The sequence below is a fragment of the Rattus norvegicus genome, chromosome 19 (genome assembly GCF_036323735.1).
Source record: "Rattus norvegicus strain BN/NHsdMcwi chromosome 19, GRCr8, whole genome shotgun sequence".
Taxonomy (NCBI): Eukaryota; Metazoa; Chordata; class Mammalia; order Rodentia; family Muridae; genus Rattus; species Rattus norvegicus.
Genome location: NC_086037.1, coordinates 28,631,348 through 28,703,436, shown reverse-complemented (window position 1 = coordinate 28,703,436; position 72,089 = coordinate 28,631,348). Strand labels below are relative to the sequence as shown.

General features: G+C 43.8%; 2 long non-coding RNA genes and 1 pseudogene across 4 annotated transcripts; 2 read left to right on the top strand and 1 right to left on the bottom strand.

The window, feature by feature from the left end:
• The first annotated feature begins 16,365 nt into the window (after positions 1 to 16,365).
• Positions 16,366 to 17,904, top strand: LOC134483595 (zinc finger CCCH-type antiviral protein 1-like; annotated as a pseudogene).
• A 7,126-nt stretch (positions 17,905 to 25,030) lies between these two features.
• Positions 25,031 to 30,390, top strand: LOC134483594 (uncharacterized). Its single transcript, XR_010060391.1, has 2 exons — positions 25,031 to 25,487; positions 27,188 to 30,390. It is a non-coding gene; the product is annotated as an uncharacterized LOC134483594 (long non-coding RNA).
• A 9,295-nt stretch (positions 30,391 to 39,685) lies between these two features.
• LOC134483593 (uncharacterized) lies at positions 39,686 to 46,120 on the bottom strand. Of its 3 annotated transcripts, none has more exons than XR_010060390.1 (3): positions 45,913 to 46,120; positions 43,335 to 44,908; positions 39,686 to 41,807 (listed from the first exon to the last, which is right to left on the bottom strand). It is a non-coding gene; the product is annotated as an uncharacterized LOC134483593 (long non-coding RNA). The 3 variants fall into 3 exon arrangements; XR_010060387.1 differs by having other exon boundaries at positions 43,335 to 44,882; positions 45,913 to 46,117; XR_010060389.1 differs by having other exon boundaries at positions 39,686 to 41,578; positions 43,335 to 44,882; positions 45,913 to 46,116.
• Between the last annotated feature and the right edge of the window lie 25,969 nt (positions 46,121 to 72,089).

The following is a 72,089-nucleotide window of genomic DNA, read 5'->3' as shown; positions in this document are numbered from 1 at the left end:
CCTCCTACCACAGCAGCGGCTTCTGGGCATCGGCCTCTTTCTGCTCAAGCTCTTCTATGTGCTCGGGGGTGGTACAAGCTTTTAAAAGTCCCAGGCAGTGGGCAGACCACGCACACTCTCCTGGCATCCCCATCCTCTCTCAGGACTTATGGTGCCAGAGCGGTTATCACAGGAGTTTTGATACTGCTGTGGACTGTCCATAGAGCCCTGCTTTCTGAGCCTCCCATGTCCACCCTGTTCCTGTCCAGGTTCCTGGCTGTCACATTTCTGCACGATGGTGAACAAGTTTGTTTTTCTGATTCTCATAACAAGAAAAGGTTAAGACTAAACTATCTAATCTTCAACCCCATCCAAGATCTGAGGAGGAGAAATATTGCCTGAAAAAAAGGAAATTCAGAGCAAACAGCTTCCAAACCTAAGAAATAACAGAAATGGTTGGCTACCCTGGGAGTCAGTCAGCAAATATTCCTGTGTCACTGTGGCATCCACCTTCAACTCACTGGGCCAGGAGCTCTGACAACAATCCTTTGAAGCAGGTCACTTGAAGGACTATCCTATTTTTTTTTCCAAAAACTGGGACACAGACTTCCCCATGATCAACTTCTGCACAGTCTGGACAGCTTTCTGGCAGCAGTAGAGGTAAGTAGGTAGTATTTCACCCAATGGTTCTTTAGAGCCCATCATCTTTTTCAGAATAGATTGGGGACACTACCAGGAGTTGAGGTCTCTCCCACTGTGAAAAGCCTTTAACTATTAGGACATCTGAAATGGCAGATTCTTCAGATCTCTAATGATTTGAGAACCACCTTTGTATGTAATGTCTATCTCAGTGGACAAATGTGGCTTTTTTTCCCAAGGGATTTACTTCCTACTTAACTTTAAAAACATACACAGGAAGTTAAATAAAGCTTATTTCTGTACCTAACTAAAGCAGTACCTAACATGACTGGAAGACTGATTATTTATAGTTGGAAAGTACTAGCTTGAATTCCGTAATTATCCACGGCAGTGTGCAGTAGTAATTTTATAAAATTAGAATTTTACACCACATTGTGAATAAGTTGCATATACTTATATCTTAAAAATGAATTGAATCATTTATGCAAGTACAATTTTAAATTCTATCATCATTCAAAAATCCATGCCATCCTAAAATATTTGAGACTTGGTATTGCTTTCTAGTATAAATAGAGATACAGTGATCTATGATTTTGTCATTTTAGTCCCTTCTCCTGATTTCCCACAACATTAGACAGAGAATTGAGGAGAGAAAGAGAAAGGAAGAAAGACACCCCTGATTCGAATCTGCTTTACTGTTTCCTCCCTGACCATGGCCAGTAAGAACTTGCAACCAACCCCCTAACTGACAATAATCATCTACAGCCCACGGCAGACAAATAACCACCCACCCACCCTTCCTCTTGAGAATGAGGGGGTCATGTTCCTTTAAGTTGCTTCCCAATGTATGTGGGGTGACAACATGTTTTGGGGACCTTACAACAATTGGGACATTTTCCAAATCCTGGGAGATCTTGCAGTTTCCTATGCGTCTAGACCCTGAATGTGGCGGGATTAACTGAAGTCCTGGCTACATTAACAATGAAAAATACAAACATACATTCTTACCATATGAGGAAGGTCACCGGATATCTACCCCTTGAAGTTTGCTCAAAACAATTAGTCAATTAGCTTTTTATTTATCTTCAGGTCACTTCTTAGTAAACAGGCAGTAAAGAGACAGATTGTTTGCCAAAATTATATCAATTGCTTCTAAGCCAGTCACCAATTGAGTTCCTGCCATCCTTTGAAGTCTCATAGAGAGGCTCTATTTTGCACAGACTCACAATACTTATGTCTCCCATGTGGCAAACTAAAAGAACTGTTAAGATCTCCTTAAATAATTCAACAGTTTTCCCAATCCAAAGTCTCCCACCCTCCTCCAAAAAATCAAGAGATTCCTCACAAACATCTCCACTCACTTCGGTACCAGTTTATATATCAGTCACATTTCTGTTACTGCAGAAAAATACTATGACCAAGAACAACTCAAGGAATACAGATCTTCACATTGTGGTAACCAACCCCAACTACCAAATTATTTCATTGCTAAGTCATAAATGTAAGGTGGCTACTGTTTTGAATTGTAATGTAAATAGCATGTATAAAGTATGTCTCATATGTGGTTGTTCCCTGAAGGGCTTGCAACCCACAGGTTGAAAACTGCACTTGTGTGTGGTGGTGGGAGGGGGGGTTGTGAGTTTTTTGTTTTGTTTGTTTGTTTTCCTTTTTCTCAAAACCCAAATGCTGATAAGAACATAGGCCAATATCAGGCTCTTCAATTTTATTCCATTAGGCACTGTGTCTGCTCTCATGATATTAACATGCTGGTTTTTCTTTTTTACTATTCCCCAAAATGAAGGTGAAATCATTAAAGGTGATGCCTCCCGCAGTGCTTTACTGTCTTATTAGTTAGCAGTGTCTGACTGCCCTGCTCAGTTGTGCTTTCATGTGAGTTCTGAGATTTTTTTTTCATTCCCATGAAGATCTGTATTGGGATTATAATGGGATGGATTTAAACCTGTAGATGACTCTGGTAGGATTCGATATAATAATATAAATCATACTGATACATGAAAATGAGAGGCCTCTTCATTTTCTGGTTTCTTCAGTTTTTTTTTTTTTATTATTCCTAATGATTTCATTTTAACAAGTCTTTACTTCCTTAGATATTACAAGATTTTTATTCTGAATGGGTTTGTTTTCTTGGCTTCTTTCGTCATATTTATTGTTGGTATACAGGAGTTCTATTGATTTTACTGTGATTTTAGTGAATGTGTCCATGAGCCATAGGAGTTTGCTAGTGGTTTCGTGTTGGTCTTTATATATGGATCATATCGCCTGCAAATGAGAATGCTCTGACTGCTTTCTTTCATATTAACATGCCTTTCCATCTCTCTCTTGTCATATTGTTTGGATAAGACTTCACATACTAGTTGAATTAGATGAAAAGAATGAACATCTGTGACTTATTCCTGATTTTAGTGGAAATCCATTATGATTTCCTCCAGTTAGGATGCTGTTGGCCTTGCATATTGCCTTTATAATGTTAAGGTATGTCTTCTCCATATCCCAGATTCTCCAGGACTTTTGCATTAATCACTGTGGGATTTTGCCAAAGAGATTGTCTGCCTCTACTGCAGTGATCATGTGTTTCCTGTTCTTGGTTTTCTGTGGTGAATTGTTTATTCATTTGTATTTGTTGAAACATTCTTGCACCTCTGCAGTCAAGCCAGCTTGATCACGGTACCTGACACTTTTGGTAAATGTCTGAATTTTATTTTCCAGGATATTATTGAGAAATTTTTCACTTAACTGTTCCTTCCAATCTTAGTTTCTTTTCTATGCTGTGAAGAGACACCATGAGCAAGGGAACTTGTAGAAGAAAGAGTTTATTTCAGCTTACAGTTTCAAGGATCATGAGTCTATGAATATTATGCTGGGGTACACGACAGGAGGTAGGACACCATGTTTCTAGAGAACTGGCTGAGAGCTTACATCTTATGTGCAAGTCGGAGACAGAGAAAGTGTTAACTATAGATGGTGTTGAATTTGGAAACCTCAAAGCCCAATCCCATACACTCCTCCAACAAATCCGTATCTTATAATTCTTCCCGAATATTTCCACTAACCAGCAACAAACATTCATATATGTGAGTTTATGGGGGCCATTATCATTCAAATCACCATATTCCACTCCCAATTCCCCATAGGTTCTTAAACATATCATAATAAAAATACATTAGCTCAGCTTCCAAAACCCCTGTAGTCTTTCAGTCTCTACACAGTTTATCCACAGTGCTTTTCGACCCTCCAGGAAGTCCCTTAATTATTCCCCTATGAAATCAAAAGGCAAATTGCATATATCCAATGTGTAATGCCAAAAATATGTTATCATTGCAAAGGGAAATTGGGAATGTGGTGAGCCAGTTCAAGGCATTAACCCAACAGGGCACACTCCAGATTCTCTACTTCTGATGCATGACAAAGGGATTAGATGGGTCCACTGCTCTGGCTTTGCTGACTGCAACATAATTCCTAAAACTATGTTGTATCGCATAGATCTGTGGTGGTTGTGTTTTCATTGTCACTCATTTCTAGGAATTTTAATTTTTCCTTATGTGTTTCTCCCTTGGCCCTTTCAGTAGTGTGTTGTTTGTGTTGCTGACCTTCCACGAGAGTGTGTCCTGACTGCACTTTCTATTGTGTGATACCAGTTTGATTCCTTTGTGCTTAGATAGAATGCATGACACTACTTCACCTTTCTTATCTTTCCTGAGGGCTGTTCTGTGTCCTAATCCGTGGTCAATTTTGGAGACAGATCCACAGGCTGATAGAAAATATATGTATAGTTCAGTGTAGTTTGTTAGGTCCATTTGACTGATGATGTCACTGAATTCTGCTCCTCCTCTTTTGTTTATTTGCGTGTGATCTGCCAAGTGGTCAGAATAGACTATTAAAAACAATCACAACCACTATTATAGCTAATGGGTAATTTCAGATCTATGTGATAATTATATATTTAAATTTGTGACTGCTGTGTTTAATATGTATATATTTAGATTGTAGTATCTTTTGGTAATTGCAAAATATGAAATGAATGTCCTTACATCTTCTGGACAGGATTGGTTTGAAATCTATTCTGTCAGCTGGATAGAGAAACTGCATAGAATTGCGATAGGGACCTGTGTCTTAGGTCTGTTTCCCTAGTATATCCTCTACATCTCATGATGGTGATCCTGTTTCTGGCTAAATAATGTCTGTTCACTGGGGAATTGAGTTTAGTGACGTGCAAATATTATTTAAACCTATGTATTTAATTTTGTTAATTTTTGTGGGTTTTATTGTCTTCTTTTGATTGACTGTTCTAGTTTTGTTAAATTATTTCCTGTTTCCTCTGGTATTTTATCCTTCTCTTCAAACTAAAGTATTCCTTTTAGGATCCTCTATAGAGCTCCTTACTGGTTATACATATTTTGTAAATTTATTCATCATATGCCTTAATCAGCACAGTAGCTGTGCAGCTGCCTGCCCTCCATGGTATCAGATCTACTTTCCAAACAATAACGCTCAACTCTTACTGACTGTGTAGCATCTTGGCTGCTCTTTGTTGCACTTGGACACCCCTCAGGACCAGGCTCTCCTCTCCCTTAACCATGGCTGCTGTCCTCTTCCTCTCTCCTCTCCATCACACATGTTCTTCCTTTATTCTCTGGCAGCTTCTTCCTCCTTCTTCCCTCCTCATGATCCTCTCTAGCAAAGCCCTCAAAGCTCCCCTCCCCCATCTCTCTGCTGTGCAGCTGTTGGCTGTTGGCTTCTTTATAATCACAGTTAACTGGGAGCAGGGTCAGTTTTTGGAGGTTAACCAGTCTTGAGTTCTACATATTAGCATTAAAATACAAGCAGAATTAGGCCAATCCACTACAAGGATTTCTTTTGTTTTGTTTTGGTGTAAGTTTTCTTTTACCTTTTCACTTTTTATTTTATTTTTGGCTATTTTTTTATTAATTGGTTATTTTATTTATTTACATTTCAACTGTTGTCCTGCTTTCCACACTCCCATCATCATATCTTACATCCCATTTCTGCTCAGCTTTGCCTATATGACAGTGTTCCCCCACCTACACATATCCATTCCCACCTCACAACTCCAGCATCTACTTTTGTTGGGCAACAGGCCTCAGCGTAGACAATGGCCTCCCGCCACATGGGTGCCACTTAAATCAGTCCCCTTCTACACAGTTACCTAGAACCATAGACCCTGTATATACTTTGGCTGGCAGTTTATTCCCTAGGAGCTGGGGGATTGGTGACAGAGGGTCTGGTTAGATATTAAAGACCAATAGTTGCTGCTTTCTCTTCTTTTTCTGGTTATGGGTGAAATGGTGATTGTGTGCTTCATTTTTTGAAATTATTGAGAGATGATTTATTTCTTGGTTTTTCTTGGGTATAGTTTAGCTCATTGTCTTGGAGTTTCCCTACTACAATCCTCTGTTGTGCTTTCTTAGAGAAAAATATTGTTTAAATTTGGTTTTGTCATGAAATATTTTGGTTTCTCCATTTATGGTGATTGAGAATTATGCTGGGTATAGGATCCTTGGTCCGCATTACATCTGCCCAAGATTTTCTGGCTTTTGGAGTCTCTGTTGAGAAGTCTTGTGTAATTTAGATGAGTCTGAACTTATTTGTTACTGGTTATTTGTACCTTACCCCTTTTAATGATCTTTCTTTGATCTGTGCATTCAGTGTTTTAATTATTATGTTAATGGAGGAATTGTTTCTGGTATGATTAAATTGGCGTTCTGTAGGCTTGTTGTACCTTCATGGCCTTTTCTTCCTTTACCTTATGGATGTTTTCTGCTATGATTTACTGAATATGCTTACTGGACCTGTGAACTGGAAATCTAAATTCTCTTCTATTCTATTATCCTTAGGTTTGGACTTTTAATTCTGTCCTGAAATTCATGGATGTTTTGTATTCAATAAACCATACATGGTTATCTGAGATGGGTATTTTGTGATTTGTGGGGTGATCTCCTTGACCCCAACTGTTACACTTAGCACCACGTTTTATAATGAAACAAGGTCAAGAATGGTGACCTCTTGCCATAAACTATATGAAAAAGGCAGGTGAATTAATGTGTGTCAAGTATCAGTAGATTCCTGGGTGGTTTTTGCTCCGGGTTGGCCATATGCAACAGTTTCAAAAGCCCAAGTTTGATGTTCCTTGGGATTCCCAAGATGATGCTCTCAGACCTGACAGACAACACCCAGAATCCTCGTCAAAGAAATTGATTTATAAAATCGAGGGAACGTTACTAAGTCATGTTACAAAATATTTGATCACACTGTGATCTCCAAGAATGTATTATTTACTGAAAAAGTAGTGTGTGGTATAGCAGGGCCATGGCACAGACATTTAAAGCAAGAGTTGTTTATTCATGTAAACATGGACTTAATTACGGTATGGCTCACCTACCACACACATTTATGGCAAAGGTAAAAAGTGCACTTAGGTCCAGCAGATCAAGACACAACGTGAAAGGAAATCTAGATAACTAAACCAATGGAAAGTTTTTGAGTTAAAGGATTTTTAAGAAAGTGTTCAGAGGGAACAGGACTGCTCTTCTTCTGGGAGGTCAGTGAATCAGGAAAGACAGTTGGGAGCTTTACTTGACTTCAGCATCTGACTCCTGAAACTTCATTGGTAAAATTAATGTCTGGAATTTTGGATTGTAAAACAACAGGTTGGCCCTGCAGCTTTGGGCAAGGCCCATGGACAAAGAGATCGCACCTGATGGGAACAATCTTAAAAGCCATCTGATTCTGGTAAGTCACCTAAGAAGTCCTCAAGGAGAGAGGAATGAATGGGTAGCACCATAATAGAAGGCTTTAGGATCTCGGATAGTGCTACTCTAGATGCCTTGGAAATAGAAGCAGAAAATGTAAAGCTAAATGACTTCGCAGGAATTAGCTCATTTCTGATTATGATTTTTTCATATTGGTATTTTATATTTATTCTTTTTTTAAAATTTAAATCAAGAGCCTTAGGTTGTAAGGTGAGGCGGTCTTAGAATCAGAAAATGCTTAGAACACTTGTATGGCGCCCCACAACTAACACTATCTGGCTAGAAATTCTACTTTTAATCTCGTCATCATCGACAGCTTCCATTTAACCAGCAGGGTCCATGCCAGGCAGACACTGAGCAGGTTGTATGTTCTGTTAATCTCCACAACAACCCAATTCAGCAGAAACACGTCCATTTTACAGGTGAAGAAACCACAGCTCAAAGCAAATGAGTATCAGGGTCCCCTCAGTCTCACTGGCTGTCACTCAGACCCACATCCTTCTCTGTAAAGGGAAGCCATGGGCCTGATGTGGCTGTGCAAGCTGACTCTGCTGAGATGATCAATGCTATTCTTGACCCTGGGAGAATTTAAGACAAGGTGACCCACAGACTCCTGGGATAGATTCTGCCTCTGGGTTCTAGGGTGGGACACAGTATCCCTTGTCGTGGGTCTCTACTCAGCTGAGGAGTCTGCTCCCATCTGTCAGCTTCTATGGCAGTGGTTCTCAACAGTCCTACTGCTGCAACCCTTTAATACAGCTCTTCATACTGTGATGATCCCCTCCATAAAATTATTTCATTGCTACTTCATAAATAATATTGCTACTCTTATGAGTCATAATGTACAAGGTATCTGATATGCAATCTCTGTGAAGCAGTTGCCACCCACAGGTGGAGAAATATTGCTCTATAAACTTTTTTTTTAATGAAAGGCTTTCACCTCAGAAGTACCTGGAGCAGTTGTAAGAGCCCTGAAATACTGACAAGTTTTGGCAAGCCCAAGACTGCTTGCCTTAATGACAACAGAGATTCCTGGCTAAAGGCACAATCTGAAATCACTGTCCCCAGGTCATTTCTTGCCTAAGTTTTCCCTCATTACAATGTCTGTCTGCTTGGACATGTCTGTCCAGGAAGCCAGTCCATGTAGTCTCTGATACAGACAGAATGCTAAAGGCAAGAATGCTTTCCCTCTGTTGGCCCACAGTCATTTCTATAGAAGTAAGTTCAAATCCCCTGTGGATAAATGTGTGTCTCTCACATGGTGTGTGAGACTTGAAATGTCAACCGTTTGAGTTGACAAAAAACAAATTTCACTTCAGATTTACAGCTGACTAAAAATTATTTTTGGGAGAATGCAGAGGGTGGCCAGGCCTGCAGAGTCAGATCCCCTCCCTGCCTGGGATGATCCCACCCTCAGTAGACTTCAGCTTCACCTATAAGGTGTAATCAGAAAAATCTGACCGTAAGATTCTGAAGTCCACAATATGCAAACCCCTAAAGTTGGTAAACGGCCTATATGGGGGTTTTCTCCAGTTTAAACTATTCTGGCTTCTTTTCTCTCTTGTGCTGCAATCTGTTCTCTCAGGTCTGTTGATCCTGGAAGGACCTGGGTTCAAGTCAAGGCCTCGTGGGTGGGGAGGAAGATGTTCTGTTGTGTGAATGAGTATGGATTAAGAATGTAGCCCCACCAACAGATTGGGAAAAGATCTTTACCAATTCTACAACAGATAGAGGGCTTATATCCAAAATATACAAAGAACTCAAGAAGTTAGACCGCAGGGAGTCAAATAACCCTATTAAAAAATGGAGTTCAGAGGTAAACAAAGAATTCACAGCTGAGGAATGCCGAATGGCTGAGAAACACCAAAAGAAATGTTCAACATCTTTAGTCATAAGGGAAATGCAAATCAAAACAACCCTGAGATTTCACCGCACACCAGTGAGAATGGCTAAGATCAAGAACTCAGGTGACAGCAAATGCTGGCCAGGATGTGGAGAAAGAGGAACACTCCTCCAATGTTGGTGGGAGGCAGACTGGTACAACCATTCTGGAAATCAGTTGGAGGTTTCTCAGAAAATTGGATATTGAACTACCTGAGGACTGAGCTATACCTCTCTTGGGCATATACCCAAAAGATGCCCCAACATATAAAAAAGACACGTGCTCCACTATGTTCATAGCAGCCTTACTTATAATAGCCAGAAGCTGGAAAGAACCCAACAGAGGAATGGATACAGAAAATGTGGTACATCTACACAATGGAATATTACTCGGCTATCAAAAACAATGATTTTATGAAATTCATAGGCAAATGGATGGAACTGGAAAATATCATCCAGAGTGAGGTAACCCAATCACAGAAAAACACACATGGTATGCATTCATTGATAAGTGGCTATTAGCCCAAATGCTTGAATTACCCTAGATGCACAGAACACATGAAAATCAAGAAGGATGACCAAAAAGCAAATGCTTCACTCCTTCTTTAAAAGAGGAACAAGAATACCCTTGGCAGGGAATAGAGAGGCAAAGATTAAAACAGAGGCAGAAGGAACACCCATTCAGAGCCTGCTCCACATGTGGCCCATACATATACAGCCACCCAATTAGATAAGATGGATGAAGCAAAGAAGTGCAGGCTGACAGGAGCCGGATGTAGATCGCTCCTGAGAGACACAGCCAGAATACAGCAAATACAGAGGCGAATGCCAGCAGCAAACCACTGAACTGAGAATAGGACCCCCGTTGAAGGAATCTTAGAAAGGACTGAAAGAGCTCAAGGGGGTTAAGACCGCATATGAAAAACAATTCCAACCAACCAGAGCTTCCAGGGACTAAGCCACTACCCAAAGACTGACCCTGGGCTCCAACTGCATACGTAGCAATGAATAGCCTAGTCAGAGCACCAGTGGAAGGGGAAGCCCTTGGTCCTGCCAAGACTGAACCCCCAGTGAACGTGATTGTTGGGGGGAGGGTGGTAATGGTGGGAGGATGGGGAGGGGGACAGCCATATAGAAGAGGGGGGGTTAGGAGGATGTTGGCCAGGGAAACCGGGAAAGAGAATACAATCGAAATGTAAATAAGAAATACTCAAGTTAATAAAGAAAAAAAAAAAAAAGAATGTAGCCCCACTTTGACTGGCCAACTAAGCTCCAGAAAATCTTCCCCAATCACAAAACTGGGCCATGTGGGAGCCTAAACTGTTTAAAGGGGAGAGCTGAGTGCTTTCTCCTGGAAGAAATACTTGGGGGTTGACTGTCACTTGTGAACCTTTTGTGTTAAGTCACTTCTCAGAAGGGAAGCTTTCCTCTAACTCTTCCATGGGACCCACCCAGCACTGGGGCCTGAGGATCCTATGGTGTTGCAGCTCTGAGCTGGGAGGGGTAGCTCTCACCCTGGCATGGAGAAGCCTGTTTTCACAGCTGATCTAGATCTGAGGAACAGGGGCTTTTAAAGAAGCATGTGAGAGTATCTCCTGCAGGAGAGCCCAGTCTGCAGGGAAAGTCACACAGGACAGCGAAAAGTGACTTCGCAACAAACACAGGGAATGGGAACCAGGGAGGGCACTGGATGGATGGTCGGAGAGTTTGAGAAAGCCTGCATCTCCCTGAAAGACTTCCCACAACCATAAGTCCCACCACTGTCCCCTTCTCACAGGGGAGGCTCAGCGAAGCCTGCCACCTGCTGGGATCCCTGCAAACTAAAACCAGAGTGGAGAACTGAGGAAAGCACTTTGGTGGAGGGGGAGACACAAGTCTCCAGGGCCAGGTCAGCCTTCTGTCCCTTTGGTTCTCCTCACTTCACAGAGGTGCCTATTGAAAGGTAAAGCTCAAAACACACATTGCACCTCACACAATAATAGTGGGAGATTTCAACACCCCACTCTCATCAATGAACAGATCATGGAAACAGAAATTAAACAGTGATGTCGACAGACTAAGAGAAGTCATGAGCCAAATGGACTTAACGGATATTTATAGAACATTCTATCCTAAAGCAAAAGGATATACCTTCTTCTCAGCTCCTCATGGTACTTTCTCCAAAATTGACCATATAATTGGTCAAAAAACGGGCCTCAACAGGTACAGAAAGATAGAAATAATCCCATGCGTGCTATCGGACCATCACGGCCTAAAACTGGTCTTCAATAACAATAAGGGAAGAATGCCCACATATACGTGGAAATTGAACAATGCTCTACTCAATGATAACCTGGTCAAGGAAGAAATAAAGAAAGAAATTAAAAACTTTTTAGAATTTAATGAAAATGAAGATACAACATACTCAAACTTATGGGACACAATGAAAGCTGTGCTAAGAGGAAAACTCATAGCGCTGAGTGCCTGCAGAAAGAAACAGGAAAGAGCATATGTCAGCAGCTTGACAGCACACCTAAAAGCTCTAGAACAAAAAGAAGCAAATACACCCAGGAGGAGTAGAAGGCATGAAATAATCAAACTCAGAGCTGAAATCAACCAAGTAGAAACAAAAAGGACCATAGAAAGAATCAACAGAACCAAAAGTTGGTTCTTTGAGAAAATCAACAAGATAGATAAACCCTTAGCCAGACTAATGAGAGGACACAAAGAGTGTGTCCAAATTAACAAAATCAGAAATGAAAAGGGAGACATAACTACAGATTCGGAGGAAATTCAAAAAATCATCAGATCTTACTATAAAAACCTATATTCAACAAAATTTGAAAATCTTCAGGAAATGGACAATTTCCTAGACAGATACCAGGTATCGAGGTTAAATCAGGAACAGATAAACCAGTTAAAGAACCCCATAACTCCTAAGGAAATAGAAGCAGTCATTAAAGGTCTCCCAACCAAAAAGAGCCCAGGTCCAGACGGGTTTAGTGCAGAATTCTATCAAACCTTCATAGAAGACCTCATACCAATATTATCCAAACTATTCCACAAAATTGAAACAGATGGAGCCCTACCGAATTCCTTCTACGAAGCCACAATTACTCTTATACCTAAACCACACAAAGACACAACAAAGAAAGAGAACTTCAGACCAATTTCCCTTATGAATATCGACGCAAAAATACTCAATAAAATTCTGGCAAACCGAATTCAAGAGCACATCAAAACAATCATCCACCATGATCAAGTAGGCTTCATCCCAGGCATGCAGGGATGGTTTAATATACGGAAAACCATCAACGTGATCCATCATATAAACAAACTGAAAGAACAGAACCACATGATCATTTCATTAGATGCTGAGAAAGCATTTGACAAAATTCAACACCCCTTCATGATAAAAGTCCTGGAAAGAATAGGAATTCAAGGCCCACTCCGAAACATAGTAAAAGCCATATACAGCAAACCAGTTGCTAACATTAAACTAAATGGAGAGAAACTTGAAGCAATCCCACTAAAATCAGGGACTAGACAAGGCTGCCCACTCTCTCCCTACTTATTCAATATAGTTCTTGAAGTTCTAGCCAGAGCAATCAGACAACAAAAGGAGATCAAAGGGATACAGATCGGAAAAGAAGAGGTCAAAATATCACTATTTGCAGATGACATGATAGTATATTTACGTGATCCCAAAAGTTCCACCAGAGAACTACTAAAGCTGATAAACAACTTCAGCAAAGTGGCTGGGTATAAAATTAACTCAAATAAATCAGTTGCCTTCCTCTATACAAAAGAGAAACAAGCCGAGAAAGAAATTAGGGAAACGACACCCTTCATAATAGACCCAAATAATATAAAGTACCTCGGTGTGACTTTAACCAAGCAAGTAAAAGATCTGTACAATAAGAACTTCAAGACACTGAGGAAAGAAATTGAAGAAGACCTCAGAAGATGGAAAGATCTCCCATGCTCATGGATTGGCAGGATTAATATAGTAAAAATGGCCATTTTACCAAAAGCGATCTACAGATTCAATGCAATCCCCATCAAAATACCAATCCAATTCTTCAAAGAGTTAGACAGAACAATTTGCAAATTCATCTGGAATAACAAAAAACCCAGGATAGCTAAAGCTATCCTCAACAATAAAAGAACTTCAGGGGGAATCACTATCCCTGAACTCAAGCAGTATTACAGAGCAATAGTGATAAAAACTGCATGGTATTGGTACAGAGACAGACAGATAGACCAACGGAATAGAATTGAAGACCCAGAAATGAACCCACACACCTATGGTCACTTGATTTTTGACAAAGGAGCCAAAACCATCCAATGGAAAAAAGATAGCATTTTCAGCAAATGGTGCTGGTTCAACTGGAGGGCAACATGTAGAAGAATGCAGATCGATCCATGCTTATCACCCTGTACAAAGCTTAAGTCCAAGTGGATCAAGGACCTCCACATCAAACCAGACACACTCAAACTAATAGAAGAAAAACTAGGGAAGCATCTGGAACACATGGGCACTGGAAAAAATTTCCTGAACAAAACACCAATGGCTCATGCTCTAAGATCAAGAATCGACAAATGGGATCTCATAAAACTGCAAAGCTTCTGTAAGGCAAAGGACACTGTGGTTAGGACAAAATGGCAACCAACAGATTGGGAAAAGATCTTTACCAATCCTACAACAGATAGAGGCCTTATATCCAAAATATACAAAGAACTCAAGAAGTTAGACCGCAGGGAAACAAATAACCCTATTAAAAAATGGGGTTCAGAGCTAAACAAACAATTCACAGCTGAGGAATGCCGAATGGCTGAGAAACACCTAAAGAAATGTTCAACATCTTTAGTCATAAGGGAAATGCCAATCAAAACAACCCTGAGATTTCACCTCACACCAGTGCGATTGGCTAAGATCAAAAACTCAGGTGACAGCAGATGCTGGCGAGGATGTGGAGAAAGAGGAACACTCCTCCATTGTTGGTGGGATTGCAGACTGGTAAAACCATTCTGGAAATCAGTCTGGAGGTTCCTCAGAAAATTGGACATTGAACTGCCTGAGGATCCAGCTATACCTCTCTTGGGCATATACCCAAAAGATGCCTCAACATATAAAAGAGACACGTGCTACACTATGTTCATCGCAGCCTTATTTATAATAGCCAGAAAATGGAAAGAACCCAGATGCCCTTCAACAGAGGAATGGATACAGAAAATGTGGTACATCTACACAATGGAATATTACTCAGCTATCAAAAACAACGAGTTTATGAAATTCGTAGGCAAATGGTTGGAACTGGAAAATATCATCCTGAGTGAGCTAACCCAATCACAGAAAGACATACATGGTATGCACTCATTGATAAGTGGCTATTAGCCCAAATGCTTGAATTACCCTAGATCCCTAGAACAAACGAAACTCAAGACGGATGATCAAAATGTGAATGCTTCACTCCTTCTTTAAATGAGGAAAAAGAATACCCTTGGCAGGGAAGGGAGAGGCAAAGATTAAAACAGAGTCTGAAGGAACACCCATTCAGAGCCTGCCCCACATGTGGCCCATACATATACAGCCACCCAATTAGACAAGATGGATGAAGCAAAGAAGTGCAGACCGACAGGAGCCGGATGTAGATCGCTCCTGAGAGACACAGCCAGAATACAGCAAATATAGAGGCGAATGCCAGCAGCAAACCACTGAACTGAGAATAGGTCCCCTATTGAAGGAATCAGAGAAAGGACTGGAAGAGCTTGAAGGGGCTCGAGACCCCAAAAGTACAACAATGCCAAGCAACCAGAGCTTCCAGGGACTAAGCCACTACCTAAAGACTATACATGGACTGACCCTGGACTCTGACCCCATAGGTAGCAATGAATATCCTAGTAAGAGCACCAGTGGAAGGGGAAGCCCTGGGTCCTGCTAAGACTGAACCCCCAGTGAACTAGTCTATGGGGGGAGGGCGGCAATGGGGGGAGGGTTGGGAGGGGAACACCCATAAGGAAGGGGAGGGGGGAGGGGGATGTTTGCCCGGAAACCGGGAAAGGGAATAACACTCGAAATGTATATAAGAAATACTCAAGTTAATAAAAAAAAAAAAAAAAAAAAAAAAAGAAAGGTGAGGCAAGCCGGGATCTCAACAGTCTTTGGCCAAAGAAGTGAGAGCCCACAGGGCAGAGCAAGGCAAAGCAGAGCCAGGCAGAGCAAAGTGAAGCCCTGCCAGTCAGCAAATAGGCCTTGCGCATGTGGGACTGGTGGCAGCAGTGCTTGCCCTTGCTCTCCTGGTGGTGCAGAACACCTGCCTGGATGTGGGGAAACTCACAGTGGCTTGTCCTCCAGCTGCAACTGCCAGTGCTTGGGGAGGGGGGAGTTGAAGATGCTCCCATGATCCTCCGATTTCTGGCCCACTTTGTCCACGGTTGTCCATGTTCAAGGCTGTGGTCAGCCCCTCCAGAAGCCCCGAGGACAGGTAGAGCAAGCACAACTGGCCAGCAACCACCATGGGCATCTGCGGTGGGACCCAGGCCAAGTAGCCACAGAGGCGCACCAGGCAGCCAGGCACCAGCCCCAAGCCTGTGCATACTGAGGCCAATGACACTCCACTAGTCCCTCCCACCATGCACATCCCACCCCTGGTAGGCAAGATCTCTCTGTCCAGGGCTTCCCCCAGACCTCCAACTACCACCAGCTCAATGAGCCTTTACTTAATTCTTGTTAACCATAATGGCTTGTCATAAAAGGTCATTGGGAAAGTCAATGATGAGATGAAAGCCTTAAAAGAAAACTAGAGAGACTTACAGAAATGAAGAAGAAAGCTCTCTTCCCAGTAGGAGCCTGGCAGTCCCAAGCTCAGGGCACCTCATGTCCAGTCTTGAACCCAGCATGCATTGTTGTGGAGAACCTGCCTGCTTAAGGACCTGGCTTCCCACTCATTCTCCTGAGATGATGACTTTAATTCTTTTAATTTTTACTGGTTATTTTCTTCATTTCCATTTCATGTGTTATCCCCTTTTCCAGTTTCCTTTCTCCACAAAGCAGAGTCCAGCTCACAAGCCTGAGCAGCTGCAGCCATAGTGCACCATGGGGGATCCTGGGGCAGACTGTTTCATCACCAAGATCCTGTGGACCCACAGGGGATGCATGACCTTAAAGGAACTGCAGAGTAGGATCAGGCTCCAGAGGCAGAGCTCTATGAGCTGCTGGGCAAGACTGCTTATTCCTATTGGAGACTGGAGATCAGGCAGGGATCATGCTGTAGGTGGCGGCTACTACTGAAGCCTGTGGCTTCAATCTCAAGTGCATCCAGGGACCATGCTACAGATTGCCCAAGCCTCTGCAAGCTCAAACTTCTGGGACAGAGTCATTATGCAAAATCCCAGAGAAACCTCTGCAAATATCCACACCAAGTTTTTAGGAACAGAGCTTCCAGGTCCTGAAGAATCATGAGCTTTCTGGGCTTAACCAAGAGGAGCCGGCCTTCTTCCTGGTACAGGGGGATTCTTTTCTCCTGCAAAAGTTACTACAAAGGAGACAGCCACAAACAGATCTGCTTGAAGCCACAGCCATGCAAGAGAGTCCAAGTCTGTGAGCACTTCACCCAGGCCAACTGCCGTTACCTCAATTGTCTCAGGTCTCATGACCTGTTGGACAGGAAGGTGCTGACCTCCGTGACTGAGCACGGGCTGAGTTCTGATGGGGTCCAGAACATCCAGGACATCTGCAACAACAAACACATTAGGAGGAGACCCACTGGCATGAGAGCTCCCCATGAACATCATAGCAGCAGGGCACACAGAGACAAAAGCAAAAGCAGAGACTGATTCCTTCCAAACAGTCTAGGATTTCTCTCCCATGTCTCATTTTGGCATCTGGTTCACTTTGTCCAGATGTCACCAGCTGTAAGGATTCCCTGGAGGATGTGTCTATAGCTGTCACTCAGGAGGTCAAGAACCTGGGGACCCAGGACTCTGCACAGCTTTCCTTGGTCTCATCTAAGGCTGCTGGTGTCTGAGGACCCAGTCACATGAGAGCAAGCCAGAGGTTTTCTGAGAATGGACATCTGGATGGCTTCTTTTCTAGAAATCCTACTGATTCTTTGTAAGCTCCTGCCTCCTCTGCTGGCTTTCTTCTTGCTGCAGCAAAAAGAGATGAGTCCATGTCCATGAGAACAGGCATGCCTTCTGGACACCGCATGGAGGTCAAGGGAAAGAATGAGGCTCCAGACATCGATTACATCCCATTTTAAATGGTTCTATTGATGGGGTGACAATGGAAGAAGCAACAGACTCAGGAATTCTAGGTAAAAGGAGAAACTCAGGGAAGGAGTTTGGCAATGTTCCTTCTCTTTCAATTCAGTGGAATAATTGAAGCACTATTGTTATTGGGTCTTCATTAAAAGTCTGGTAGAAAGGATGCATTAAAGCCATGTGGCCCTGATTATTATTATTTTTAATTTTTGGAGTGGCAGCCTTTAATGACTGTATCTATTTTCTTATGGGAATTATTCATTACCTTCCCAGATCTGTATTTAACTTGGTATTTGTTATCTGTTAGAAAAATCACCAGTATCAAATAGATTTTTCACTTTTCTGTAGTAAAGGCCTCTGAAGTAAGCCCTAATGATTGTTGAATTCACTCAGTGTCCTTTGTTATATCCCCCTTTTCATTTCTGATTTGGTACTTTAGATATAGGCTCTGTGGTTTGTCTGTCTTGTGGATCTTCTCAAAAAAAAAAAAAAAAGCCAGCTCTTGCTTTGCTTGGCTCTTTGTATCATTCTCTTTGTTTGTAATTGATTGATTTTAGTTCTGAGTTTATTTCCTGCCATCAAATCCTACCAGACTCTCTATGGGATGAGGCTTTGCCTCACCTTGGTAACAGCAGCATGTGATACATGAAGCTTTTGCTGCTCTCTGTAGTGGGGACGACGTCACAATTTCACTGAAAACCATGCACAGCCTCGTTTTAGACTGTATTAAAGTAGCCCACGATTTCAGTGCTCCCTGCAAGGTGCCATGAGACAGTAGTAACATGAGTCTGCCTGCACCTCGACAGTTTTCACTAGGGACTTCTGAGTGATTTTATGAAAATTTATAGTGAGTTCATGGATGAACATGCACAAACACAAACGCACACACACACTTTACTGACATGGTGCACATTCTTTCCACACAAAGAAGAAAGTGAGTATTAATGAAAACACACCAATAAAGGAATTGATGGACGAGGTTGTGGGGAAGCTGGGGCTTAGAGTTATTTAAAGGCCCTGTGCAGGCTCTCCTTCTGTTGGAGGCTAAACTTCAAGTGCAATGGGGTTCTTTATTTTCTTTCTGTATAGCACACAGAGCTAGGGTGGAAACTAGTTTTTGAGCATATTTGGCAAGTACTAGAACACTGAATTAATTCCTAGGGCTGGAACCCTATTAATGTTCTACAGAATTACAGGGCAGGCTGGATGAAGACTCTCAGCTGACAATGTGGACATCTCAAGACAGGCACTGGACAATGACTGACAGACTTGTATGAAGACTGGAAATGTTTGGCTATCTCAGAGGAAAAGAAGGCCCCTCCGACTACACTGTACTCTAAGGACAGTTTATTCAGGTAAGGGATGACATGAACTATTGTCTCATGTCACAGATGTCAGCACAAAATATCCTAGGTATTGTATGCCAATGGTAGCATTAACAGAACAAATCACACAGTGCTGTGAAGATATAGAATATGACTATATGTAGCAAGAACCAGGCCTCTTCTAGTTTCTAAGATAATACCTGAGAACCTCAAATATAGTAATAATGTGATAATGTGGTATAAGTCTAGTTACAACTAGTTTCTATTGTGACACAGATGACTCTTTTTGTGTCATGGTCAGCTTATAATGAATGACTAGACCTAAGCATGAGAATAACCAAATACTACATTGCTTCTCTAGCTGCTGAGCTTTTAAAAGATCTGGTGTGACAGCAAGCTTTTGTGGACATCTGGATTATTCCTTCTGTACTTTAACTCTCTAAGTCAACCCCACTCTGAGTAAGTCAGTTCCATTCCATAAGTTGGAAATCAGTCAACTGGAAAAAAAATACTTTCTCAATACAAACACAGATTGGCCATGGAAAAAGGGCAGCTTGAACTGTCCCACCTAGGTCCTGGGCTTGCACAGGCCTGCTCTCCAAAAGAAACGTGTGTTCACAGCTGCAGGCTGCATTCACTATGGATGCTCTTGAGGTTCCTCCCTAAACTGCTTAGATTAAGATAATTTTGTTGCCATCTATCAAAAGAATTCATTATGCCAAACTGGCCTTTCTTCTGAATCTTCTGTTCTGTGGGCAGGGCAAAATCTCCAGCAACCCTCACAGCAATGTGGGCTGCCAATCTGGGACTCAGAATTATACCAGTGCAAACCAAGAACAGGGCAACTGGAAGAGACCTCATTGGGTTGTAGGAACCTCCTGTTCTGAGTCACTTCTCAGAAGGGGCACTTTGCTCTAACTCCTCCATGAGACCCAACCAGTACTGGGGCTGGAGGCTCCTTAGGTGTGGCAGCTCTGAGCTGGGAGGGGGAGCTGGCACACTGACAGGGAGAAGCCTGTTTTCACAACTGATCTGGATCTGAGGAGCAGGTGCTTTTAAAGAAGCATGTGAGAGTATCTCCTGCAGGAGAGCTCACTCTGCAGGGAAAGTCACACAGGACAGGGAAAAGTGGCTTCCCAACTCCCACAGATCCTGTGACCCCAGGGAGGGCACCAGATGGTCCAAGAGTTTGAGAAAAGCCTGCATTTGCCTGAAAGACTTCCCTCAACCATAAGTCCCACCCCTGTCCCAGACTCACACCTGAGGATCAGCAAAGCCTGGCACCTGCTGGGGTCCCCACAAACTGAACCCAGAATGGAGAACTGCGGGAAAGCACTTTGGGAGAGGGGGGAGACACAAGTCTCTGGGGCCAGGCCTGGGGTCTGTCCCTTAGGCTCTCCTCACCTCCGTTAGCCTCCTAGTGCAGAGCGCTGCAAGCCGGGATCTCAAAAGTCTTGGGCTGAAGAAATGGGAGAAGGTAGCAGCAGTGGCGGTGGGGTCCACAGGGGAGTTGAAGACGGAATGGTAGCAAGCAAGCAGCGACGGCTAGGGCTGAGGCCGGGGGGGGGGGGGGGGGCGAAGGAGAGGACGGTGTGGGGGGGTCGGGGCGGGGGCAGGGTAGGGGCAAGGGCAGGCTGGGGGCGGGGGTTGGGACGGGTCTGAGTCGAGGGCGGTGGTGGGACTGGGAGGGGGGATGGGTCGGAGGCATTGTCGAGTGCGGGTGTGAGGCAGGGGCAGGAGCAGGGGCAAGAGCAGGGGCGGGGGCAGGAGCAGGGGCAAGCAGAGCAAAACCCAGCCCTGTCAGCTGGCAGATACCCTCTGGGGCGGGACAGACTCGCCCTGCAGCTCTATTGATGGGGTGACAATGGAAGAAGCAACAGACTCAGGAATTCTAGGTAAAAAGAGAAACTCAGAGAAGGGGTTTGACAATGTTCCTTCTCTTTCAAATCAGAGGAATAATTGAAGCACTATTGTTATTAGGTCGTCATTAAACTTCTGGTAGAAAGGCTGCATTAAAGCCTAGTGGCCCTCATATATATTTTTTAATTTTTGTAGTGGCATCGTTTAAATACTATCTATTTTCTTATGAGAATAATCTTATGAGTTAAATCCCACATTTGGATTTAACTTGGTATTTGTTATCTGTGTAGAAAAATTACCAATATCAAATAGATTTTTCACTTTTCTGTAGTAAAGGACTCTGAAGAAGCCCTAATGATTGTTGAATTCACTCACATGTCTATTGCTTCATCCCCCTTTTCATTTCTGATTTGATAATTTAGGTATTGACACTGTGGTGTGTACTTCGTTTCAGAAAGGGGTTGTTTCTCTTATGGATCTCCTCAAAAAACAGCTCTTGCTTCCTATGACTCTTTGTATTATCCTCTTCGTTTGTAATAGATTTTAGTACTAAGTTTATTTCCTGCCATCAAATCATACCAGACTCTCTGTAGGATAAGGCTTTGCCTCATCTTGGTAACAGCAGCATGTGATAAATGAAGCTTTTGCTGCTCTCTCTCGTGGTGATGACGTCACAATCTCTGTGTAAACCATCCACAGCCTGTTTTTAGGCTGTATTATAGTAGACCACCATTTCAGTGTTACCTGCCAGGTGCCGTGGGACACTAGTAACACACGTCTGCATGCACCTCGACAGTTTTCATTACAGTCTTCTAAGTCATTTTATGAAAATTGATAGTGAGTTCATGGATGAACATACACAAACACCTGCACAGAAACACAAACAAACACAAACTCTCTCTCTCTCTCTCTCTCTCTCTCTCTCTCACTCTCACTCTCTCTCTCTCTCTCACACACACACACACACACACACACACACACACACTTTACTGACATGGTACACATTCTTTGCACACCAAAAATAAAGTGAGCAGTAATGAAAATACACCAATAATGAAGTCAATGGAGGGAGTTATGCAGAAGCTGGGACTTAGAGTTACTTAAAGGCCCTATGCAGGCTCTCCTTTTGTTGGAGGAGAAATTTCAAGTGCAATGTGGTTCGTTATTTTCTTTCTCTAAAGCACACAGGCTATGGTGGAATGTAGGGCTTTGACCATGTTTGGAAAGTACAATCACACTGAATTAAATCCTAGGGCTGGAACCCTATTAATCTTCTACAAAATTACAGAGCAGGCTGGATGAATACTCCCAGGAGACAATGTGGACATCTCAAGACAGGCACTGGACAATGGCTGAAGACTTGTCTGAAGACTGGAAATATTTTGAAAATTCAGAGAGAAAAAAAAGGCCCCTCTGACTACACCGTACTCTAAGGACAGTTTATGCAGGTTAGGCATGGCATGAACTATTGTCTCATGTCACAGATGTCAGCACAAAGTATCCAAGGTATTGTATGCCAATGGTAGCATCAACAGAACAAGGCACACAGTGTCATGAAGACATAAATTATGAGTTTGTGTAGCAAGACCCAGGCCTCCTCCAGGGTCTTAGATAGTAACTGAGAACCTCAAATACGGTAGTGATGTGATAGTGTGGGGGTGAATCTAGTTACAACTAGCTTCTATTGTGACACAGATGACTCTTTTTGTGTCATGGTCAGCTTATAATGAGAAGAAGACCTAAGCATGAGAATAACCAAATACTACATTGCTTCTCTAGCTGCTGAGCTTTTAAAAGCCCTGGTGTGACAGCCAGCATTTGTGGACATTCTGGATTGGTCCTTTTGTACTTTAACTCTCTGAGTCACCTCCACTCTCAGTAATTTAGTTCAATTCCATAAATTGGAAATCAGTCACCTGGAAAAAATACATTCTCAATATGATCCCAGATTGGCCATGGAAAAAGGGTAGCTTGAACTGTCCCACCTAGGTTCTGGGCTTGCACAGGCCTGCTCTCCAACAGAAACCTGTGTTCACAGCTGCAGGCTGCATTCACTATGGATGCTCTTGAGGTTCTTCCCTAAACTGCTTAGATTAAAATAATTTTCATGCTAACTATCAAAAAACTCATTATGCCAATCTGGCCAACAGGAAGCTAATTTCTATTCTGTATTTTGTCAGATGTGCAAAATACATATGGTCATCATTGATAATAGGTGAAAGATCTGCTCTAATATGGACACTAAGTGGTGCTGGAGGATGATCCTGACCCACAATGAGGAGTGGGAACACCAGAGCCCTGTAGGGATGGCTGGCAAGCTAACACATTGAGCATGCACAGCTCAGTAAATTTCCTGTGAATACACATCTCCTGAGATCTCTCTATTTGATTGGAGGTGATCCTGTCCACCTAATACAGTACATGATGTGGAAGGACAAAAGCACCTGCAGGAGCTGTGGTGATGACTCACAGGATAGAGCATCTGCTGCTCTCTCAGAAGAACCACATGGACCCTAACAATTGGGTAAAGCATGTCAGTGATTACTTCATAAAGTGTGTGTCCGAGAAACAGCCACATTATCCACACAAAAGACACTGTCACACTGGGTACCCCTTGGTGACTTTGAATTCACTTATTAGCCCAGGATCCATGGAACATGCAGAGATCCATCTGTAGCTGTCAGTTCTAAGTCCACAGGAGGGGACAGAACCCTTGAGTAAGAATGATGGTCTTAAGAGTCAAGAGATAGAATTCAATTTTTATTCATAAGGAATTCATTTTTACAACAAAACAGGATTAAAACAAATAAATTAAAATATTTAAAAATATTTGAAAAGATAAAAACAGTAACAAGAACATATAAATATGAAACAACAAAAAGAAAATTTCAATTAAAATCATAACAAAAATATTTCTAAACGGCACATTCTTAACGAACATTTAGAAGCACAGATGTATTGCTGTTTCTCCTCTTGCACACATAATGAAAGGAGATCCCCCAAGTTGTCTCTCAAGTGCTGTTTTCTGAGAAGAAAGTAAGACCTCAGTCAGTCAGGCTGGCTTAGTGTTATATAAATTTAGGGTCTCTAAGCAATGACAAATTAACTCTGAGGAAGAATACTCATCCAAAAAAATTTGTTACCATTCAGGATGTTTGTCATCAGGGACTCCTGAGAAAGCAACTTATTCTTCAGGAAGCTCTCTTACTGCTGTGTGTCCAATTCCAGCTCTCTTGCACTTTCTGAGACCTGGGAGAGGAAGGCAGTTTTTCAGACACTGATTTGGTGGTGAAATGCAAGGCAGCTGTCGGAAGGCTGCCTTCTACCATCTCAGTTCTATTGGACAGTCAACATGGACCTTTTAACTGATATCATTGTTGCTAACTCTTTGGGAAGGGCAAAATCTCCAGAGAGCCTCAAAGTAATGTGGGCTGCCAATATGGGACCCAGACTTATACCAGTGCAAACCAAGAACAGGGCAATGGAAGGAACCTCATTGGGTTGCAGGAAGAAAGTAGATGTCCATATGTCACCAAGGTTAAAACCAATGACAAGTTCTAATTTGACATTTGCACTTTGTTCTTATCCCGCAAAGGTGCTTCCTACACAAGAAGTCACATGACCACAGAGTGTCATTTGTCAAAGAACCAAGAACTTGTTCAAAACTCTACAGAGCATCCAATCTATCACGTGGATATGCAATAATGAGGTATGTTATTAATCTGTCACCATTTCTATACTGCAGCTTCAAAAAAATATACTTGCAAAATAATTCAGTTTCTGAAAAGTGGTTGGCTTCCCAGAATACTTGTGCATAGGCAGCGCAATGAACAATTCCATTACATGAGGTGGTTGGGTGGTTGTGAGTGTAAATTAGAAAGGTGGTAGGAGAGAGCAAAGATGTATCAAATTGGCAAACTTTATCAGATATTTTTAAGCTAACACAGCTGCTCAACCCTACCAGATGATGCTGGGTCTGGATGTTGTTGGTCTTTATCTTTCTTGTTGAAGTCAACCAAATATTTCTGGTTCAGTGCACAGTCAAGATGTACCTCCTTGCTCTCCTGCTTCAGTGGGAACAACTTCTTCCTACATGTGTTGTCCATCAGGAGCTGGCTGAGCAGGTTTCTGGAAATACAGTCTGCATAGTAAGATCATGCTGCCCCTTTCTCCCATTCCCACTCCAGAGTGCCACTAACTCCACCAGGACCCAGATACCCATGAAGACTTAATAGAATTCATTTCGATACATATAAGGCTGCTGCACAAACCACAAAGAGTAAATTCCGGGAAGAATAAATTATTAAATTGGCCCGAGCACCAATTAGTGTCCACATCTCTCAAAAAGAACATGGATCTACAACTATCCATGAAAGCCCAATGCATGGGGGCAACATCAATTAGTAGTGGGCCAACACCCTCAAAGGAGGTCAGTAGAACCAAGAGAAGGTCATGCTTACCATGTGGTCCACACACTGAGTTTTGTAAAACCTGGTATGACACCGTAGGTCCAGGTCAGCCTAATAACCTTGTCCTGACTTCAATCAGTGCTGTTCTATCTAGAGCCTTCTGAAGATGCCTAGACAATCCTGGGATGAGTAACAGTCTTTTATGGAACTGAAAACTGAGTCCTAATGACCCTGGCACACTGATGTGTAAACAGCACAAGAGATAGAACCAGAGCTGAAGACCATGCAATCCAGAACAAAGAAAGTCAGAAATGGCCATTCCAGAAGTGATATCCTTTCTGACCAGGACTTACCTAGAGAAGGTAATCTCCTTCTTCAGCTTATGGTTGTTCTCATGGAACTCAGTGTTCTCCATCTCTAAGTTGTGCAGAATTGACATGACCGCCTCCTCCATTCTCTCCAGGTCTTCATAATATGGATTTGGCCTGAAGTGTGGCCTGGCCCGAAATGATAGAATACAATGAACATAGGCATTTAGGAATATATGAACTCAGGGTGGGTCCTATATTACCCCAGGCTGCTGCCTGGATCTTCCAGCACTCAGTCCCCTGCCTAGCAAGTACAGAGACTCACCATAAACTCACTGCAATTACAATCTTGCAAAGCCACCAGCTGTCAAGGGCTTTGCAAATGCACACTAGACACTCACTCTCCCTGACTTTATCCCCGAATTCTTCATTCAGACCACAAGATCTGCTTTTCAATAAATGGAAGCAGATGAGTCCATTTTCCATCTCGCTCCTCAGGAAGGGTCAAGGTTCTGAATCTCCTCTATATGGGAGGTGAGGTTTAGCACAGGGTGGTTAGGGAGGCACAGCTTTCTAGAACCCAAAACCTTAATAGGATAAGATGAAGGTGACCTTGCAGACCCAGGAATGAAACAAGAGCATTTGGAGCAATTCATACCTGTTCTTCATGGATCTCTCTGTCAGAAACCTCAGGCGATCTCTCAGGTCATTTCTCTCCTCGGTAATGAGCTGCAGCTCTTTAATCAGCCTCTCCTTTTCCTTCTTGGCCTGCTTCTCGCTTAGGGCAGTTCCAGGGGATGATGTTTCTCTCCCAGCGTCTGTAGGTAGAAGAACACAAGGGAACCTGCATGGGGAGAATGCATAGAGTGTACATAGACCACAGTTAGGCCTAAACAGGAGAACAAGCCTGGAACTCAGTGTCACTGCTAGGCGATTGGTCTATGCTTAAGAGGCGTCCTCAGTGGATCTCAGTTCTCCCACTACTCTATAGAGACTAAGAGATGTAAGCAGCCAGGTGTTCCCTATTCCGGACATCAGGTGCTTACATGGACCACGGAGATGGCTTCTCCAGGATTATCATCAGCTGAACAGGGTACAGCTTGGTTTCAGGACCCTCACCCCTGTGGGTTCGAACTCAGATGATAAATACACCATCCACAAGACTTGAGTGATTGGAGACACTCAGATGTCCTACCCTGATACTCTAGGCCAACAACTTTGGATAAAAACACATTTGCATGGAGGACATGGTCAATAGACTTATCAGTTCCCCTATTTGAAATACCAAATGCCCGAGAAGTTCCAATAGGTTACAGGATGAATCTTGGTCCACATGTTCCAAATACTTTTGGTATTTTAGAAACACGTTTGTAACACACATCTCTAATATATAAAGCTAACGATGATCCTGCCAGTTAGAAGAAATCAGAGGAGGTCTAGAACATAAGGTTATTGCCTGGAGCACAATTCTCTCCCTGTTCCTACTGTCAGATATCCACTGTATTTAAAGAAGCAATGATAGTGAAGTACATTGCTGCCCTGTCTGAACTCAGAAAAGGTGGACCCTCCATGACTCCTGATGGTGTTTTTATATCAATGTAACATACCAAATGAAGTGAAAAGTGAAGGCCAGAAGTTCACAGTATAATAGCATTGGCCTTACCACATCCTCCCTGTGGGGTTGGGGAAACTAAAGTTCTGAAATCCTGACTTTCAGGAATTGTGATATTCATGGAAATTCAATTCCTTTTCAGATGCTCCAGTTGCTGTGGCCCATTGCTAGAAAGGTCAGCATAAGCCTGCAGCCCCCCTGGCAGGAAGCTCAAAATACACTGCCCAGAACTTACTCAACATTCCCCAGAAGTGCTGTCTTTGTCCATCATTACTTTGAGACGAAAGGCCAGACTCCTTCACTCTAGTCTCTCCACAATCGACGTTCACCCTCCCAAAACGCTTGCGAAGACGGGAAAACATGTCTTAGCTTGTAACCGCCAGACTCAGACTGAGAGAAACTAGGGCACTGGTTGTCACTACAACACTGGTGACATCACAGAGGATGCCAGAACTCTCTAGGAGACAATAGAATGTCCAAGAAGGGACAGCTGATGTCATGGGGAGCAGACTTTGCCTCCTGCTAATGTTCTCCCTGTACTGAGCATAAGCAGAGGTGCCCTTTCCAGGAGACTTTCCTGGGGCAGAGCCACTGAGCATCTCCTGCTTCCAAAGCCAAATTTTCCTCAAGGCTTGATTATAAAAACCTTAGTAATTCTTATGTATCTAAATGAATGATTCCTTCCATATCTTGCCACAAAATGTCTCATCCTAACTCAAATTGTCCACATTCACCAATGTTAGCCATTAAAACTTCCTGAGATTTCATACCAGCTTGAATATGCAGTCAAAAGTTCTCTTGTCTCATTCTGTACAGGTGCTTTATTTCACATCAAGAAATAGTCTGCATGGTAGGTTACAACATGGGTGTGTGTTAGGGGAACACTCATGAAGTCATGTGCTTAGCAATCGACAATTGCCAGAAAATTCCTTAGTTGAAAGAGTTGAAGTCTTTATGGTGCTAGGAACAGTGTGGAGACCAGTTGGCAGTGGAAAGTGCAATATTGGACTCACCAATGAAGGGAACCTCATGCTGCTTGTTGGTGTCTCATCTCTGCGCCAATGTCGCCAAAGGAGCACTGCTGACAGGCCTTCTATCAGAAGCTGAGCTTCTATCAGAAAAATAAAATAGTCAAGAGATATAGGGGGTGCAGATAAAGGTGTAGGACGAGGCTATACATATCACTACGTGGATAGAGCAAGGACCCAGCACTTGTGCTCTGGGTCATGGGCTTCCCCACAAACACAAAAGCATCTGTCACAGTAAAAAAATGGATACTGTATTGAGTGCACACACTAACACTGATTGATCAGATCCATACCCCAGATTTTGGGGGCAGATCCATGGCCCCAAATATCTTCCTCTCAACTTATACAGCAACAAATAAGAAAGAAAGAAAAAAGTCAAAACAAAAAGCTCATGCTTCTCATATGAGGATTGCAGGAAGTGTGATCTGGTGGTCAGTTCTGATTAGGCCATTTTAGATAGAACAGTGCACAGTGATGCTTAATGTGATGGGTCCTATATAAAGCTTTCTGCAATATTGGAATTTTAACAAGCCTCATCCAGAACATACAAAACAGGAAAGGATGTGATCACCATGTCCTTGCTCTCTATCAGGTTATTTTTCTGTGTCCGTGATTGTCAGGCATAGACAGCAACAATCTGAAATAGCTGGTAGACATGGAACAAAGTGGCTAAAACTGTAGTTGTGGGTTACACACCTCAACTGTCAAAGGCTAATGCTGTCCTCACAGTCCCTGGAGGCCACTCTTGTAAGACTGTCTACTGGAAAGTAGAAGCAGGTTTATCTGAGCTCAAAGTGAACCTGGCCAGCTAGGAAGAGGGCAACATGGGATAGTTGAGACCCTGTCTAAACCAGCACAGAAACCCACACTTCCTTCAAAGCATCATCTATGAATTCTTGATTATCTACCATTCTCTCCCTACCAGTCTTTCAGACTGGAATTGTAGAAAAGAACTGGAAATGATCTTCCTATTCTGAAGACCTTGATCTCTCTTTCCTTAGGTGCACATTAAGAACTCATGCAAATGGGTATGACCATCTGAACATCTTAGTATCATCTACTCAGTATATCCAGCATAATACAGTGCCTATGGCAATCATCAAGCTTCCTTGAGTTTTGCTGACCCAGCAAGAAGTATGAAGTACTGAGGTCAAACCCCAGTGATCCTTTCAAGGGTTTAGAAGAAAGCCATCAGAGAAACTCCAATTCTTTGTCCTTAGATTAAATCAAGCTGATACAATGTGAACCTGGTGGGCTATTTAACCATGCATCTTTCTGCCAACCCCACCTTTCTGAGTTCAGTCCATGTGACCCTGCATGCGGAGAATGCATAGAGTGTACATAGACCACAGTGAGTCCTAAAGAGGACAACAAGCCTGGAATCCAGTGTCACTGCAAGGAGTTTGGTCTTCGCTTAAGAGACCTCCTCAGTGGGTTTCAGTTCTCCCTCTACTCTATAGAGACCAAGAGATGTAAGCAGCCAGCTGTTCCCTATGCCTGCTGACCCACGCAATAAATGCAGTAAATTTTAATTTCTGTTCAATTGTTCAGTAACTTACATACACTTGCATATTGCTGTGGAAGTGATGGGGTTTCGTGATCAGCATTGCATTTAACAATGCATAACCAATCATCCCTCCTAGAATGATTCTGTATATAGAGAAAAAAAATTTATTAGAATGGCTTATAGGCTGTGGTACAGCTAATTCAACAAGGAATGGAAGGTCTAAAACGCAGTAGTTACCCCTGTTGAAGCCAATCCCCCTAGCATAGCTGTAGCCATTTTGTTCCATGCCGGCTAGATAGTTCATATTCTTGCTGTAATATGTCGCATATCATTGTTGTCTGAAAATAATTTAACTCACAGCAGGGTCAGGAATGATCACATAACTTGTGTATGTTTTTTTTATCGGTTATTTTGTTTATTTGGATTTCAAATGTTAACCCCTTTCCAGTTTCCCCTACAATAACCCTGCATTCCACCCCCTTCCCCAGCCTCCTCGAGGGTGCTCCCCCACCCACCCATTCCTGAACCACTGGGAGGAAGTTGTTTATGTTGTGAGGTTTCTTAATCTTAAATTTCATAATTATAAGCTTCATGTACGACCAAAAAATTAAAGGTCAATATGAGGGCTGCAGAGATGGCTCCATGGTTAAGAGCACTGACTGCTCTTCCAGAGGTCCTGAGTTCAAATCCCAGCAACCACGTGGTGGCTCACAACCATCTGTAATGAGACCTGATGCCCTCTTCTGGTGTGTCTGCAGACAGCTACAGTGTACTTATATATAAATAAATAAATCTTTAAACAGATAAAAAGTCAGTATGAACCTTTGTTGTCTAAAATGGCTTGAGTCAGGGCTGACAACCAGACAGCCCTTCCAGCACCTGCCTATGAGATCACAGTTTTAGGCTTTATAAACTGACATAGAAAAATGTCCAGGGTCCTAGCCTGACAAATTCTCAGCTACGTCTCTGATGATCAGTCTTAGGGTGGGCATTCAAAAAACCATCCCTCTCTAAGTGAGGTCAGAGTTTGTGTGGTTTATGGGGCAACTCCTGGACCCCAACGGTTTTGTCCATGAGGCTGGATATTTCAGCTGCTCTTCAGTACATGCAGGAATCCTGAAGAAGTAGGCGAATTAATAAAGCAAACTTCCTTCTTCCATGTCCTTGATATGAGCCAGCAGAAGGTGTGGTCCAAACAACAACCAACGGATTGGGTAAAGATCTTTACCAATCCTACAACAGATAGAGGGCTTATATCCAAAATATACAAAGAACTCAAGAAGTTAGACCGCAGGGAGACAAATAACCCTATTTAAAAAATGTGGCTCAGAGCTAAACAAAGAATTCACAGCTGAGGAATGCCGAATGGCTGAGAAACACCAAAAGAAATGCTCAACATCTTTAGTCACAAGGGAAATGCAAATCAAAACAACCCTTAGATTTCACCTCACACCAGTCAGAATGGCTAAGATCAAAAACTCAGGTGACAGCAAATGCTGGAGAGGATGTAGAGAAAGAGGAACACTCCTCCATTGTTGGTGTGATTGCAGACTGGTACAACCATTCTGGAAATCAGTCTGGAGATTCCTCAGAAAATTGGATATTGAACTACCTGAGGATCCAGCTATACCTCTCTTGGGCATATACCCAAAAGATGCCCCAACATATAACAAAGACACATGCTCCACTATGTTCATAGCAGCCTTATTTATAATAGCCAGAAGCTAGAAAGAACCCGGATGCCCTTAAAGAGAGGAATGGATACAGAAAATGTGGTACGTCTACACAATGTATATTAATCAGCTATCAAAAACAATGACTTTATGAAATTCATAGGCAAATGGATGGAACTGGAAAATATCATCCTGTGTGAGGTAACCCAATCACAGAAAAACACACATGGTATGCACTCATTGATAAGTGGATATTAGCCCAAATGCTCGAATTACCCTAGATGCACAGAACACATGAAAATCAAGAAGGATGACCAAAATGCAGATGCTTCACTCCTTCTTTAAAAGGGGAATAAGAATACCCTTGGCAGGGAATAGGGAGGCAAAGTTTAGAACAGAGGCAGAAGGAACACCGATTCAGAGTCTGCCCCACATGTGGCCCATACCTATACAGATATTAGGTAAGATGGATGAAGCAAAGAAGTGTAACCCGACAGGTACTGGATGTAGATCTCTCCTGAGAGACACAGCCAGAATACAGCAAATACGTAGCCGAATGCCATCATTAAACCACTGAACTGAGAACTGGGCCCCCGTTTATGTAATCAGAGAAAGGACTGGAAGAGCTTGAAGGAGGTTGAGACCCCATATGTACAACAATGCCAACCAACCAGAGCTTCCAGGGACTAAGCCACTACCCAAAGAGTATACATGGACTGACGGTGGACTCCAACTGCATACGTAGCAATGAATAGCCTAGTAAGAACACCAGTGGAAAGGGAAACCCTTGGTCCTGCCAAGACTGAACCCCCAGTGAACATGATTGTTGGGGGGAGGGCGCTTATCGGGGAAGGATGGGGAGGGGATCACCCAAATAGAAGGGGAGGGGAAAGGGTTGAGGGATGTTGGCCTGGAAATCGGGAAGGGGAATAACAATCGAAATGTAAATAAGAAATACTCAAGTTAATAAAGATGAAAAAAATAAAAAGAAAAAAGAAGGTGTGGTCCAGATTAGAGGTGGGCCTTTCCATCTCAAAAGATCTGAATTAAAGATTTATCTTCTGATCTCCAAGATTTGGATTACAAGTAGGTCTTCTTGCTTCAGAAAATTTAATTAAGAAAAAAAAAATCCAATGGTGCTAATGCCTTTAGCCTCAGCATCCAGGAGGTAGAGGCAGGTGGATCTCTGAGTTCAAGGCCAGCCTGGTCTACAATATGAATTCCAGGACAGCCAGAGCTACACAGGGAAACCCTGTCTCAAAAAAAAAAAAGAAGAGGAGGAGGACCAAGAGGAGGGGGTTGAAAAGAGGAAAACAGAAATAAGGAAGGAGAGAGAGAGAGAGAGAGAGAGAGAGAGAGAGAGAGAGAGAGAGAGAGAGAGAGAGAGAGATCCCCCTCACAGGGCATCAAGCCATTTGGCATTAGTTAATTCCAGGTACACTCAAGTTGACAACCAAGAACAGCAATCCCATTACCCGTGGTTGTGATCTCACCCTGGTAGGCTCCTGAGTAGGAGGCTGAAGCCGGAGAATTGCCATAAGTCTGATGCCAGCATGAACTACACACGTGTTCCAAGCCAAGCCAATCTCAGCTACAGTTTGAGATTCTGTCTGAAAAATATGAAAGAGAAAGAAAACATAATTTCCTAGAGCAGTGTTTCTCAACCTTCCTATGGCCTCAACCCTTTAGAACAGTTCCTCAAGCTGTGGTGACCCCAACTACAAATTATTTTGTCGCTACTTCACAACTGTAAATTTGCTACTGTAATGAATCTTTATTGTAGTGTAAACTATCTGATAGGAGACCCCGTGTGGGTCACGACCCCCAGGCTGAGGGCCTTTGCCCTAGAGGTGGTCTTGGCCTAGTTTATATAGTTCATATTATAATGGGCTCTCTCAGCGTTTGAAGGTCAAGTATATTCACTTGTAACATCAAAACTTAAAAATTCAGTTGAGCTGCTGGCTGGTACGGTCTGACATCCCCCAGAATACCTTTGCCATTTTGTTCCATGCCTGCCAGCCATTTAATATTGTTGCTGTAACACGCCTGCTGTCACTGACGAGGAGAAGGGACTTGGCTCAAGGACATGCTGACCACACACCTTGTTTTGTTCTGAATGTTCTGTATGCGGTTTACTAATCTTGAGAAATTTTATACCTGAAGGAGTGGTTCCCTGAAGTGGACACAGGTGAAAGGCTAAGGCAGATGTGTGAAGGAATGTTTCACTGAGGCAGATGCAGGTAAAAGGATGTTCTGCTAAAGCACGCATGTGAAAGGACACGTGATGAAGGGTTCTGCACTAAGGACACACATGCATTGGTCTGCCTTGCATTCTGTAGTTGAGCTGCATTTGTTGGGACTTCATAGAACCACAGCAAAAACCCTTGTGGTGGGCTGTGTGGTTTCTCGCTGTTTCCTTGGGCTCGGGCTGATGGGCAGAGTGATGTCAGCTGAGACAGACACATGTGCTGACGCAGGACACACGCTGATGCCAGGCCCATGGAGGACACGGGATATTGAGAGGGAGTTTGGATAGAGTTATGCTTGCGTAGCTTGTTGGTCTGGGGTCTCTGCTGATCTCTGCTCGCCTGAGAGCTGCTCTTACTGACTGTGTAGCATCTTGGCTGCTCTTTGTTGCACTTGGACACCCCTCAGGACCAGGCTCTCCTCTCCCTTAACCATGGCTGCTGTCCTCTTCCTCTCTCCTCTCCATCACACACGTTCTTCCTTTATTCTCTGGCAGCTTCTTCCTCCTTCTTCCCTCCTCATGATCCTCTCTAGCAAAGCCCTCAAAGCTCCCCTCCCCCATCTCTCTGCTGTGCAGCTGTTGGCTGTTGGCTTCTTTATAATCACAGTTAACTGGGAGCAGGGTCAGTTATTTGGGGTTAACCAGTCTTGAGTTCTACAAATTAGCATTAAAATACAAGCAGCATTAGGCCAATCCACTACAGGAGTTTTTGTTTGGTTGGTTGGTTGGTTTGGTTTAATTTTCATTTACCTTTTTACTTGTTATTTTATTTTTGGCTATTTTTTATTAATTAGTTATTTTATTTATTTACATTTCAAATATTGTCCTACTTTCCACACTCCCCTCATCAAACCTTACATCCAGTTTCTGCTCAGCTTTGCCTATGTGACAGTGCTCCTGCACCCACACATATCCATCCCCACCTCACACCTCTAGGATCTGCCTTTGGTGGGGCAACAGGACTCACCTAGAACCATAGAGCATCCTTGCATACACTTTGGCTGGCAGTTTGGCCCCTAGAAGCTTGGGGATTAGGGAAAGAGGATCTGGTCAGATATTAAAGCCAATGATTGCTGCATTCTCTTCTTTTTCTGGTTGTAGGTGAAATTATGTTTGTGTGCTTCTCTTTTTTGAAATTATTGAGAGATGATTAATTTCTTGGTTTTTCTTGAGTATAGTTTACCTCATTGTCTTGGAGTTTTCCTCCTATTATCCTCTCTTGTTCTTTCTTAGAGAAAAGTATTGTTTATATTTGGTTTTGTAGGTTTGGGGATTTAGCTCAGTGGTAGAACGCTTGCCTGGCAAGCTCAAGGCCCTGGGCTCGGTCCTCTGCTCCGGGAAAAAAAATTTGTTCATTAAATTTGGTTTTGACAAGAAATATCTTAGTTTCTCCATTTATGGTGATTGAGGATTATGCTGGATATAGGAGCCTGGGTCTGCATTACATCTGCCCAAGATTTTCTGACCTTTAGAGTCTCTGTTGAGAAGTCTGGTGTAATTCCGATACGTCTGAATTTTTTTTACTGGATATTTATACTGAAAGGACCCCAAATTTGGGGAGACTCTTGCTCCAGTCTCCTTATGGCTTGCCCCAGGAAACACGCATAGCCGATCTTGATGTAACAACAAGAGATAGCTTTATTAACAAGATCTCGGGCCGACACGTATCTCACAGAGCCGACCTCAAGCCTCTAAAGGCAGGGGTTTATAGAGGGAAAGCCAGGGGATTTCGCGCTGTTACACAAGATTGGCTGATTCAAATGGTGCACAGTTACTTTTAGTGAGGAGTTACATCAGCAAAGAATACGTGTAATCTAGCATCTCAGCAATGTGTGTAGGGTGACTCATCTCACTCAGCAGGGGGATGACTCATCCTCAGGGAGTGAAGGAAGGGGAGGGGGTGGCTCCAGATGGCCAGTGTCCTTGGGGGCTGATAGCCGGGTCGGTGAACCCTATCTCAAATTCTCTCATGCATGTCAGCACTTTGTTTGTGACTGACTTTTTGAAATTTAGCTCTTCAATACCTTACCCCTTTTAATGTTCTTTCTTTGATCTGTGCATTTAGTGTTTTAATTATTGTGTGAATGGAGGAATTCTTTCTGGTATAATTAATTTGATGTTCTGTAAGCTTGTTGTACCTATATGGTCTTTTCTTTCTTTACTTTATGGAAGTTTTCTGCTATGATTTGTTGATGGTGTTTACTGGACCTATGAACTAGAAATCTTAATTCTCTTCACTATCTATTATCCTTAGGTTTCGACATTTAATTGTGTCCTGAAATTCATTGATGTTTAGATTCAATGAACCATACATGTTTATCTGAGATGGGTGTTTTGTGCTTTGTGGGTGACCTCCTTTACCCCAACTGTTCTATTTAGTAGCACGTTGGATAATGAGACATGGTCAGCAATGGTGACCTCTTCCCATAAACTATATGAAAATAGGGAGGGGAATTGATGTGTGTCAAGTATCAGTAGTCTCCTGGGTGGTTTTGATTCCCAGTTGGCCACATGCAACAGTTTCAAAAGCCCAGGTTTGATGTTCCTTGGGATTCCCATGATGATGTACTCAGACATGACAGAAAAAGACCAGAATACACATGAGAGAACTTGATTTCTATAATAGAGAGAACATTACTAAGTTATGTTACAAAATATTAGATCACACGGTGATCTCTATGAATGTATTATTTAGTGAAAAACTAGTGTGTGGTATAGCATTGCCATGGCACAGACATTTAAAAAAAAGTTGTTTGTTTACTGCAAACATGGACTTTATTACCATATGACTCACCTACTACACACCTTCACTGCAAAGGTAAAACGTGCACTTAGGTCCAGAGGAGATCAAGGCATATCTTGAAAGGAAATGAAGATGACTAATGCAATGGAAAGTCTTTGAATTGAAGGATTTTTAAGAAAGTGTGCAGAGGGAACAAGAATGTTCTTTCTGTGGGGTCAGTGAATTAGGAAGGATAGTTGGGAGCTTTACTTGACTTCAGCATTTGATTCCTGAGACTTCATTGGTAAACTTAATGTCTGGAATTTTGTGTTGTAAAACAACACATTGGCTCTGCAGCTTTTGGGAAGGCCCATGGACAGAGAGATCACACCCGCTGGGAACCATTTGTGTGGCCATCACATTTTGGAAAGACACTTGAGAAGTCCTCAAGGAGAAAAGAATGAAAAACTAAATGTCTTCACAGGAATTACCTCAATTCTGATTATGATTTTTTCATATTAGTAATTTATACTTGATTCTTTTTTTTTTTAATTTAAAACAAGAGCCTTCGGTTTTAATCTGAGGTGGTCGTAGAGTCACAAAATGCTTACAATACCTGTATGGCACCGGTGTCGTCTCCGTCTCCGTCCTGCAGATAGGAGAGACACCACGAAGTTCTTCTCAAAGCAGTTTATTCAGGAACCTTTCTTTCTGCATGCAAGCAGCAATCTCCTACCCCCAAGGACACTCCCTACTAAAAAACCAGTAACGACGCCCCATCAGTGCAGTCTACATAGTCTCAGTTCATAGGTCCACGCCAAATGGCCTGATCTTGTGTCATGGTGCGCCTGCGCAGCTCACAAGATGGGCGTGGCTTACTTTTGGATGTATGAGGAACTCAGGTGCTAGTCATAAGACTTGGCAGCAGTCCCGGGCGCCATCTTGGGATTGCCGCCACACCTGCTCCCCACAACCTGGCATCTAACACTATGGGGCTAGAGATTCTTCTTTTAAATGCATCACCATGGACAACTTCCATTTAACCAGCATGTGTCCATGCCAGGCAGACACTGAGCAGGTTGTATGTTCTGTTAATCTCCACAACAACCCAATTCAGCAGAAACACGTCCATTTTACAGGTGAAGAAACCACAGCTCAAAGCAAATGAGTGTCAGGGTCCCCTCAGTCTCACTGTCTGTCACTCAGACCCACATCCTTCTCTGTAAAGGGAAGCCATGGGCCTGATGTGGCTGTGCAAGCTGACTCTGCTGAGATGATCAATGCTATTCTTGACCCTGGGAGAATTTAAGACAAGGTGACCCACAGACTCCTGGGGTAGATTCTGCCTCTGGGTTCTAGGGTGTGACACAGTATCCCTTGCATGGGTCTCTACTCATCTGAGGAGTCTGTTCCCATGTGTCAGCTTCTATGGCAGTGGTTCAAATCCCTCCTAATGATGCAACCCTTTAATACAGATCTTCATGCTGTGGTGACCCCCACCATAAAATTATTTCATTGCGCCTTTGTAACTAATATTGCTGTTCTTGTAAGTCATAATATGCAACATATCTGATAGGCAAAGTATCATAAAATAAGGGCCTGGGAAGGGATCGAGACACACAGGTTGAGAAACATTGCTCTGTGAAATACTTTTAAAGTAAGGCCTTCTTCTCAGGAGAACCCGGAACAGTTGTCAGAGCAGAGATGCCCTGAACTAGTTACATGTTTTAGCAGGCCTTAAGGACAACAGAGATTCCTGGCTAAAGGCACAATCTGAAATCACTGTCCCCAGGACATTTCTTGCCTCAGGTTTTCCCCATAACAATGTGAGTCTGCTTGAACATGTCTGTCCAGGAAGCCAGTCCCTGTAGACTGTTATACAGACAGAATGCTAAAGTCAAGAATGGTTTCCCTCTGACGGCCCATAGTCACTTCTCTAGAAGTAAGTTCAAGTCCCCTGTGTGTAAAGTCACATAGTGTGTGAGACTTGAAATGTCATCCGTTTGAGTTGACAAAAAACAATTCTCACTTCAGATTTACAGCTGACCAACAGTTATTTTCAGGAGAACACAGAGGGTGGCCAGGCCTGCAGAGTCGGATCCCCTCCCTGCCTGGGACAATCCCACCCACAGTAGACTTCTGCTTCTCCTAACAGTGTTATCAGAAAATGTGACCTTAAGGTTCTGAAGTACACAATATGCACAAACCCTAAAGTTGTTAGATGGCCGATATGGGGCTTTTCTCTGCTTTAAGATCATTCTGGCCTCTCCTCTCCCCTGGACTGCATTCTGTTCTCTCTGGTCCGTTGATCTTTAAGTACCTGGGTTCAACTCAAGGCCTGGGTGGGGAGGAGGACCTTTTCTTGTAGGAATGAGCATGGATCAAGAATGTATCCCCACTGTGACTGGGCAACAAAGTACCAGAAAATCTCCTCCAATCACAGAACTGGGTCATGTGGGAGCCACCACTGTTTCAAAGGGACAGCTGGTTGCTTTCTCCTGGAAGAAGCACTTGGGGGTTGACTGTCACTTCTGAACCTTCTGTTCTGAGTCACTTCTCAGAAGGGGCCCTTTGCTCTAAGTCCTTTGGGGGACTCACCCAGCACTGGGGCTGGAGGATCCTATGGTGTTGCAGCTCTGAGCTGGGAGGGGGAGCTCGCACACTGACTTGAAGAAGCCTGTTTTCACAGCTGATCTAAGTCTGAGGAACAGGTGCTTTTAAAGAAGCATGTGAAAGCATCTCCTGCAGGAGAGCCCAGTCTGCAGGGAAAGTCACACAGGACATCGAAAAGTGGATTCCCACCTTCCACGGGGTGGGTGAACCAGGGAGGGCACTGGATGGTCAGAGAGTTTGAGAAAAGCCTGAATTTTCTGAAAGACTTCCAGCACTTTACATCCCACCACTATCCCAGGCTCACATGTGAGGCTCAGCAAAGAGCGCCACCTGCTGGGGTCCTGAAAACTAAACTTGGAGTGGAGAACTGTGGAGTACACCTCTGGGTAGGGGGAGATGCAGGACTCCAGGGCCAGGCCTGGGGTCTGTCCCTTTGGGTCTCCTTGCTTCCCAGAGGCTCTAAGTGCAGGGCCAGGGAGCCCAAATCTCAAATTCTTTGGCCTAAGTAGTGAGAGTCAACAGGGCAGGGCAAGGCAGGGCAGGGATGGGCAAAGGAAGGCCAGGCACAGGAAAGCCAAGCCCAGCCAGCCAGTGGATAGGCTCTGGGCATGAGGGACTGGGGACAGCAGGACCGACCCTCACTCTCCAGGCTGGGCATGGCACCCCAGCAGGGATGTGGAGAGTCCTGGAACCGACAGCCCCTTGTCCTCTGGCTGCATCTGACAGTGCATGGAGGGCTAGAAGTCAGAGAGGCTCCTGGGATCCCCCGATTTCCTAATCACATTGTGCTCACTAGAACACTATTAATCTTCTACAAAATTACAGAGCAGGCTGTATGAAGACTCTCAGCTGACAATGTGGACATAAATTATGGGTATGTGTAGCAAGACCCAGGCCACCTCCAGGTTCTTAGATAGTAACTGAGAACCTCAAACACGGTAGTGATGTGATAGTGTGGTGTTAATCTAGTGACAACTAGTTTCTATTGTGACACAGATGACTCTTTTTGTGTCATGGTCAGCTTATAATGAGTAGAAGACCTAAGCTTGAGAATAACCAAAGACTACATTAGTTCTCTAGGTGCTGAGCTTTTAAAAGCCCTGGGGTGACAGCAAGCTTTTGAGGACATTCTGGATTATTCCTTCTGTACATTAACTCTCTAAGTCACCTCCACTCTCAGTAAGTTAGTTCAATTCCATAAATTGGAAATCCATCACCTGGAAGAAATACTGTCTTAATGTGATCCAAGATTGGTCATGGAAAAAGGGTAGCTTGAACTGTCCCACCTCGGTTCTGGGCTTGCACAGGCCTGCTCTCCAAAAGAAACCTGTGTTCACAGCTGTAGGCTGCATTCACTATGGATGCCCTTGAGGTTCCTCCCTAAACTGCTTAGATAAAGATAAGTTTCTTGCTAACAATCAAAAGAATTCATTATGCCAAGCTGGCCTACAGCAAGTTAGTTTCTATTCTGTATTTTATCAGATGTGAATAATATACATGGTCCTCATTGATAATAGGTGAAAGATCTGCTCTAATATGGACACTAAGTGATGCTGGAGGATGATCCTGACCCACAATGAGCAGTGGGAACACCAGAGCCCTGTAGGGATGCCTGGCAACCTAGCACATTGAGCAGGCACAGCTCAGTAAGTTTCCTGTGAACACACATCTCCTGAGATCTCTCCATTTAATTGGAGGTGATCCTGTCCACCTAATAGAGCACATGCCCTGGAAAGACAAAAGCCACCTGAAGAAGCTGTGGTGAGGACTCACAGATTAGAGCATCGGCTGTTCTCTCAGAGGAACCACGTGGTCCCTAACAATAATATACAACGGGGAATGGGATTCCTTCCTTTGGACTATGAGGGAAATTCACCCAGGACAGGCCACAGACAGACTGTAGAAAAAAAGACCCATTGACATAAATGATAAAACTAAGTCTAATCTACATCAATAAAAACACAGCATACTTCTGGTCAAGAACAAGAGCATCTGTCAAAACCTGTTTCCCAGCATGACATTGAAGGTCATAATCTCTGGGGTAAATATCGATGCTGTATTGCAAGAAAAGCTGAAGCACATGGTTCTCCATTAGGATGACTTCTGTATTCCTTTGAGAATGTTGTCAATTTTTCTGTAGCTGTACAGCAATGAGTGTATATTACTCAATATGTGGGGCACAGGGTCAACAATGAATGTGAGCTGCAGACTGTTATATGTTAAGGTGAGCAGAACACATGACAGTATGGGTAAAGTATGGCAGTGATTACATAGTAAAGTGTGCATCTGAGAGACAGCCACATTATCCACACAGAAGACACTTCACACTGGGTACCCCTTGCTGGCTTTGAATTCACTATTTAGCCAAGGCTCCCTGGAACATGCAGAGATCCATCTCCAGCTGTCAGTTCTAAGTCCACAGGAGCAGAAAGAACCCTTGAATAAGAATGATGGTCTTAAGAGTCAAGAGATTAAAATCAATTTTTATTGATAAGAAATACAATTTACAACAAAACAGGATTAAAACGAATTAATATAAATATTTAAAAGTATTTAAAAATGAAAAATAATAACAAGAGCATATAACTATGAAACAACAAATAGAAAACTTCAATGAAAATCATAACAAAATATTTCTAAACATCATATTCTTAACGAACATTTAGAAGCACAGATGTATTGCTCTTTCTCCTCTAGCATAATGAAAGGCGGTCCCCCAAGTTGTCTCTCAAGTGGTGATTTCTAAAGAAGAAAGTGAGTAAGACCTCAATCAGTCAGGCTGGCTTAGTGATATATAAATTTAAGGTCTCTAAGCAATGACAAATTAACTATGAGGAAGAATATTCATCCAAAACATGTTGTTAATAGTCAGGATGTTTGTCAGCAGGGGACTCCTGAGGAAGCAACTTATTCTTCAGGAGTCCTCTTCCTGGTCCGTGTCCAATTCCAGCAGTCTTGCACTTTCTGAGACCTGGGAGAGGAAGGCAGTTTTTCAGACACTGATTTGGTGGGGAAATGCTAGCCAGCTGTCAGAATGCTGCCTTCTACCACCGCAGTTCTATTGGACAGTCGACCTGGACCTTTTAACTAATATCATTGTTGTTAACTCTGCGGGCAGGGAAAATCTCCAGCAAGCCTCACAGTGATGTGGGCTGCCAATCTGGGACCCAGACTTATACCAGTGCAAACCAAGAACAGGGCAATGGCAAGAGACCTCATTGGGTTGCAGGAAGAAAGGAGATGTCCATATGTCACCAAGATAAAAGTCAATGACAAGGATGAATTCAACATTTGCAATTGGTTCTTATCCCACAAAGGTGCTTCCTACCTAGGAGGTCACATGACCACAAAATGTCATTTGTCACAGGACCAAGACCTTGTTCAAAACTCTACATAGCATATCACACAGTCATGCCATAATATGATATGTTATTCATCTGTCACCATTTGTGGACTGCAGCTTCAAAAAAAAAAAAAGGAAAATATACTTGCCAATAGTTCAGTTTCTGCAAAGTGGTTACCTTCCCAGAATACTTGTACATAGACAGAGCAATGAACAATTCCATTACAGGCCATGGTTGGCTCGTTGGGAGTGTAAATTAGAAAGATTGTAGGGGAAAACAAAGATGTATGAAATTGGAAAATGGTATCAGATATTGTTAAGCTCACACAGCTGCTTATTCCTACCAGATATTGCTGGGGTCTGGCGGTTTCTGGTCTTCTCCTATTCATATTTATCGTTCTTGTTCAATTCAATCAAATATTTCTCTATCAGTGCACAATAAATCTGTACCACCTTGCTCTCCTGCATAGATGTGACAAAGTTCTTCATACATGTGTTCTCCATCAGGAGCGGCTGAGCAGGTTACTGGAAATACATTCTGCATAGTAAGATCTTGCTGCCCCTTTCTCCCATTCCTACTTCCAAGTTCCACTAACAACCCTAGAACCCATATACCCATGAAGACGTAGAATACATCTTGATACATATAAGGCTGCTGCAGAAACAGGAAACAGCCAATTCAGGGAAGAAGAAATTTTTTTGATGGCCCAAGCATCAAATAGGGTCCAAATCTCTCAAAAAGAACATGGATCTACAACTATCCATGAAAGCCCAATGCACGGGGGCAACATCAATTAGTAGTGGGCAAACACCCTCAAAGGAGGTCAGTAGAACCAAGAGAAGGTCATTCTAACCATGTGGTCCACACACTGAGTTTTGTAAAACCTGGTATGACACCAGAGGCCCCGTTCAGCCTAATAACCTTCTGCTGACTTCAATCAGTGCTGTTCTATCTAGAGCCTTCTGAAGATGCCTAGACAATCCTGGGATGAGTAACAGTCTTTTGTGGAACTGAAAACTGAGTCCTAATGACCCTGGCACACTGATGTGTAAACAGCACAAGAGATAGAGTCATAGCTGAAGACCGTCCAATCCAGAACAAAGAAATCAGAAATGGCCATTCCACAAGTGATAGCCTTTCTGACCAGGACTTACCTAGAGAAGGTCATCTCCTTTTTCAGCTTATGGCTGTTCTCATGGATCTCAGTGTTCTCCATCTCTAAGTTGTGCAGAATTGACATGACCGCCTCCTCCATTCTCTCCAGGTCTTCATAATATGGATTTGGCCTGAAGTGTGGCCTGGCCCCAAATGATAGAATACAATGAACATCAGCATTTAGGAATATATGAACTCAGGGTGGGTCCTGTACTACCCCAGCCCTGGAAGGACACCTTCTGAATTCTATATATTGGGATCTTCTTCAGCTTCAGAAACTTGTTATTCTGGGGCCAGGACACCGGAAGCTCAGCATCCAGATGGAGGGTTTCCTGGCTCCCTTTGTTCAATAGAGAGGACTGGACCTGGAGTCAAGACAGTTATGTTATCAAAAGCCTCAGCCACAGCTCTTCCGGGCACTCCCCTACACACCCAGAAAATGTGATTTGATTTTTCCTGTTTTGACAACAGGAATTATTCATTCTGAATAACTAATAGTGTAGAGACAGACATTACACATAATTATGGAGTTGAGATCACATCTGGCCACAAAATAATAATCTGCCCAATGGATACAACTGTACAGACAAATGTGACCACACAGTCAAAGAACTGTGCTGTTGACAGTGGGGCTCCCAGAACAAAGCACTCACATCTCCATGAAAGTGTAGCATGGGTAAATACTCAGGCCAAGACATAGACCCCCTAGACTCAAATTTGGAGGGAAATATAAACATATAAATGTTGTACCTATGCATTTGGATGTGTGCACATGCACATACACAGACTGAGACACAGCCACAAATAAGAGAAATGTAAACAGAGTCAGAGAAAGAGAAAGAGAAATATGGAAACAGAGAGCACTGTGACAACCAGGAGAAATTGCATGCACCATTGCTGTCTCAGAGGGCAAGACACACAGACAAGAACAAACAGGCCTGAGCCTGAGACCTTCTAGTCAAGCATTGAGATGAACAGTTTGGGACCAGGCCCCTCAGGCTGCTGTGTGGATCTTCCAGCACTCAGTCCCCTGCCTAGCACGTACAGAGACTCACCATAAACTCACTGCAATTACAATCTTGCAAAGCCACCAGCTGTCAAGGGCTTTGCAAATACACACTGGGCACTCACTCTCCCTGACTTTATCCCCGAATTCTTCATTCAGACCACAAATCCTGCTTTTCAATAAATGGAAGCAGATGAGTCCATTTTCCATCTTGCTCCTCAGGAAGGGTCAGGTTCTGAATCTCCTCTATATGGGAGGTGAGGTTTAAAAAAGGGTCGTTACAGAGACACAGCTTTCTAGAACCCAAAACCTTAAAAGGATAAGATGAAGGTGACATTGAACACCCAGGAATGGAACAAGAGCGTTTGGAGCGATTCATACCTGTTCTTCATGGATCTCTCTGTCAGAAACCTCAGGCGATCTCTCAGGTCGTTTCGCTCCTCTGTAATGAGCTGCAGCTCTTAAATCCACCTCTTATTTTCCTTCTCGGCCTGCTTCTTGCTTAGCTCAGTTCCAGGGGATGGTGTTTCTCTCCCAGCCTCTGTAGGTAGAAGGACACAAGTGAACCTGCATGGGGAGAATGCATAGAGTGTACATAGACCACAGTGAGGCCTAAACAGGAGAACAAGCCTGGAACCCAGTGTCACTGCTAGGCGATTGGTCTATGCTTAAGAGGCCTCCTCAGTGGATCTCAGTTCTCCCACTACTCTATAGAGACCAAGAAATGTAAGCAGCCAGGTGCTCCCTATGCCGGACATCACGTGCCTACATGTACCACGGAGATGGCTTCTCCAGGATTATTATCAGCTGAACAGGGTACAGCTTGGTTTCAGGACCCTCACCCCTGTGGTTTCAGAACTCAGATGATAAATTCACCATCCACAATACTTGAGTGACTGGAGACACTCAGATGTCCTACCCTGATATTCTAGGCCAATATCTTTGGATTTAAAACGCATTTCCAGGGAGGACATGGTCAACAGACTTATCAATTCCCCTATTTGAAATACCAAACCCCCGAAGTGCCAATGGGTTACAGGCTGAATCTTGGTCTACATGTTCCAAAGAGTTTTGGTATTTTAGAAAAATGTTTGTAACACACAACCTCTAATATATAAAGCTAACGATGACCCTGCAATTAGAAGAAATCAGAGAAGGTCTAAGAACATAAGGTTATTGCCTGGAGCACAATTCTCCCCCTTTTCCTACTGTCAGATATCCACTGTATTTAAAGAAGCAATGATAGTGAAGTACATTGCTGCCCTGTCTAAACTCAGAAAAGGTGGACCCTCCATGACTCCTGATGGTGTTTTTATATCAATGTAACAGAACAAATGAACTGTAAAAGTAAAGACCAGAAGTTCACAGAATAATAGCATTGGCCTTACCATATCCTCCCAGTGGGGATGGGGAATCTAAAGTTCTGAAATCCTGACTTTCAGGAATTGTGATATTCATGGAAATTCAATTCCTTTTCAGATGCTGCAGTTGTTGTGGCCCATTGCTAGAAAGGTCAGCTTAAGACTGCAGCCCCCCTGAAGGAAGCTCAAAATACACTGCCCAGAACTTACTCCACATTCCCCAGAAGTGCTGTCTTTGTCCATCATTACTTTGAGACGAAAGGCCAGACTCCTTCACTCTAGTCTCTCCACAATCGATGTTCCCCCTCCCAAAACTCTTGCGAAGACGGGAAAACATGTCTTAGGGTGTAACCGCCAGACTCAGACTGAGAGAAACTAGGGCACTGGTTGTCACTACAACACTGGTGACATCACAGAGGATGCCAAGAACTCTCTAGGAGACAATAGAATGTCATAGAAGGGACAGCTGATGTCATGGGGAGCAGACTTTGCCAGCCTGCTAATGTTCTCCCTGTACTGAGCATAAGCAGAGGTGCCCTTTCCAGGAGACTTTCCTGGGGCAGAGCCACTGAGCATCTCCTGCTTCCAAAGCCAAATTTTTCTCAAGGCTTGATTATAAAAAAACTTAGTAATTCCAATGCTTCTAAATGAATGTTTCCTTCCATATCTTGCCCCAAAAATGTCTCATCCTAACTCAAATTGTCCTCATTCACCAATGTTAGCCATTAAACCTTCCTGAGATTTCACACCAGTTTGAATATGCAGTCAAAAGTTCTCCTGTCTCATTCTGTACAGGTGCTTTAAAACACATCAAGAAATAGTCTGCATGTAGGTTACAACATGGGTGTGTGTTAGGGGAACACTCATGAAGTCATGTGCTTAGCAATCGACAATTGCCAGAATATTCATTAGGAGAAAGAGTTGAAGTCTTTATGGTGCTAGGCAAAGTGTGGAGACCAGTTGGCAGAGGAAAGTGCAGTATTGGGACCATGAGTGAAGGGAACCTCATGCTCCTTGTGGGGTTCTCTTCTCTGTACCAATGTTGCCAAAGGAGCACTGCTCACAGGCCTGAGTAAGATACATCATGTGCTTTTATCAGAAAAATAAAATAGTCAAGAGTTATAGGGGATGCACCTAAACGGCTAAATGGTGCTTATCCATTAAGTGGATAGAGCAAGGTCCCAGCACCTGTACACTGGGAAATGGCCACCCCACCAAACACAAAACCACCTATCATAGTAAATAATGAATACTTTATAGAATGCACACATTAACACTGATAGATCACTTCCGTAGTTCAAATTTTGGGGGCAAATTCATATAGTAACTTATATAGCAAAAAATAAGAAAGAAAGAGAAGAGAAAAAGTCAAAACAAAAAGCTCAAGCTTCTCATATGAGGATTGCAGGAAGTGTTATCTGGTGGTCAGTTCTGATTAGGCCATTTTAGATAGAACAGTGCATAGTGACCCTTTATGTGATGGGCCCTATATAAAGCTTTTTGCAATATTGGAATTTTAACAAACCTCATCCAGAACATACAGAAGAGGCAAGGATGTGATCACCATGTCCTTACTCTGTATCAGGTTATTTTTCTGCATCCTTGATTGTCAGGCATATAACAGCAACAATCTGAAATAGCTGGTAGACATGGGAAAACGTGGCTAAAACTATAGTAGTGGGTTACACACCTCAACTGTGAAAGGCTAATGCTGTCTGCACAGTCCTTGGAGGCCACTCTTATAAGCCTATTTATTACAAAGTGAAAGGAGGATTATCTGAGCTCAAAGTGATCCTGGCCAGCCAGGTAGAGGGCAACATGTGATACTTGAGACCCTGTTTTAAACGAGCACAGAAATCCACACTTTATTCAAAGCATCATCTACGAATTCTCGATTATTTACCATTCTCTCCCTACCAGTCGTTCAGTTTGGAATGGTAGAAAACAACTGGAACTGATATTTCTATTTTAAGGACCTTGATCTCTCTTTTTTTAGGTCCACATTAAGAGTGCATACAAATGGACATCACCATCTGAACATCTTAGTATCATCTACTCTGTATATATAGCATAATACTGTGCCTATGACAGTCTTAAGCTTCCTTGAGTGTAGTTGCCCCATTAAGAAGTGTGAAGTTCTGAGTTCAAACCCCAGTGATGCTTTAAAGGGACTAGAAGAAAGCGATCAGAGATACTCCACTTTTTTGTCCTTAGATTAAATCAAGTTGACACAATGTGAACCTGGTGGGCTATTTAACCATGCATCTTTCTCCCAACCCCACTTCCACGAGTTCAGTCCATGGCAGAATTCATTCCCCACCATCCTAGATATTTCTGTGTATATTTCTATAAGAGCCAGGTTTCTTTTTTTTTAATATAATTAGTTGTAGTCAATCAACTGCTGCCCTATGTGAGAAATGATTAGTATCTATTGCAACTTACCACACTGTATTTGTGTATACAAGTACATTATTGGAAATCCAGGGGTTGGGGATTTAGCTCAGTGGTAGAGCACTTGCCTAGCAAGCGCAAGGCCCTGGGTTTGGTCCCCAGCTCCAAAAAAAAAGAACCAAAAAAAAAAAAAAAAAAGAAAAAAGAAAAAAAAAAGAAAAAGGAAATCCAGCATTACTGAGTAATTGGAAACCAGTGCTGTGGCCTTGCCTTTCTGTGCCTCTTCCTGGCTCACAGGCAGCAGGGGGCAGACCTTGAGTTCCTCTTCAGGGACAGAGTGATGGTGAATGGGCACTGAGCAGGCAGAGAAACACAGCTGAGGCAGCTCCTTTCAGTTATCAAACACATCATCTCCTTCCCATCTTAAGGGCTACTGCTGAGGTTTTGCCCCCATACCTACCTTAATAGCAGCGAATTTGTTACACAGCAGCCAGCTCTTTCCTATTGTTCTGTAATACGCCTCAACATCATGGATGCCAAGAAAAACACTAACAAAGAACAAAAAACTCTGACGTTGAACTGTGTGGTGCTGGTCACATACCCTGTTATGTTCTGTATGTTATGAGGTTTGTTAATCTTAACAAGTTCCCCAAGTGTATTCTTCACATAGGACCCAATAGATTCAAGGAAAATAGGAACAATTATGTGTAAAATGGCCTGAGTCAGGGCCATAGACCGAAGCATTTCCAGCACTTGTGCATGAGCCCATGTGGATTTTGCAATGAGCTGGGCCTAGCAATGTCCAGTACACATTTGTGAGCTGTTGCTCTGGTTGAACTGTATTGGTGTGTGCATTAATAAACTACACCTATTTACATGAATTCAGTGTCCTGTGGTTTGAATCCAGACCCCTTGACATCAGGTCTTCCCTTCTGCAGCACTCGGGAAAAAGGCTAAGTTTAGGAAAGGTGACGTCTTGTCATAAGTTATGTGACAAGAGGGATGGTGAATGATCCCTTGTGATAAGAATCAAGGTTTCCTCTGTGGTATTTAGGTCTATACTGGCCCTGTGCAACAGCTTCAAGAACCCAGTTCTGATTTTCCTTGGGATTCCCGTGATGATGCACTCAGACATGATTGGAAACAACCAAAATGGTAGTCAGAGTATTTGATTTATATAATGTAGGGAGCAATGCAAACTCATGTTGTAGGATATTTGATCATATTGTCATCCCCAATATTGTGTTATTTACTTAGAAAAATACCTTCTGGCTGTGTAGTTCAGTACTAGCACCAATATTTAACCCTAGAGCTATTTTTGTTTGTTTGTTTGTTTGTTTGTTTTTTGTTTTTGTTTTTGGATGAACAAGTACTTTCCTATTTTGTGGCCCAGCCCTAGCTCTTACTTCTTTGCACAGTCATAGAGAGACCTCAAACATATGCTCAGACAAAGCCAGGGGAGTGTATAAAAGGGCCTAAGGCAATACCACATAATGACATTGAAAGTGGGCTCTCTTCTTGATCCACGCCTCCAGCTCTCCTGACATCTACATGAATTATAACTCCTAATGCAGTGTAAATGATGTCTGCGCTATTGCTGAAGGAATCATGAGAATAACAACTGTAAACATTCCACCATGGATAGAATTTGTGGAAAGAGGCAACTGGCAGCCAATGAGAGGGCTCTACAGTTAAAGGGGCTTGCTGTCAAGTCTGATGAGCTTGACTCAATCCCCAGGACCCACGTGGTAAAAGGGAGAGAACCAAGGGCCAAGCTGTCCTCTGGCTTCCACTCATGTCTTACATGTATGTGAGTATATATGTATATGTCTGTATGTACGTGTGGATATGAATGTGTGTATGCATGTATGTGTATACGTGTATATGTATATGTGTGTATATGTCTGTCTATATGTGTGTATAGGTGTATTTGTATGTGTGTATATGTATTGTATGTGTGTGTATGTGTGTATGTATATGTGTATGTGTGTATGCATGTATGTGTATATGTATGTATGTGTGTGTATGTGTGGGTGTATGTGTGTATGCATGTAGGTGTGTATATATATGTGTGTGAGCATGAATGTGTATAGTCATGTATATGCATGTGTTTTCATGTACGTGTATTCGTGTATATGTACGAATGTATATGTGTATATGTATGTATGGACACACAAACACACACAATGTTAAAACATAAAAAGCTCCTTGGAGTGTTCACCGTGCCTGGATAAGTGGTGACCATGTGGGGGAAACACATGTCCATGTAAGCACACCTGTTCACATGTGCTGAGCAATGCCCAGCCTGGACTTGAGCTCACTACCTGCCCAACGATGAGTTTCTGCCCACCTGTTCTTCTCAGAGCCAGGTGACAATTGTTCCTGCCATGCCAGTTCTGTTCCAGTTTCTCATGCCACAAACCTTCTAGCTTGAATCTCACCTACTGACGCAGGAACCTAACAGCCTCCAACCCAGTGAAGTAAGTAAACTTCTTCCTGACATCCTCAGGCTTGGTGTCCCCCATGAGTCACAGGGAGGAAGGATGGCATGCACCAAGGAGAAGGGCCATGGGCAAGGAAGACAGGAAACATAAGTCAGTCATCACTGACACCAGCAAAGTGTGTGCTTCAGAGCTGGCTCTGCTCACTCTTGTCCCAGTGGCAGGACTTAAGAGTGGTGCATACCTGTCACCCAGCACTCAGAGACGTCTGAGGCATGAGAACCAGGAGATCATGGCCATCTTAATTAATGGTGAGATCAAAGCCAGCCTGGGCTGCATGAGACTCAGTCTCAAAGCAGGCAGGAGGAACTTGCTATATTTGAGCAAGGAAGCTGGAATCCTCCTGGGTTCTAAACATTCACTGCAATACAGAAAGATGCTAAGGCTAGTGTGGCAGAAAGTAGGAGACAGAGAAGCCAGGTTAACCCTCCCTAATCTTCTCATGCTGTGTGAGCTATGAGTAGATGGTGCCCTATACACTGTGGACAGGATGGTCTCTCAGACGGTTCAGAAAGCCATGGAGGACTCCAGCAATTCTCCACTTGGGTGTCACTTGAGTCTTATATGTGTGTGTTTACAAGCCAAAATATAAGATCCATAGGTGACTGTGTAAATTCAACATGGCCCAGCCATGTGCTGGAATATTATTCAGCCTTACATAGGATTCAGATTCTGACCCTTGAACAGGAATGAGAATGGTAGCCATTCTCCTAAGTCAGACCTCCAGGCAGTGCAAAGACAAACTAACACTCTATGACACCACTGAGGGCTGCAGTGTCACCAATTATATAAAGACAGAAAGCAGGAAGGTTTACAGAGCCCCAGGGGTGACATGGAGTGGGGAGGTTGGAGGGTAGGTGTGTAAGTGGGACTGAGCCTCAGAGGAATCAGACATGGCTGCAGAATATGCATGTGGCTGCCTCCCATACCTGTGGGTGCTGCCTCCTCAGAAAGGCAAATACAGCAAAAGAAATGAACAGAGGGGACAGGCTCTGACCTCCTGTAGACACACAAATGACGTGACAGAATGTGCACACTGCTGCCTTGCTGCAGGAGCATTTGAGCATCCAGAAGGGTTGAAAGAGGCTGGAAGGGCTGAGCATGGCACTGAGTTCAAGGACATAGCTTTAGGTCCTGGGGAACCTTTGGTGCCCAGGACCCATCCTGCTGATCCTGAGGGACACCGCTGACATTCAGGGTGATGGCTGGGCTGGGCTGGGGAATAGGCGTCCACTCTCACCTGCCTCAGCTTGAAGATGCGCTGGGTGAAGTAGGACTGCAACTACTTGTTGGATTCATTGATGCAAATCTGCTGGAAGCTATTCTGTTCAAAGTCCTCAAATCTGAATATGGTCAAGACACCAATGGGCAAGCACTGAGAGACAAGCTGTGGTTATAGCCGGGGCCTCCTGGAAAGACTAGCCCTCCTGAGAGGAGTTCAGCAGAGGGGGTGTGTTTTCCCGACAGTTTGGTACCCAGTGTTTTTTACCAAGCGTTCCTTTATTACTTCTTGATGGAACCAGGCCTGCACATATCCAGTAAACATTGTGGTGAAACCTGGGCTTGGTGCCCACATGCTGGCATCGCTGAGGGTGAAGCCTAGCCTATCACTCTCCGAGACACCGAGTGCAGATGCCTGGGTTCCTATAGAATGGCAGTTCTTACCGTTCCTAATGCTGTGTCTCTTTATTTCAGTTCCTCATGTTGTTGTCATCCAAACCATAAACTTATTGGAGAGCTACTTCATGAGTGTAACTTTGTTACTGTGAGGATTTGTAATGTAAATGTCTGGTGTGCAGAAGCTCTGATGTAGAACCCACAGATTGAGAGCAGCTGCTGTAGAGGATGAGAGTCCCCTGCCAGCCCTGGTGTTTGCAGAGATCCCCTGGGTTCCTAGTCTCCATGGCTTTCCCAAGGACAGGGTTTATTCTTGGCCGTCTCAGGGCCCGGAATCTCACAGAAACAGCCTCTCCCATGTCCTTCCTGTTGAGGAGAGCGTGGTTGGTCCTCAGCACAGACCAGTCAAACAGGGCGCTGTATAGACACTTGGCCAGGGGTCTCCTGCAGTTATGGCCTCTGGACAGAGGGGTTTCTTACCTGGGGTGGGGCAACCATGCCAGGTACACACTGTGATGCTCAGAGTCAAGACCTAGTTTTGTCTTATTTTCATAGACAAAGTTGCCCAGGCTGGCCTCGAACTTGCCGTGTAGCCAAGGATAACTAACAACTGATCCTATTGCCTCTACCCCCCATGGCCTGGCATTGCAGATGAGTGTCACCAGAGCTGGCTTGTCACAGCTGCTATACGGCTCTAAGTCAGGGGCCTCATGTGCAGGAGTGTTATGACTGTGCCATCCCCACCCTGCAACCAGGGTTTTCACCTTTCTCCTGCTTAATCTTAAGTCTCCTTAATCCTACCCTGGCCCCAGGACACAGCAGCTGTGGGAGACTCAAAGCCTGGGGCTTCAGCACAGCATGGGTACACAGCATGGCATGCAGCCTACATGGCTATGAAAAAGCCAAGGAAGTGCTTCTCAGCTCACCCCCTGTAGGAGTGTCTAGTCCATCCTTCTCTCCATGGACGCAGACATCTGCTTCCAACTGCCCGACATGTCCCTCTGGTTTTGACTTTCCTGGATGCCATGTCAATGCCACCACACAGAGTGCTGCCTCTACTGGGGACACACACACAACCTCTCTGGGGGACATCTGAGCCAAGCAGGGATTGGGTGCACTGCAGAGAGGTCAAGTCATGTCCTGAAGTACCTTGTCCCACAAAGGCTCACTGTTCAGGGAGTTGACTGGAAAAGTAAGCTTATGCCCCTGGGCAGGCTCCCCATAGGGAGTGTCCCACACCCTGCTATCAGGTCTATTCCTGATGCCATGCAAATTCAATTTGCAAGACCCAATGCTCTGGAAATGTCAAGAGCTAACGGAAATGTACCAGGAAGTGCACACCACAGCAAAGGGAGAGGATGGCACAGAGACCTATGCTATGGGTTAAGGGGCACGGAAAGGCCACCTCGAGCACAGGGGTCAGTCACCTCTTTCACATCAAGGCAAAAGGTCAATGCTCTCAGCTCTGGGAGCCTAAAGGGCTCTGTGGCTCCTAAGCTCTGCAGCTGCAGCCAGAAGCAGCACTGAACAGGATGTAAATGCTGAGTATGGCGATGTCAATAAAACTTTATTTACAAAACCAAATTGGTGGTGGTGCTGATGGTGGTGGTGGTGGTGGTGGTGGTGGTGGTGGTGGTGGTGGTGGTGGTGGTGGTGGTGGTTGAGGACTGGTTCATTTCAAAGCATGCTGGAGTGGCATGGCCACTGAGCATCGGGAAACACAGAAAGGAATGCGACCGGACGCAGGGCTCCCAACACCCTAGACGTCGACCTATGGCACTGGAACAGGGTCCCTGAAGGTAAGTCTGGACAGTCAGATAAGGTAAGTACATTTTATTACAAGGAAATGGGACAAGATAAATCTTCTCTTCATCTCGCTATGCTTAAGCATCTTTAAGAGTGCAGGGAATTCATGTCTCTCAGTCTGGTTTAGAAAAGTGTTTAGAGACAGCAAGAGTAAACTCCATGATTCCCTGACGAGGGTTCCAGGGATTCTGATATCTGGGTCAAAGTGAAAGTTAAGGTGAAAAAGGCTGTCAGGCAGGGCAAAAAGATTCCAATTTCTGTTCTCTTTGGGCTGTAATTTTTACTGTGTTCAAGGCCATGAATGCAGACAGGGTAATAACGAATACAGAACAAGAAGCTAGAGCTTCATTAAGACAAAACGAAAGTAAAAGTTTTGCCCTCTGCACCACTGCCTGAAGCAGGTTTTTCTAAGTCGTTTCCCAAGGATGGCGTGTTGACCATTAGATTCACACGAGGATAATGACGAATTCACCTGCTTTTTCTTTTCCTATAATTAGGCCAGCATCGATTCAAGGTGTGGCCCAACCGACTTATTATAAAGGATGATACTGGTTGGTTGAAAAAGGTAGTAGCTTTCTATGAACCATATATTAAGTTTTTATGTATATTAAAATTAACATTGGAAAGAACAATGGTAGGAGAGGAAGCTGGAGGACAACTGCTGCAAATCTTGCTCTTGAAAATGCTAATGAAGAGTACAGGAGAGCATTATTACCTATAAAGGAGGCTGGGGATATTAATGCTTATATGAAGGCATGCAAGGGTATCTTTTCTGGAAATGGAAAGATGCATATTTGGCATGTATTGATCCAGATAGAGTTATTAAATTATATGTTTAAATACTCTTGAATATCCTACAGGCAATTTCGCTCAGGATGAGTTGCCTTTAGAATGGGTTTATATTAAATAAAACTTTAACCAAACATTAACAAATTATGAGGAACAAATTTCTTTAATTATTCAGCAAGGCATACAAAGACGTGTTACTCTGTGGGGATATGATTGTGCTGCTCTTGTTTTCCCATTAAGCAAAGATAAAGGGGAATATTTAATGCAGATGTCTGAGGTTTTTCAATTAGCCATGATTTCTTACACTGCAAATATTGAATTTCATCCTCCCCATAGTAAATTGTGGGATTGCTTTAAAAAACAAAAAAAATTTTGATAAATACACTAATTTCTGTTGAACCATTACCATCAGCCTTTACTGTGTTTACAGAGGGCTCTAACACCAAGATGGCTTATTGGACCAAAGATTAATTTTGGGGACAAGAATCTTCCTTTGGGTCAGTACAACAAAATGAATTATTAGCGGTAATTAATGTATTGCCGGATTTTACTCATGATGTAAAAATATTATAGCTGAGTCCGCTTATGTTGTAGGAGTAGTACAGAATATTGCGACTGCTCTTGTTTCTACATCTAAGCCTATATTAAATGTTATTCTCACATATTAAAGGACTATTGTTATTATGAAACTCTAGAATATTCATTACACATACTAGATCACATTCAAAATTTCCAGAATCTTTAACACTTGGCAATCATATGGTAGATCAATTAGTGGCATTTGCTACCCCAGAAGAACACACTCATAATCATGCCAATACAGGATATTTACATATTAAATATAAGCTTCCCAATTCTCAAGCAAAACAAATTATTGCTAATTGTCCTATGTGTCAGTCTTCACGTATAAAATGTGTTCCATCTCAAATTAATCCCAGAAGGATGCAACTTAATACATCGTGTCAGATCAATATAACCCATATTTCTGAGTTTGGTCGCCTTTCACATATAGATGTAAGCATAGATAATTTTTCAAAATTTGTGTGGGCTACACCATTGCCAGGAGTACGCACTGCTCATGTTATACAGCATCTATTGGAAACTTTTGCTGTTATGGAACTGCCTTCTAAAATTAAAATTGATAATGGACCAACATATATTTCTTATCAATATAAACAATTTTGTCAACGATATCATATTGTACATATTACTGGCACAGAACACAATACACAAGGACAAGCTTTTGTTGAAAGAATTCACCACACCATATAATGACAAATTATAAAATTAAAAAGGGGGAAAAGAGATGGCCTTATGCAACCTGAATGGAGTTTGCAGACCAGTCCCAGAGCTATATGGCACAAGCATTATACGTTATTAATTTTCTTAATTTACCACAAGGTGAAGTTATATCAAGAGCAGATAGACACTTTGTTGAACTTCCCCCCAGAAGGAATGGAACATACAGTATGGATAAAAATTGCCCGGGATGCTGAATGGCAGGAAGGGACATCATTGTATATAGGGGAGAGGGTTTTGTCTCATTACAGGATGGGAGACTATTCTGGTTACCCGGGAGATGGATCCAAGCACAGAATAATAAGAACTGCTCCCTACCCTCAAAGGAATCCAGTTAAACCAGCTACATTTTCTCCTGATGGATGTTCTCAGGAGATGAGGAGGTGTCCTCCATTACTGAGGCCCTGGCTTCTCTTAGTGTCCACAAACAACAATGGATAAGGATCCGTGTAGTGACAACCCTATTACCTATGTGGGGTCAGGTGAAGCGATTAAGCACTGAAAGGAATAATTTTGTCTCTTTCAGGAAAGTCCTTTACTGCTGAGCACTTATTCTTAGCAATGTGTGCTTTACTCATGGTTTCTTCTGCTGCGGCAAATGCCAGTTATCGGGTTTATATTGCTTATCATGATGAAATCCTACTACTTTTGTGTTAGTAAATATATGGATAATGACACAGAACATGATTGGAAGTTAATTCAAGCCTATTTAGAGCGTAATGAAAGTGCTTCAAAAGTAATTAATGCCTTGAAATATGATGTTCGAATGTCTTTTGGTAAACAGCTAGAAGATACTACACCTATGGAAATAGCGAAATTATTGGCTGATCAATTGACAGGATTAGATCCCAAGGCTTGGCTTCAAAGAATTTTCCATGGCATGGGAGGAGCTAGTTTTGCCATAATCTTATGTACATTATGTATTATGTTGCTTTATTTTTACATGACTAAACCCCTACAAGGACCTTTAGCTATGTTATGTAAAGTGTTACTTTAAAACAAAAGAAAAAAGAAGGAATTGTTAAGACATAGAGATGCAGCTCCCAGGCAGGGTCAAGAAAGGCCTGGTGACAGATTCAAGTAGGGGCTGGAATGCCGCCCTGGAGAAGAAAATGTTTTTCTCACTTGGCCTTAAATTATGTTCTGCTGTGTCCCGTTTCTGTGGAAGTGGTTCTAACGCTCTCTTGTAATGGTGAGTATATTTTGATTATAATAAGAGAGGTTATTTGTTATATGAATATTTTTAGAAGAAGCTTTCGTTTATTCGTCTTTCTTTGTATAATCTTCCCTCATTGTTCCTGGTATCCTGGGAATAATGATCTTATGGTATCTTGACACAATGAAAATTGTAGTAATGCATATTCTTAGCTTAATAAGGATTAATAAAGCTTGCAACTGCGTGCAGTTTCTTCTGCCTTTGCTCTGCACCCCCTGTGTCCTGGTGGTATGCGACCATACCCAGGGCCCCAACTCACTAGACATTGACAATGGGTCACCCCACAAAACACAGAAGCATCTACCTTAGTCAAAAATGGACATTTTATTGAATGCATACACTAACACTGATTGATCACATCCATAGCTAAGATACAAGGGGCAGATCCGTGGCCCAAAATACATTCCTCTAAACCTATAAAGCGAAAGAAAGAAAGAAAGAAAGAAAGGAAGGAAGAAAGAAAGAAAGAAAGAAAGAAAGAAGGAAAGAAAGAAGGAAAGAAAGAAAGGAAGGAAGAAGAAAAAACACAAAAAACTTAAGCTTCTCATAGGAACTTCGCAGGAAGTGTTGTCTGGCGGTCAGTTCTGATTAGGCCATTTTAGATGAAACAGTGCATAGTGACCCTTAATGTGATGGGCCCTATATAAAGCTTTTTGCAATATTGGAATTTTAACAAACCTCATCCAGAACATATAGAAGAGGAAAGGATGTGATCACCATGTCCTTGCTCTCTATCAGGTTATTTTTCTGTGTCCTTGATTGTCAGGCATAGACAGCAACAATCTGAAATAGCTGGTAGACATGGAACAAAGTGGCTAAAACTAAAGTTGTGGGTTGCACACCTCAACTCTCAATGGCTAATGCTGTCCTCAGAGACCTCGGAGGCCCCTCTTGTAAGACTATATATTGGAAAGTGGAAGCAGGTTTATCTGAGTTCAAAGTGAACCTGGCCAGCCAGGGAGAGGGCAACATGGGATACTTGAGACCCTCCCTTAAACCAGCACAAAAACCAACCCTTCATTCAAAGCATCATCTATTAATTCTTTATTATTTACCACTTTCTCCCTACCAGCCTTTCAGTCTGGAATGGTAGAAAAGGACTGGGAATGTTCCTTCTATTCTAAGGACCTTGATCTCTCTTTCCTTAGGTCCACATTAAGAACACATGCAAATGGATATCACCATCTGAACAACTTAGTATCATCTACTCAGTATATCTAGCCTAATACTGTGCTGTGACAATCTCACGCTTCCCTGAGTTTCGCTGACCTAGCAAGAAGTATGAAGTACTGAGGCCACACCCCAGTGATCCTGTCAAGGGGTTAGAAGAAAGTCGTGAGAGATGCTACACTTCTTTGTCCTTAGATTAAATCACATTGACACAATGTGGGTGGACTATTGAACCATACATGTTTCTCCCAACCCCACCTTTCTGAGTTCAGACCATGGCAGAATTCATGCCCCACCACCCTAGATATTGAGTTTAGTGATATGTAATTATTATTTAAACCTATGTATTAAATTTTGTCATTTTGTTAATTTTTGTGGTTTTCACAGTCTTCTTTGATTAACTTTCCTAGTTTTATTAATTTATCCCCTGTGTTCTCTGGTATTTTGTCCTTCCCTTCAAACTAAAGTAATCCTTTAGGATCCTCTACAGAGCTGTCTTACTGGTTATACATATTTTGTTAAATTTATTTTAGTGTGCATTAGTCAGCACAGTAGCTGTGCAGCTGCCTGCCCTCCATGGTATCAGATCTACTTTCCAAACAATAACGCTCAACTCTTACAGACTGTGTAGCATCTTGGCTGCTCTTTGTTCCCCTTGGACAGCCCTCAGGACTAGGCTCTCCTCTCCCTTAACCATGGCTGCTGTCCTCTTCCTCTCTCCTCTCCATCACACATGTTCTTCCTTTATTCTATGGCAGCTTCTTCCTCCTTCTTCCCTCCTCATGATCCTCTCTAGCAAAGCCCTCAAAGCTCACCTCCCCCATCTCTCTGCTGTTGGCTGTTGGCTTTTTTATAATCACAGTTAACTGGGAACAGGGTCAGTTATTTGGGGTTAACCAGTCCTGAGTTCCACAAATTAGAATTAAAATACAAGCAGAATTAGACCAATACACTACAGGGATTTTTGTTTGTTTGTTTGGTTGGTTTGGTTTAATTTTCATTTACCTTTTTACTTATTTTATTTTTGGCTATTTTTTATTAATTGGTTATTTTATTTATTTACATTTCAACTGTTGTCCTGCTTTCCACACTCCCCTCATCAAACCTTACATCCCGTTTCTGCTCAGCTTTGCCTATGTGACAGTACTCCTACACCCACACATATCCATCCCCACCTCACACTTCTAGGATCTGCATTTGGTGGGGCAACAGGCCTCACCTAGAACCATAGAGCATCCTTGCATACACTTTGGATGGCAGTTTGGCCCCTGGGAGCTTGGGGATTAGGGAAAGAGGATCTGGTCAGATATTAAAGCCAATGATTGCTGCATTCTCTTCTTTTTCTGGTTATAGGTGAAATTATGTTTGTGTGCGTCTCTTTTTTTAAATTATTGAGAGAAGATTAATTTCTTGGTTTTTCTTGGGTATAGTTTAGTTCATTGTCTTGGAGTTTTCCTCCTATTAGCCTCTGTTGTGCTTTCTTACAGAAAAGAATTCTGAAATCCATGACCTTCAGGAATTGTGATATTCATGGAAATTCAATTCCTTTGCAGATGCTCCAGTTGTTGTGGCCAATTGCTAGAAAGTTCAGCTTAAGCTTGCAGGACCCCCACCATCCCTCCCCCCGCCTCCACAGAAAGCTCAAAAGACACTGCCCAGAACTTACTCCACATTCCCCAGAACCACTTTCTTTGTCCATCATTTCTTTGAGACGAAAGGTCAGACTCCTTCACCCTAGTCTCTCCACAATCGACATCCCCCCTCCCAAAACACTTCTAAGACTGGAAAACATGTCTTAGGATGTATCTGCCAGACTCGTAGTGAGAGAAACTAGGGCACTCGTTGTCACTACAACATTGGTGACATAGCAGAGGACGCCAAGAACTCTCTAGGAGACAATAGAATGTCCAAGAAGGGACAACTGATGTCATGGGGAACAGACTTTGCCTTCCTGCTAATGTTCTCCCTGTACTGAGCATAAGCAGAGGTGCCCTTTCCAGGAGACTTTCCCGGGGCAGAGCCACTGAGCATCTCCTGCTTCCAAAGCCAAATTTTCCTCAAGGCTTGATTATAAAAACCTTAGTAATTCCTATGCATCTAAATGAATGTTTCCTTCCAAATCCTGCCCAAAAATGTCTCATCCTAACTCAAATTATCCTCCTTCACCAATATTAGCCATTAAAAATTCCTGAGAAATAATACCAGTTTGAATATGCAGTCAAAATGTTCTCCTGTCTTATTATGTACAGGTGCTTGAAATCACATCAAGAAATAGCCTGCATGGAAAGTTGCAACATGGGTGTGTGTTAGGGGAACACTCATGAAGCCTTGTGCTTAGCATTCAACGGTTGCCACAAAATTCCTTAGGAGGAAGACTTGAAATCATTATGGTGCTAGAAACAGTGTGGAGGCCAGTTGGCAGAGGAAAGTGAAACATTAGAGCCACCAGTGAAGGCTCCTGTTGGGCCCTACCTTGGTGTTTCCCTCCCCCCTCGCTGAGCCTTTCAGCCTGCTATAGCAAGAAATTGTTTACACCTTTGACAGCTGCTCTTAGCCCCTGATTTTGGCTGGGATTTTCCATGGCACCCTTCCTCCCCACTGAGCTTTCCTGCTTCTTGTTTTTAAGAAGCTGTTTATGCCCCTGAGTGGGCTGGAACTTTCACCACACAGACTTGTCCTATTTTCCTATTTGGGGATTTTCACCTGCCTTGTTGTTTTTCCACAGCTTTTGCCTCTGGTATATAAGGAGATCTCAGTAAAGCCTTGGTGGCACTGGCTAAAAAGGGGTGACCCGTGTAGGTGTTTTCTTTCAACCCCACAAACCTACACCCGATATTCACACACTGACGGCGCAGGCACTGACAATAGGTATCACAATAGAAACTAGTAACTAGATTTAACCAAACTATCCCATTTATACTGTATTTCATGGTATTTTTTTTTGCCCTCCTAGAACCTGGAAGAGGCTTGGGGTTTTCTAATCCTACTCATAATTTATTAATCTTCCCAACACTATGGGCTTTGTTCTGTAAATGCTAACAGCGCCATCCAATACCTAGGATATTTTCTACTGTCATGTGTGACATGAGACAAAACAGTCCCTGTCATCCCTCACCTGAATAAACTTCCTTAGAGTTCAGTGTAGTTGGAGGGTCCTTCTTTCCTCTCCAAGATCGAGAAACATTTCCAGTCTTCAGACAAGTGTGTCAGCCATTGTCCAGTGACTGTCTTGAGATGTCCACAATGTCAGCTGAGTGAGGGCAGGGCAGGGCTGGGCAGGGGATTGGGGCAGGGCAGGGCAGGGCTGGGCAGGGGATTGGGGCAGGGCAGGGTAGGGCAGGTGATTGTGGCAGGGCAGGGCAGGGCAGGGGATTGGGACAGAGTCCATGAGATGTCAGTAGGCAACAGGCCAGCTGGGGCTAGTGTGGGTACCGGGCTTCTAGTGTGGGTGTGAGAGGAGGAAATTAGGAATGGTCAGATTCTGATGCAGCATATAGGCGGAAAGGAGCTTAGACCATCTCAGTGCCATATAGGGACATTGTAGACACTGATGGGCAGTGTGGGGATGGTAGGGTCCCATATACTGCTCTCTGCAGGTGTCAGGAGAGCATACAGTGGCTCTGTCAGACTTATGACTATCAGGCAGGCACTGGGTGCAAGTGAGAATCATGGGATAAGCCCTGTGTGCAGCCTGGTTTTGGGACATTCCCAGGTGCCCCATGGACTGCAAATTAAAGGCAAAGGACACAGGGAAGCCAGCAATTCCCATGCACAGGACATAAATACCTGTAGATCTTTCTAGAATTTCCATAGACTATCTGTCACTAGTCCTCACTATAGAAGGCACCAACATTCTGCCCTCTACTTCAACTTGGTGAGACAGCTATTCTAACTCAAGCAGGAAGGTCTCAGGGAAGACAGTAAGAACTCGCAGGTGACCCCTTTTACTATTGAAACAGGGTCTTCCTATGGAGCCCAGAGTGGCTGTAGGATCCTAATGCTCCTGCCTCACAGTGACTAGAATTCCAATCCACCCTCAAGAGCAGTTGATTCATTGCTAGATCAGACTAAGGACATGTGAGGCCCCAGGGTGCTAGGATTACCAGCGTCCTAGTAAGTTTCTCCAGCCTAAATTACAACCTGAGTTGGTGCTGCTATTTGGGACACCGCCTGATGCCCAGTGACATCACACCTTGGAACTCTTTGTCAAACATAAGCTGTTATGGGAATGAAGTACCCACACAATAAAAACTGGTCTGGATACTCCTAGGTCAAGAATCCCCTGTTGGAAATGCCTTGGACTGCAAAATTTTAAATTCTAGATCCTTCTGGCTTTTAGAAGATTTATAAATACAAAAAAAAAAAACAAAGATGGGCATAGTAATTTAAGCCTGTGAGCCCAGTCATGAGAAACTGAGTCAGAGTGATGGAAGACTGTAAGTTCCAGGGCAACCTGTGTTTCAAGAAAAAAAAAAAAAAAAGCATGGTGAAGATTCCACTCAAGTGGAAACCAAAAGGGTTTCACATGGGCCCTGCCATCCACTGGTCAGCACTCTCATCACCACAGCCACAGGCAGACACAGGGGAACATTTCTCTCTTTGGGATGCAATCCACCCCATGATTCTATGTGAGGAATCCCCCAAAGGTTGCATCATGTGAGGGACCTAGAAAGTTCCATGATGGAGAATTTAGGAGTTTATAATTAGGGATGATCTACAGCTGTGGCAAAGCCTTTTCCCAGCACATGGCAGCCCTAGGTTTGTCCTCAACAGTAAAAATAAAATCCCCCAAAATAATTCAAACAAATGTCATGAAGCCTGCACCCTGACCAGTCTCCTCAAAAGTGCGCAGGCCCTGGGTCCACATATAGGACCCAGCACGGCCTCTGTGACCCGTGAGAAGGGATCTAATATGGGAATTAGTACAGTATGACTTATCCTTGTGGATACCTTTGGTGACAATAACCACCTGACCCCTGAAAACCCATCTACCTGGGGGGCTCAGCACTCATGTCACCCAAAAAGCCCAGATCCTAGGGCCAGCATGGGCAGGTGCTGAAGAAAATTTGTCTCTCATGAACATCAGTTGCTGCTCCTGACCTGACTCTATCCTCAGGAGACAATGTCACCCCAGAAAGTGTGGGTGTCAACGGCTCTTCCCAGGCCAAGCCTGGGATACTGCTTAGGTTCCACAATGCACAGCAGTGCTCACTCTAGAACTCTAAATGTTCTACAGCTGAAAGGGGTGGGTGCTCTGCTGGACATACCCCTCCCCTGCAGTATTTAGTGCACTCAGAGTGGTGCTTCAGATGTGAGGGACTTCTTGAGGCTACTCCCATGGAGAATGGCAGATTCATCAGAACGGGGCACAGGGTGAGTTCAGAGCACAGCTGGGAGGAATTTACGGATGCCAAGCCATGACTAAGACCAGATCCTGGGCTGACAGGCAGTTGAGCTGTAGAACTGGCATCCAAAGTGTGACTGCCTGAATTCCTCTTAGCCCAAAAGCCCTGGATCTGAGCTACTTTGGTGCATTCTCCTGAGCAGGATCCCAGACACAGCTCAGAATTGGGGCTGTGCATGGACTTTGGTGCTGGCAGCAGGTGGCTTAGCCATAAAGTGCCGAGCTTTCCCATCTGTGCCCACTCAAACTCCTCTGTTTCATTTTAGGTGTGTTTGGTATAGTTTTGAGACAGGGTATCTTGTAGCAGCCCAACTCGCTTTGAGCAACAATGTAACATAAAAATAACCTTGAATTCAAGATCCTCCAACCCCTCTGTCCCAAGTCCTGGAATTAAGACCTCCAGCTGTGACCATTTTACTGCAGCATAGGATCCATCTGTATTAGAGTGAGCTTTGGAAATACTGGAGCTCCGACTCTTCCTTAGAATTCAGGTTTCCTTAATTCTTAGCAGGAGTTTTGTGATGATGCTGATGAGAGAGTCAGGAGTTACACTGGGAGAGGTAACAGTCCTGGCAGCCCTGAGTGCTCAGTGAAAGTCAAGAGAGAAGCCTGCTGATTAGCACCTGAGTGAAAGTGGGAGGATTCAGAGTTCAAGAACAGTCTCAGTTACATACCTAAGACCATATTGCAACATTTTTGTTTCATTTTTGGCTTGTTTTCTTTGAGACAAGGTGTTAATATATAGCCCTGGCTGTCCTGGAACTCACAATGCCTCTACCTCCCAACGGACGGTATTAAAGGCATGTGCCAACATGCACTGTCACTAATTAATTTTTAATTAAGCATGCTGGCACAATCCAGTAATCCCAGTGCTTAAGAGGCCGAGGCAGGCAGATATCTGGCTTCCTGACAAGTCTGATCTACAGAGAGCATGTCAGAATAGCCAGGGCCAAACAGAGAAACCCTGTCTCAAAAAATAAACAACAAAATGAATTTGTTTTAAAGAAGAGAGGAACGATTTAACAGAGAATTAGAGGCCGAGATCCAAATGATATGGGCTAGTGCAGAGCCTAGCTTCTGAGATGAAACTGGACACCATGGGGTTAGGCTGGGGATTCTCATCTTGGACTGGGAGACAGAGGGTGACTTCAGGCATGGAAAGCCCAGTCAGTCATTAGTCAGGATTCTCAATCAAGAGGGTGTTGTAAGATCCAAAATGTGTGAGCAGTGTTCTGCATGAGACTAGAAGTACCCGCCTACCCATACAAAACAGCCAATGAAGAGTAATCACAAGCATACGTCTGGAGGTCCATGGAGAGGTTAACGTCCACCTTAGTGTGGATTATTCAGAGCACAGGTGGAGAGGAATAGAAGAGCTGATGGTGGCTGAGGCAGGAGAGGAGTTCGGGTGTGAATTTGAGCCAGTAAAGGAGCTTGTAGGTCGGGCAGAGCAATGAGAGGTCTAACAACATAGCTGTTGAGATCCTTCAGATTAATTTGTCTTAAGAGCCTCATGCCATAGCCAAGGACAGGAGTACATCTGACTATTGGGTGGCTGGGCTCACATAGCCCAACAGGTTTGGCCTTACATCTGTGGGATCCAAGTCTCTCCCTTTAGACATAGCCATGGTGAAGGTGTAGCAATGTAGGTGCAGATGGCTTTGGAATGCTTGGCTTATGGAGTTGAGTACTTCATGCTGCACAGAGCTAGGAATTGTCCTAGAAGCCAGGGAGGCTGAGCATGAGGAAGACAGGTCTCCAGGAGAGAGAAATGATAACCAAAGCCACTAAGAACTTCCTGAATCACAATGTCTGTTAACCATATATTTTATTTACTTATTTTTATGGCCTGAGTGTTTCACCTAATAAATGCTTGTGCACCATGTGGTATGTCTGGTGCCCATGAAGTCCAGAACGATTCCATTGAACTGCAATTACAGGCTAATAGGAGCCACCATGTGGGCACTGGGAACTGAACCCTGGTCTTCTGCTCTTAGCCACTAAACCACCCATCTCTTCAGCACCCCCCCCCAATTGTATTGTCATTAAGATTTAACCATTTGGCCTTCAGTATTTGAATTAATGCAGATGTGACAAGAGTTATAGTTAACATGATGGTTCAGGCATAGACAGGCAGGCATCTCATTGTATACAAAATATAAATTCTTTCTTTCTTTCTTTGTTTCTTTCCTTCTTTCTTTCTTTCTTTCTCTCTCTCTTTCTTCCTTCCTTTCTTTCTCTCTTTCTTTCTTCCTTCCTTTCTTTCTTTCTTTCTTCCTTCCTTTCTTTCTTTCTTTCTTTCTTTCTTTCTTTCTTTATCTTTCTTTGTTTTACTCTTGGAAACAGGGTTTCTTTTGTGTAGCTAACCTGGAACTAGCGCTGTAGAGGGAGCTGGCCTAGAATTCACAGAGATGTGTCTGCCTCTGCCTCCCAAGTATTAGGATCAAAGGCCTGTGCCACCACCACCACACATCCTTCTGTTTTAAAGTAAAAATGTAGCCCTACATGGCAGCACGAGTTTAGTACCAGTATAGACATTTTTCTAGAGTTCCTAAAGGGCTTGCTGCCTTCCCCTTTAGCCCTGGCTAACTGTGGGAGCTCCACACCTATGGGGTTTGCTTCATAAGAGTCTGGAGGATGAGGTCACAGGCTGATATATCTGTGTACAGCAAAGGATGCTTGGTGAAGATCAAATGGGTACAGATCAGCAGGTAAAGGCTCTGCCACCCAGCCTCATGGCCTCAGTTTGATCATGGATGAGAACAGAGAACTGAGTCCACATTGTGTCCTCTGCTCTCCATGTGCATATCATGGCACAGGAAGACCACAAACTACATAAAATGTAAAATGCTGAAATGCTGAGAGAAGAGGCCTATGGTAGGCGTCTCCTACACCTGAGATTCCAACCGCCAAAAGCAGGGAGTAGAGAGTGAGGATGCACAGTGCACACAGGTCAGGACAAGGCCATGTTACTGAAGCCTCCATGTCTGGTGAGCAGGCTCTGGGGCACCATGAGGGACATCAGGAGCTTCTGCACTTTAATGAATTACAGGGTTCCATGTTACCTCACATGCCCATGATTTGCCCCCTACTGCAGGGAGAAGCCAACACCAGAAGCCTCCTGCTCCCAGCCCTGCTTTTGCCATGTAGGTTGATCCAGAAGAGCTTGTAAGTCCCTGGACCTGGAGTCTCAGGTGGTTGTGAGCCACCTGACCCGGGTGCTGGAGACTGAACTCAAGTCTTCTGCAAGAGCAGCAAAGACCCGTGCGCTGCCTGGCCCAGCCAGGGCTGTGAAATGGTGTTTATTTTCATCTGAACAAGCTAACAACAGTTTAGGTCCCTAGAAGCCACATGAACCTGGATGCAGTAGTGTCTGTCATCCAGCCCTTCCGACAGGGAGACTGGAGCCTAAAGTGGACAGTCTCTAGGATTAGGGGAAGGGCTAGCCTAGCATACACAGCCATGGACGAGAGGTAGAAGGTGAGGACCTGTGCTCAGGTTGCCCCTGACCTTTACACAGGCACATGAGTACCTGTATTCACAGAAACGCCATACAGACATAGGTGAGAAAAGAAATAAAACAAACAACATTGAAAATACAATATACTGGGGCTGGAGGGATGGCTCAGTGGTTAAGACCACTGACTGCTCTTCCAGAGGATCTGAGTTCAATCCCCAGCAACCACACTGTGTCTCATAACCATTTCTAATCTCATCTACTACCCTCTACTGTTGTGTCTGAAAACAGAGACAGTGTACTAGTATGGACAAAATAAATATTTTGTTAAATCCTTTTCTTAAAAAAAAAACCTCTCCTGTGACACATGATCATTGTGTGATTCCAGATGTCCCTAAGTCAGTAAAGTCCTATTGCTACATGGTCACCAGTTGTGTCAGCCTTGGTAGTAGAGTGGCACAGTTGAAAAGATGCTGGTCACAGTGACCAGGCAGCCTAGAAAGCTCACCATGTGCAGAGAAGGCTGTGCTGTGTCCTAGTCCTCTACCCCACACTGCCACCTCATCCCTACGAATAGAGCAAAAAGAACAGATGAGGAATGTTCCAGGTCTCTTTCCTCTTTGATTGCCTTACTAACCTAGCCCCTGTGCTACATGTAACCTTGTCAAATCCTCTGTCCCATCCCTAAGCCCTCATACCTGTCAGATAAGACAGGGATCTTGCTTTGGGGGGAAGCTCTGGTCTCTCTCTGTCCTAAGAGGCTCTGAGCCATCGCTGAATTGTGTCATCTGAGGATTGAGGGACGTCCATAACCAGTGCTCTGACTTCCAGGAAGGTTCGAGGAAGGTGGTCCTCTTCCTGTGGTGCCTCTAGTAGGAGCAGCCCACACTTGGGCCCAGCTCCCACTATCAGAAAAAGGCAGGTAGGTCTGGTCTTTGCACAGCTCTCCAGCTGAATGAACAGTGCATCTCTCCTCTCTCTCTTGCAGGAAGTCTCCAGTCACTGGTGCAGGTGCTGTTCCCAAGACAAAGGAAAGGAGAGTGCAATCTGAGGGCTCCCAGGATCCTTTTTAAAAAGTGTCTGCATTGTCTTCATTAATGTTTCTGTTTAATTTTTTATTCCATGTGTATTGATCTCATTGTAGGGGTGTGCATTCCAAATCATGAGTGTTGAAGGTGGAGGAAAAAGCATGGGAGTTACTTTATCCTACCGTGCGGGGTCCCAGGCTCTGAACCAGGTCGTTGAGCTGGGCTACAAAGAGCTTTCAAACTGAATTTCCTGCTGGCTCTGATTTCAGGGAGAGCATCTCATAGAGCCCAGACTGGCCAGTAAACTACTGATCCTCCTGCCTCAAGTTTTGCCATCTAGTTCATGAAAGGGTTGAGTTATTGACATGAGGAACTGGGGATGGGCAGAGGTGCATGACTGAGGCTATCTCTACTTAGTGGCATGCCTTTGGGGACTGATAGTTTTCATCACTGAGGTGTCATTTGACTGCACAGGTCCTCTGGAGAGATGGAGTCTCTTTTGCCAGGGCATCAGGCTCTCAAGAGAGGCCTTGAAGGTGGAGGTCTGGAGGCCAGGCCTGCATTCCTCTTCAGAAGCTGCACTGCCCACTCTGGACAGTGCTTTAGCACAGCGTCACATATCCAGTTCTACCCTGAGACCTGCTGATAAAGAATGTCCATCCTGGGACTAAACTCGCGCTGCCATGTAGGGCTACATTCTTCCTTTAAAACAGAAGGATAAGCAGTGGTGGTGGCACATACCTTTGATCCTAACACTTTGGAGGCAGAGGCAGACAGATCTCTGTGAATTCTAGGCCAGCTTCCTCTACAGAGCCAGTTCCAGATCAGCTACACAAAAGAAACCCTGTCTCCAAGATTAAAACAGAGAAAGAGAAAGAAAGAAAGGAAGAAAGAAAGGAAGGAAGGGAGGGAGGGAGGGAGGGAGGGAGGGAGAGAGAGAGAGAGAGAGAGAGAGAGAGAGAGAGAGAGAGAGAAAGAAAGAAAGAAAGAAAGAAAGAGAAAGAAAGAAAGAAAGAAAGAAAGAAAGAAAGAAAGAAAGAAAGAAAGAAAGAAAGAAAGACGTCACTGACACTGGGCGGCTGAAGGCTCTTGCTGCCTTCAGTTTGTTGTCCTATTAACCTGGTAGCTTCATTTCTTGAGAAGCTTGGGCAGAAGAGGTGTAGAGGAACAAGGTCCAGCTGAGAGGAGGAATCCAGAGTGTTCCATGGTTGGCAAACAGGCTCTGAGATCTGGCCTGTGCACTCAGGCCAGTGTAACTGTTTGTCTTAGCTCCAGGCTCAAGAGGCTTGAATTGACCCAGGATCAGAATACCACAAGTGTCCTGTGTTTTCCGAGCTTTCTCATGGTTGCAAGCTCTGGGTAGACTCATGTTACTTTTCCATCATTCCCTGAGCTCTAGGTGACTCAGATGAATCATGGAGAGATCTCTAAACCTATGCCAGTACAGCAGTGACATCATGGCAGTATCCTCTAGGGTTCCAGGACTGGATCTTTTTTTTTTTTCTTTCTCTGCTGATATAAGGAATAAGACATCCTATAAAACAGCGCCAATCCTTCCTAGAGCTGAAGCCCAGAACACACAAGACTCCCCCAGTGATGGGCCCATCTTAGAAGGTGTGGGATGTTTTATGGCTTAGGTTGTTTCACGGTGAGTGAGAAGTGACTAATATGCACACATGTAGCTGCTTGGGAGCTGGAGAGGCCATAGGACCCCCTAGATCTGATTCTGCACATGACTGTGAACATCCACGTGCTGGGATCTGAATTCTGGTCCTCAATCACTGAGCCATCCCACTGGCCCCTGGCTGTCCCTTTCTAGAATGTTTCTGTATTTTTTCCTACTTGATGCCTTGATACTAGCTCCTAGTCCAAGGGCCTACATACCAGATGAATTCTATAAATGTCTTATAAACACTAAGTATCCTGTGAAGGTTACTATCACCCTGTGCCTAACAGGAAGGCTGAGGAATCCAGTCTGCAGCAAAGAGAAGGCCGAGTGCTTTTCCTGTCATTCAGCATGAAGGGCCAGGCCTGCTTTTCACTGCAGGGTCCTGGTTATGCAATGGGTCTTCCTGGTACAGCAGTTGTATCCTATGACAAACGATGTGTCTCCTGCAGAAGGAAGAGTGGTCGAGTCATGGTGCCTGCAATATGACAAGAAAACGAAAAAGGTGATGAAGTCCTTTACTCCCAGAGCCACTGGGAGTGGGTGAGGTGGAGGGCAAGTAGGGAGACAGTGGAATCCTGAAGGACACTGTTGGGACCTTTGCCAGGTGCCACTGTGACATCCAGGCTTGGACACAGGGATGAGTCTGGGTAGTCTAGCATCAGCATATGTCAGTCTCCATGGTCTATGGCCCCTGCACCTCCTCACTGCTCCTCTTGCTTTGGAGACCTCAATTTTGCCAAGCCTTTTCTTCAGGACCATCCCCTGAATCATCCAGGTGGCTCCTAAGAGACAGGCACTGACAGCAGACATTTGGTATGGATCACAGGCGAAATTGTCATGGGGCTTTTGCCATCCTACCCAGAATGCTGTGAAAGGCCCCACTTTGGTGGTGGTCACTTCTGGAATGTCCTGTGTGATAGTTTCAGCTCTGAATAACAAGGCTAGCAGTTTCTACTGCTGCCCACACAGGCCTCCAGCACCCTGAAAGCTGCAGTGCTCACCTAGAAGGGAAGCACATTCAGGACAGGAAGAGCCCTGAGGAGCTCAGTCAGCTTCCTGGTCATCCCTGCAGGGACACCTCACCTCTGCAGTGTGTGGTCATCCCTGCAGTGACACCTCACCCCTGCAGTGTGTGGTCATGCCCTGAGTGACACCTCACCCCTGCAGTGTGTGGTCATCCCCGCAGTGACACCTCACCCCTGCAGTGTGTAGTCATCCCTGCTGTGACACCTCACCCCTGTAGTGTGTGGTCATCCCTGCAGTGACACCTCACCCCTGCAGTGCAGGCCTTTGTTCCTGTGGCCTTCAGGTTCCGGATTATCTGTTAAACTCAGTTTATAATCAGAATGTGGCATGGTGGCACATACTTCTCATCCCAGCACTTGGGAGGCTTAGTCAAGAGAATCTCCTGAGAACAGGAGTAGGAGGACAGCCTGGCCAACCCATCAGGTGTTACCTGCAGGTCTAGTTCCAGACATAATCCTAGCATGCAGTCATCCCCGGCCATGCAGGGAAAGCATCATGGCACACCAGGAAGCCAGTGAGGCCCATGTTGCTTGACTGGGCAGCTACTTGTTAGCCATAAGGACTAGGGCTCAGAGTGCCCAGAGGCTGTGAGACTGAGGGTTTCAAGGACCCAGCAGCAGGCCAGATGGTCTCAGCCTGGACTCGATACTGAAGAAGGAAGGAGCCCTGAGTCCTGGGCCAAAGCTGTTAGTAGCCCCATGACCTGGGCTGCTGGTGGCTGCTGGGGTCAGGAGCAGTGTCTTAGTGGGTCCTGCTGTGGTGAGAGAGAGCAGCAGAACTTCTGGAGGACAGAGAGGGAGCAAAATAGAATGGGAAGCCAGTGTAGAGATCTCAGAGTGTTTGTGTGAAGCAGAGCTAGGAAGTGGGTTGCAGGGGCAGGGGAGCAGCAGGCTGTGCCTGTAGAGATGAGTCAGCCCAAGGGCAGAGTTGTCAGAGCCCAGCAGCATGGAGTGGGAGAGTATCTCAGGGGAGGGGCTCCTGTCCCTCCAGGACAGTCTCCATCAGAGACTGAAG